Below are 72,089 nucleotides of genomic sequence, written 5' to 3'. Positions count from 1 at the left end.
GAACTGGAAAAAAAACATAAAAAATTCAGTTAACTCCATTTATTTATTTTACTCTGTTATAAAACGCTGACCACTGAGCCAGCGCTATCCACTGAGCCACTGCTATCCACTGAGCCAGCACTGACCACTGAACCAGCGCTATCCACTGAGCCAGCGCTATCCACTGAGCCAGCGCTATCCACTGAGCCAGCGCTATCCACTGAGCCAGCGCTATCCACTGAGCCAGCGCTATCCACTGAGCCAGCACTGACCACTGAGCCAGCGCTATCCGCTGAGCCAACGCTATCCACTGAGCCAGCGCTATCCACTGAGCCAGCACTGACCACTGAGCCAGCGCTATCCACTGAGCCAGCACTGACCACTGAGCCAGCACTAACCATTGAACCAGCGCTATCTTCTGACACTGACCACTGAGCCAGTACTATCCACTGAGCCAGCACTGACCACTGAGCCAGCACTGACCACTGAGCCAGCACTGACCACTGAGCCAGCACTGACCACTGAGCCAGCACTGACCACTGAGCCAGCACTGACCACTGAGCCAGCACTGACCACTGAGCCAGCACTATCCACTGAGCCAGCACTATCCACTGAGCCAGCACTATCCACTGAGCCAGCACTGACCACTGAGCCAGCACTAACCATTGAACCAGCGCTATCTTCTGACACTGACCACTGAGCCAGCACTATCCACTGAGCCAACACTATCCACTGAGCCAGCGCTGACCACTGAGCCACTGCTGTCCACTGAGCCAGCGCTGTCCACTGAGCCAGCGCTATCCGCTGAGCCAACGCTATCCACTGAGCTAGCGCTGACCACTGAGCCAGCGCTGACCACTGAGCCACTGCTATCCACTGAGCCAGCACTGACCACTGAGCCAGCACTATCCACTGAGCCAGCACTATCCACTGAGCCAGCACTATCCACTGAGCCAGCACTGACCACTGAGCCAGCACTATCCACTGAGCCAGTACTATCCACTGAGCCAGCACTGACCACTGAGCCAGCACTGACCACTGAGCCAGCAGTGACCACTGAGCCAGCACTATCCACTGAGCCAGTACTATCCACTGAGCCAGCACTGACCACTGAGCCAGCACTGACCACTGAGCCAGTACTATCCACTGAGCCAGTACTATCCACTGAGCCAGTACTATCCACTGAGCCAGCACTGACCACTGAGCCAGCACTGACCACTGAGCCAGCACTGTCCACTGAGCCAACACTATCCACTGAGCCAGCGCTATCCACTGAGCCAGCACTGACCACTGAGCCAGCACTGACCACTGAGCCAGCACTGACCACTGAGCCAGCGCTGACCACTGAGCCAGCGCTATCCACTGAGCCAGCGCTATCCACTGAGCCAGCACTGACCACCGAGCCAGCACTGACCACTGAGCCAGCACTGTCCACTGAGCCAGCACTGTCCACTGAGCCAACACTATCCACTGAGCCAGCATTGACCACTGAGCCAGCGCTATCCACTGAGCCAGCGCTGACCACTGAGCCAGCGCTATCCACTGAGCCAGCGCTGACCACTGAGCCAGCGCTGACCACTGAGCCAGCAGTGACCACTGAGCCAGCAGTGACCACTGAGCCAGCGCTATCCACTGAGCCAGCACTGACCACTGATCACCAAGATTAAAAAAAACAGTGCAGCGCACAGATGGGATTGATATGCAGGTTCCGTGTGTGAACAGCCCCTCGAAGGATCTCCGGCACATTCTGCATTGTAAGGGGTGGAGGAGAAGGGAAGTGGTGGCGAAGGCAGGGGCCGAGCATCCCTATGAAGCCCGGGCGACCCTGTGACTAAATGATAGCCGCCAGATATGGCTGTGTATCTAATCCGATCACGTGTGATACTGTGTCCTGAGCTGTGTATCTAATCCTATCATGTGACTAAATGGTACCCGCCAGATATGGCTGATCTAGGACAGTTACTTGTAAACTGGCGATAAAGAAAGAAATTGTCTCAGAATGATGGGACACGGAGTGTTCATCTGAGCGGTATCACCCCCCTACGCACACGACATTCTCCTGTCCCCCCCCCCCCCACATCTTTCTCCTGTACCCCCCCCCCCCCCACATCTTTCTCCTGTACCCCACACACGTCATTCTCCTGTACCCCCCCCACACACACGTCATTCTCCTGTACCCCCCACACACGTCTTTCTCCTGTACCCCCCCACACACGTCATTCTCCTGTACCCCCCCCCCACACACATCTTTCGCCTGTACCCCCCCCCACACACGTCATTCTCCTGTATCCCCCCCACACACACGTCATTCTCCTGTACCCCCCCCCACATCTTTCTCCTGTACCCCCCCCCCCCACATCTTTCTCCTGTACCCCACACACGTCATTCTCCTGTACCCCCCCACACACATCATTCTCCTGTACCCCCCCACACACATCTTTCTCCTGTACCCCCCACACACGTCATTCTCCTGTACCCCCCCACACACATCTTTCGCCTGTACCCCCCACACACGTCATTCTCCTGTATCCCCCCCACACCTCTCCCTCCTCTGCCGCAGCACAGACATCTGTATCTCTGTCCTGAGGACGGCAATACAGATGACTATGGAGATGAGCGCTTCCGCAATGGAGGCGCTCATCTCCTGCTCTGCCCTGCCGCCGGCCGCGGCCGCCCCCACTTGTCACCAGGGCCGCGGCCTTGCGGCACTCAGGCTTGCCGGCCCACCGGGAAATTTCCCGCTATCCCGGCAGGCCAGTCCGGCCCTGCGCTCGGCGCCTTTCGGGTGACAGCGCTGGGGTGCGGGGCACCCACTGCACCCCGTGTAGGATCGGCCCTGCGCAGCGCACTGAGTGTGCCATGTGCCGTCACGCCAGTATATAGATCCTACTGTCAGTGGCCACTGCAGACGGACAAGGCTGAGCTCTGATGCCGTGTCTGACCGCGGACACACGCTAGCACTGATCGGCAGGCGGCCGGACTACTTCTGTCTAACAGCGGAGCGATTTACTGGATTATAAACGGGGTCTGCCCCCAACATGTTACCCAGGGGAATGGGCAGCAATGAGTGACCGTGACCTGGTGGAAGTATATATAGGTCACGCTTTGATTGACAGACTAGGCATCCAATGAGCTCTGAGACACAATACCTGTCAGCAGGTGGCGTCATGGATCCCCCCCCCTACAGAGGAGTGTCGCCCCCATCGCACCTTACCAGCTGGTTTTCCATCCAGGGCACGCCATCATGATGCAGGTCGCAGAGGTCGGACGTCATCAGTGACGGTGGCTGCGCCGGCACTCTGAGCATAGGATCCGATATTGTTGGACTACGCATGCGCACTGAGCGTAGGATCCGATATTGTTGGACTACGCATGCGCACTGAGCGTAGGATCCGATATTGTTGGACTACGCATGCGCACTGAGCGTAGGATCCGATATTGTTGGACTACGCATGCGCACTGAGCGTAGGATCCGATATTGTTGGACTACGCATGCGCACTGAGCGTAGGATCCGATATTGTTGGACTACGCATGCGCACAGACTTAGACTCCAGAAGGGGGAGAGATACTTTGCGTACTGCGGCTGCGCAGGCACTTAGAACAGGAAATCTCATTTTCCTGAACTGCGCATGCGTGCCGACTCGGAAAAAAACATGCATACACGATTTTAACCCCGATTTAACTAAGGCTACTTTCACACTAGCGTTCGGGGCTCCGCTTTTCTGACGCCTAGGGAATTTGCAAAAAACCCTAGGCGTCAGAAAAGGTGATATCGATACTATTCTTTTGAAAGAAGAAACAAGATGGATTTACCGTCTTCACAGCCTTAATCCAAAAGGGCTCAATGAGGGGTTTGCATTTACCTCTTTCCTCTGGAAATGAGGACGACGTGTTCTGCAAAGTGGTAATAATATGAATGCGCGTCCGTCTGTACTGGTGACAATAATATGAATGCGCGTCCGTCTGTACTGGTGACAATAATATGAATGCGCGTCCATCTGTACTGGTGACAATAATATGAATGCGCGTCCATCTGTACTGGTGACCATAATATGAATGCACGTCCGTCTGTACTGGTGACAATAATATGAATGCGCGTCCGTCTGTACTGGTGACAATAATATGAATGCGCGTCCATCTGTACTGGTGACAATAATATGAATGCGCGTCCGTCTGTACTGGTGACAATAATATGAATGCGCGTCCGTCTGTACTGGTGACAATAATATGAATGCGCGTCCGTCTGTACTGGTGACAATAATATGAATGCGCGTCCGTCTGTACTGGTGACAATAATATGAATGCGCGTCCGTCTGTACTGGTGACAATAATATGAATGCGCGTCCGTCTGTACTGGTGACAATAATATGAATGCGCGTCCATCTGTACTGGTGACAATAATATGAATGCGCGTCCATCTGTACTGGTGACAATAATATGAATGCGCGTCCATCTGTACTGGTGACAATAATATGAATGCGCGTCCATCTGTACTGGTGACAATAATATGAATGCGCGTCCATCTGTACTGGTGACCATAATATGAATGCGCGTCCGTCTGTACTGGTGACAATAATATGAATGCGCGTCCATCTGTACTGGTGACAATAATATGAATGCGCGTCCATCTGTACTGGTGACCATAATATGAATGCGCGTCCGTCTGTACTGGTGACAATAATATGAATGCGCGTCCGTCTGTACTGGTGACAATAATATGAATGCGCGTCCGTCTGTACTGGTGACAATAATATGAATGCGCGTCCGTCTGTACTGGTGACCATAATATGAATGCGCGTCCGTCTGTACTGGTGACAATAATATGAATGCGCGTCCATCTGTACTGGTGACAATAATATGAATGCGCGTCCATCTGTACTGGTGACCATAATATGAATGCGCGTCCGTCTGTACTGGTGACAATAATATGAATGCGCGTCCGTCTGTACTGGTGACAATAATATGAATGCGCGTCCGTCTGTACTGGTGACAATAATATGAATGCGTCCTTCCAACAATAATCAGCAATAACTGTCATGCATAACAACCATGCCCTCGCCCTCACCTGTGTGGATGTGTTATTATACATAGGGATTGTGGGGCAATGGTGGCTGCAGGTGTCACATAAAATCCTAGTAGTGTTTAATATGTTAGTCACCTGGGCAAAGTATCATTCCCATACTCCGCAGCATATGCAGCTACGAGCATGTCAGATATCCCACACAGTGTAGTACTAACACAGGGCATAAACTAGGTGCACTGGTTGGGCCTAGGTCCAAGTGGCTGCGCAGCAGATGATCGCGCAGTGAATACTTTCCGGCTGGAGTTAAAGACTGAGCGCATGCGCAGCTTAGGCTACCTTCACACTACTGTTCAGAGCGGATCCGTCTGCATTATATTGTAGAAAAATTCTAAGTGTGAAAGTAGCTTCAGACGGATCCGTCCGGACTTTGTGTTGGGGGTCGGTGGGGGACGGATCCGTTTGAAAATTGAGCCATATAGTGTCAAGTTCGTTTGCGGCCGGGCGGACACCTGAGCGCTGCAAGCAGTGTTCGGGTGTCCGCCTGCTGAGCGGAGGCTGAACGCTGCCAGGCTGATGCATTCTAAGCGGATCCGCATCCATTCAGAATGCATTAGGGTAGTACGGATGCGTTCGGGGCCGCTTGTGAGACCCTTCAAACGGAGCTCGCGGGCGGAGCCCCGAACGCTAGTGTGAAAGTAGCCTTAGTTAAATCGGGGTTAAAATCGTGTATGCATGTTTTTTTCCGAGTCGGCATGCATGTGCAGTTCAGGAAAATGAGATTTCCTGTTCTAAGTGCCTGCGCAGCCGCAGTACGCAAAGTATCTTTCCCCCTTCTGGAGTCTAAGTCTGTGCGCATGCGTAGTCCAACAATATCGGATCCTACGCTCAGTGCGCATGCGTAGTCCAACAATATCGGATCCTACGCTCAGTGAGCATGCGTAGTCCAACAATATCGGATCCTACGCTCAGTGCGCATGCGTAGTCCAACAATATCGGATCCTATGCTCAGAGTGCCGGCGCAGCCACCGTCACTGATGACGTCCGACCTCTGCGACCTGCATCAGGATGGCGTGCCCTGGATGGAAAACCAGCCAGTAAGGTACGATGGGGGCGACACTCCTCTGTAGGGGGGGGGATCCATGACGCCACCTGCTGACAGGTATTGTGTCTCAGAGCTCATTGGATGCCTAGTCTGTCAATCAAAGCGTGACCTATATATACTTCCACCAGGTCACGGTCACTCATTGCTGCCCATTCCCCTGGGTAACATGTTGGGGGCAGACCCCGTTTATAATCCAGTAAATCGCTCCGCTGTTAGACAGAAGTCGTCCGGCCGCCTGCCGATCAGTGCTAGCGTGTGTCCGCGGTCAGACACGGCATCAGAGCTCAGCCTTGTCCGTCTGCAGTGGCCACTGACAGTAGGATCTATATACTGGCGTGACGGCACATGGCACACTCAGTGCGCTGCGGTCTCAGTGGGTGACGGCTCCGCGCTCCCACAACTCAGATTAGGTGTTCAGTGGCACCGTGAGCCGACTACTGGGGGTGACGGGGGTGAGAGAAGGTGCACGGATCGCCCTCTGGATCCACTGACTTCAGATATTACTCAGATATCACAGTGGAGGGGGGACGGTATTGTTAACTTATTAGATTTTTGGTTCAATAGTTTAAGTTCAATTAAAGGTACAGAGCACAAGTTCAGATTTTAATCAGCAACAATAAAAGTGAAGCATTAATTCTCTCCTGGGGCAAGAAAGGTTCAACACCTGTGTAGGCCTCTGTAAATAAACTCCTGTACCCCCCACGCGTCATTCTCCTGTACCCCCCCACACGTCATTCTCCTGTACCCCCCCCCCCCACGCGTCATTCTCCTGTACCCCCCCACACACGTCTTACTCCTGTACCCCCCCACACACGTCTTACTCCTGTACCCCCCACACACGTCATTCTCCTGTACCCCCCACACACGTCATTCTCCTGTACCCCCCCCCCCCACACGTCATTCTCCTGTACCCCCCCCCACACGTCATTCTCCTGTACCCCCCCCCACACACGTCATTCTCCTGTACCCCCCCCACACACGTCATTCTCCTGTACCCCCCCACACACGTCTTACTCCTGTACCCCCCCACACACGTCATTCTCCTGTACCCCCCACACACGTCATTCTCCTGTACCCCCCACACACGTCATTCTCCTGTACCCCCCCACACACGTCATTCTCCTGTACCCCCCACACACGTCATTCTCCTGTACCCCCCCCCCCACACGTCATTCTCCTGTACCCCCCCCCACACGTCATTCTCCTGTACCCCCCCCCACACACGTCATTCTCCTGTACCCCCCCCACACACGTCATTCTCCTGTACCCCCCCCACACACGTCTTACTCCTGTACCCCCCCCCACACGTCATTCTCCTGTACCCCCCACACACGTCATTCTCCTGTACCCCCCACACACGTCATTCTCCTGTACCCCCCCACACACGTCATTCTCCTGTACCCCCCACACATGTCATTCTCCTGTACCCCCCCCCACACGTCATTCTCCTGTACCCCCCCCCACACACGTCATTCTCCTGTACCCCCCCCACACACGTCATTCTCCTGTACCCCCCACACACGTCATTCTCCTGTACCCCCCCCCCACACGTCATTCTCCTGTACCCCCCACACACGTCATTCTCCTGTACCCCCCCACACACGTTATTCTCCTGTACCCCCCTGTAGGAGAGTCCCCGGAATAATAATGGACGGACGATACGTGCCACCAGAGGTCCTGGCCTCGGTGGAGTAAGAACCGGATCATTGCGGTTACAGCGGCGAATGCTGCTGGCGCAGCGTGTCCGGGCCGGTTTTTACTGGGAACAGGTAAAGAGTTGGGGGGGTGCCTGTTCCCCACGGCCAGCCCAGGTTTTTGGTGGAGCTGGGCCTTTAAAGAACCCAGCCTGCTGATGATGGGGGTGGGGTGTGTCTTGCTGTGTTGGAGATTTTGACAGACAGAGTCAGTGCTGGAGGAGGAGAGTCTGGGCGCAGCACACAGTGAAGGATAGTCCTGGGACCTGTGGTGCTACGAGCCGAAGGGGCTCTGGCCTGAGGGAGACAAAGGCAGGTAGCCTACAAGCCTGCAGAACTGCTGTGGTCTGTCCAGAACAAGGTGACTCAAACCTGCTGTTTATTTTCTATGGAAGGACTTTTGTTTTATGCACCTGTGTGGTCTGCACATTGCCTGGTATGCCTTTGGTGTAAATAAAGTCACGGTGAACCACAAAGACTGTCTGTGATTGCCTCAATACTGCCGCCGCTACCGTGGCCTACCACGAGCACATCCCCACACCCCCCACACACGTCATTCTCCTGTACCCCCCACACACACGTCATTCTCCTGTACCCCCCCCACACGTCATTCTCCTGTCCCCCCCCCCCAGACGTCATTCTCCTGTACCCCCCCCCACACACGTCTTACTCCTGTACCCCCCCCACAGACGTCATTCTCCTGTACCCCCCCCACAGACGTCATTCTCCTGTACCCCCCCCACAGACGTCATTCTCCTGTACCCCCCCCACAGACGTCATTCTCCTGTACCCCCCACACACGTCATTCTCCTGTACCCCCCCACACACGTCATTCTCCTGTACCCCCCACACACACGTCATTCTCCTGTACCCCCCCCACACGTCATTCTCCTGTACCCCCCCCACAGACGTCATTCTCCTGTACCCCCCCCCACACACGTCTTACTCCTGTACCCCCCCCACAGACGTCATTCTCCTGTACCCCCCCCCCCACGTCATTCTCCTGTACCCCCCCACACACGTCATTCTCCTGTACCCCCCCACACACGTCATTCTCCTGTACCCCCCCCCACATACGTCATTCTCCTGTACCCCCCCCCACATACGTCATTCTCCTGTACCCCCCCCCCCCACACACGTCATTCTCCTGTACCCCCCCCCACACACGTCTTACTCCTGTACCCCCCCACACACGTCATTCTCCTGTACCCCCCCCACAGACGTCATTCTCCTGTACCCCCCACACACGTCATTCTCCTGTACCCCCCCCACACACGTCATTCTCCTGTACCCCCCCCACACACGTCATTCTCCTGTACCCCCCCCACACACGTCATTCTCCTGTACCCCCCCCACACACGTCATTCTCCTGTACCCCCCCACACACGTCATTCTCCTGTACCCCCCCACACACGTCATTCTCCTGTACCCCCCCCCACAGACGTCATTCTCCTGTACCCCCCCCACACACGTCTTACTCCTGTACCCCCCCCCACACGTCATTCTCCTGTACCCCCCACACACGTCTTACTCCTGTACCCCCCCCACACACGTCATTCTCCTGTACCCCCCACACACGTCATTCTCCTGTACCCCCCCACACACGTCATTCTCCTGTACCCCCCCACACACGTCATTCTCCTGTACCCCCCCACACACGTCATTCTCCTGTACCCCCCCACACACGTCATTCTCCTGTACCCCCCCACACACGTCATTCTCCTGTACCCCCCCCCACATACGTCATTCTCCTGTACCCCCACACACATGTCTTACTCCTGTACCCCCCCACACACGTCATTCTCCTGTACCCCCCACACACGTCATTCTCCTGTACCCCCCCCCACATACGTCATTCTCCTGTACCCCCCCCCCCCACACGTCATTCTCCTGTACCCCCCCCACACACGTCTTACTCCTGTACCCCCCACACACGTCTTACTCCTGTACCCCCCCCCCCCACACACGTCATTCTCCTGTACCCCCCCCACACACGTCATTCTCCTGTACCCCCCCCCACACGTCATTCTCCTGTACCCCCCCACACACGTCATTCTCCTGTACCCCCCCCACATACGTCATTCTCCTGTACCCCCCCACACACGTCATTCTCCTGTACCCCCCCACACACGTCATTCTCCTGTACCCCCCACACACGTCATTCTCCTGTACCCCCCACACACGTCATTCTCCTGTACCCCCCACACACGTCATTCTCCTGTACCCCCCACACACGTCATTCTCCTGTACCCCCCCCCACACACGTCATTCTCCTGTACCCCCCCCCCACACACGTCATTCTCCTGTACATCACCTCATACATAACTCAAGATGTCTGTGGAGCTAAGTGTACAAAATGTATTAGATGCTTAGACCATTTATAGCATGAAATTATCGTGAAACGTGCCTAGTCCAGTATATTACAGCACTGGTGCCATTGGAATGAAATTGGTGCAATTTGCATTACTTTCAACTACTTGTGGGTTCATTAGTTTTATGATATTATTGAGAAATCTACCTCTGCCGTCTAAAGCTGCTGCACAGATGGACTATCACTAATATGATTCAATACCTAATTTCTACCACTAGATGTCAGCAGCGTGTAAGGAGATCTCTGCACTGCTGGCAGTCACTGTGATATTCAATTTCCACCACTAGAGGTCAGCAGTTGCTATGGAAATCTCTGCACTGAGGGTAGTCAGTAATAGGTTGTAATTAGGGCTGAAACGATTCATCGATGTAATCAAGGCAGTTTCCCTGCATCGATGATTTGTTTAAATCACATGACCACGGGGCATGAGTGAAGTGAAGCTTCTCACTCACCGCTCCGTGGCCTCCCGACTCTGCCCCGCGCGGCACTGACCAGGGCCTTGCGTGCACACATCGTCAGCGCGCTGGCTGATGCTGTGTGTGACGTCAGGTCCCTTCCAGTGCATGCTGGGATGAAGACGCGTCTCCTGCGGACTCTATGTGTCAGCGCACGCCGCACTGCCAGGAAAGGTAACTTTATAGTTAGCGGCGGGGGGATCCTGTGATGGCGGGGGGCACCTGTGATTTGGCATGGAGGGGCTGATCTGATGGGAGTGGGGGACATGGTGAATGGCATGGAGGCAGTGGGGAAGGGGGACATCATAGCAATCTGGATGGCATGGATTGGCGGATGGCAGTGCCATCATGGGGGCAATGGGGGACATGGCATGGAGGGGCTGATCTGATGGCAGTGGGGGACATAGCAATGGATGGCATGGGGGTCTGGCTCTGATTGCAGCAAAGGAGGGTCTGATGGTGGCAGCCTGGGGGTCTGATCATGGTGGCATGGGGGTCTGATTGCGGGCTTGCAGCATGGGGGGACTGATTTGAGGGCAAGACTGATTGACTTGGGAGGGGTCTTATCAAAATGCTATGTCACTGTGCAGCATTTTTTGTCTGGATCCCCATTACAGTCAATAGGCATCCAGCTATGACAGATACAGCCGGTGTAATCCGGCAGTGTGATCCTCCACCGGAACAAACTGCCTTAGATACACATTCTGGCAGAAGAACAGTAGTGTACTGCAGTACACCGTATTGGGCATAGCCGGATACGACCAGCTATAATGTGGTCCAAGGCCTTCTGGCCACGTTCCGGCATACATGCTGCGTATCGTCCAAAGCTTTTTTTTTTTGTCTGGCCAAAACCCAGCCTGAACGCTGTAACAAGGCCGGGCCCCATTACAGTCACTCGCTGCAGCAGCCGGCGGTCTCCAGCTCCACCCGATACGGTACATTCCGGCTGTTCTTCTGACACAATGTATATTGCTGCTGTGAAAGAAGCCTTATGTGTGCAATTATCTGCTATACCACTGTAAGAAAAAAAAATATTGTTTTTATAAAGAAATACGTTATTTTAAGAAGGATTTTCTTATTAGAGTACTCGATTAATCATAAAAATAATCGATAGAATACTCGATTACTAAAATAATCGTTTACTGCAGCCCTAGCCATAATACTCAATTCCTACCACTAGATGTCAGCAGCTTCTAGTGAAAATGTTGCCTCAACTGGGACTCCTATATCCCCACCCTGGATGTTTCCCCATCCCCCAAACTTACCCTATACCCCCACCCTGGACGTTTACCCAACCCTACCCAATTGTTTCCCACTTGCTTGGGCAATGCTAAAATGTATTTAGTCCTGCCACTAAAGCTTATTTGATTTGATTGTTAGTGGTAGGCTGTATTACCCAACCTCTACCACTAGATGTCAGCAGCTTCTTAGAGATGAAAAGAGATTGAGCTTCCTCAGTGGTTGATCCCTAACTGAAAAGATGACGACAAGTTTTGGAGGCTGCAGGGCCTTCATCAGACGTCTCTCCTCCGGAAATGTGCGGAACATTCCAGTATCCTATATTTTGTTGAAGTAAAGAATATATGTTTGTACTGTGTTAGTCGTGACTATAAGATGAAAAACAGTTGAGATTCCTCAGTGGTTGATTCCTTTTAATTACTAACTGAAAAGATGACAAAAATGCAAACTTCTGGGGCTGCTTGTAATATTGTCATCTTTTCAGTTAGCTGCGGTATATGCCGGTGCCGTATAGATAAAGATCATTCACATTACGGTAGACAGTGAGGGTTAGCAGCGCCTCTCTTGTCCATAGGTCGTGTCTGGTATTGCAGCTCAGCACAGGTCACCTGTAGGTCATTAGAGAGCTGCAGCCTCCGGGGCCCCGTTCTATAGATACCTGTGTGTATCAGGAGCCGTGCCTCCAAACAGTGTCAGGCTCCGCAGGGCTGGATCGGGGATTGGATTTCAGGTCTTTTCAGGTCCCATCTCCCGGAGCTCGACGTTCGCCAACCTTTCTTCCAAATATCTGTAACCCGGACTGAAATAACATGAAATCTCTATTTTCCAGGCCTCATGTTCAAAGCTGGATACACAGAACAGGATAAGTAATGTATGTACACAGTGACTCCACCAGCAGAATAGTGAGTGCAGCTCTGGGGTATAATACAGGATGTAACTCAGGATCAGTACAGGATAAGTAATGTATGTACACAGTGACTGCACCAGCAGAATAGTGAGTGCAGCTCTGGAGTATAATACAGGATGTAACTCAGGATCAGTACAGGATAAGTAATGGATGCACACAGTGACTCCACCAGCAGAATAGTGAGTGCAGCTCTGGAGTATAATACAGGATGTAACTCAGGATCAGTACAGGATAAGTAATGTATGTACACAGTGACTGCACCAGCAGAATAGTGAGTGCAGCTCTGGAGTATAATACAGGATGTAACTCAGGATCAGTACAGGATAAGTAATGTATGTACACAGTGACTGCACCAGCAGAATAGTGAGTGCAGCTCTGGGGTATAATACAGGATGTAACTCAGGATCAGTACAGGATAAGTAATGTATGTACACAGTGACTGCACCAGCAGAATAGTGAGTGCAGCTCTGGAGTATAATACAGGATGTAACTCAGGATCAGTACAGGATAAGTAATGTATGTATACAGTGACTGCACCAGCAGAATAGTGAGTGCAGCTCTGGGGTATAATACAGGATGTAACTCAGGATCAGTACAGGATAAGTAATGTATGTACACAGTGACTGTACCAGCAGAATAGTGAGTGCAGCTCTGGAGTATAATACAGGATGTAACTCAGGATCAGTACAGGATAAGTAATGTATGTACACAGTGACTGCACCAGCAGAATAGTGAGTGCAGCTCTGGAGTATAATACAGGATGTAACTCAGGATCAGTACAGGATAAGTAATGTATGTACACAGTGACTGTACCAGCAGAATAGTGAGTGCGGCTCTGGAGTATAATACAGGATGTAACTCAGGATCAGTACAGGATAAGTAATGTATGTACACAGTGACTGCACCAGCAGAATAGTGAGTGCAGCTCTGGAGTATAATACAGGATGTAACTCAGGATCAGTACAGGATAAGTAATGTATGTACACAGTGACTGCACCAGCAGAATAGTGAGTGCAGCTCTGGAGTATAATACAGGATGTAACTCAGGATCAGTACAGGATAAGTAATGTATGTACACAGTGAGTGCACCAGCAGAATAGTGAGTGCAGCTCTGGAGTATAATACAGGATGTAACTCAGGATCAGTACAGGATAAGTAATGTATGTGCACAGTGACTGCACCAGCAGAATAGTGAGTGCAGCTCTGGAGTATAATACAGGATGTAACTCAGGATCAGTACAGGATAAGTAATGTATGTACACAGTGACTGTACCAGCAGAATAGTGAGTGCAGCTATGGAGTATAATACAGGATGTAACTCAGGATCAGTACAGGATAAGTAATGTATGTACACAGTGACTGCACCAGCAGAATAGTGAGTGCAGCTCTGGAGTATAATACAGGATGTAACTCAGGATCAGTACAGGATCAGTAATGTATGTACACAGTGACTGCACCAGCAGAATAGGGAGTGCAGCTCTGGAGTATAATACAGGATGTAACTCAGGATCCGTACAGGATAAGTAATGTATGTACACAGTGACTGCACCAGCAGAATAGTGAGTGCAGCTCTGGAGTATAATACAGGATGTAACTGAGGATCAGTACAGGATCAGTAATGTATGTACACAGTGACTGCACCAGCAGAATAGTGAGTGCAGCTCTGGAGTATAATACAGGATGTAACTCAGGATCAGTACAGGATAAGTAATGTATGTACACAGTGACTGCACCAGCAGAATAGTGAGTGCAGCTCTGGAGTATAATACAGGATGTAACTGAGGATCAGTACAGGATAAGTAATGTATGTACACAGTGACTGCACCAGCAGAATAGTGAGTGCAGCTCTGGGGTATAATACAGGATGTAACTTAATGATTTTCCTATTTCATGACGTAAAGTCATAGTTTTATTAAAGACACGGAGGCTTCGTATTGCTTTCTGTTATGTCCCCTGGACACTCTGTGTCTCTCAGGTGCTGCTGGCAATGCTGCCAGTATCTGCTCAGCAAGTTACACACACAGGCCGATGTACTACTTAACCAGAGCAAGGTTTATTACTCGGAACATTATGGCATTCTTACATGGAGGAGTCTTATTCCAAACAGCTTCTGTCCTTATCAGATGCAATCCCTTCTCAGCCTCATGTGTCTGCTTCCGGTTCCCCTCACACACTGTCTGACTTCCTGGTACAGCTCCTCCTCCCCCATCATGCATCAGGAGAAAGAGGGTAAAGGTCACAGTGATCTATCACAAACATCACACCTCCTTTCCTTCCCAAAAAAAAACAAAAACATAACAAGAGAACAAATGTTGAACACATAACATAACAAGGCAAGCGAGATCAGTTCAGCAAGTAGTATCTCCAACTCAGTTCTGTGATTTCCGCAGCACTTCATGAGCCCTTTGTCTCTGTTCCCTGACCTCCAATGTGTCCCGTAAGATTTCAGCACTTTGCCAGCGCGGCGTTTGACGTCTTTGACGGGTAGACTTACGCAGAGGCGCAGCACCGGGAGGGATAGAGTCAGTCAAAGGTTCTGGAGATGTCCGTGGGCGTCCCACAGACAAATCAGGCTCTGTAACTCCAGGCACATGTCCGGGCTCCTCAGGAATCTGGTCACCAACCGGTTCAGGGTTTGGTTGTAAACTTGTGGGATCATGCCAGACACCATGCCATATGTCACCAGCAGAGTTCAGAGTAGACTCTGGTGGGTGGTTAGAAAGAGGGGTCGGTTTTGTCACTAGTGGCCGGCAAATGCGTTTCCTCAATTGTGAAAGGTGTCGCCGAACACAAATGCCTTCCTCCAGGCGGACAAGGTACATTCTTCTGCCAAGAGTTCCATCAATAACGCCAGGAAGCCAAGGAGGCAAAGCTCTGTAATTCCGAGACCATACAAGATCACCGGCACGGAATCCCAGACGGCCCGGCGGAGGAGGCGTTGGTGACTGTTTCTGCGGACGAACTAAATCAAGTTTGGTGCGGAGATGCCTGCCAAACATAAGAAAAGCCGGTGACAGCCCAGTAGTAGCGTGTTTCGTGTTACGGTACATGATCAAGAATTCCAGCAGCTTCTCTTCTGACAGTCCAACCTGGTCCAGAGTGGACAGTAAGTGCTTCTTAAATGTCTGCACAAATCGTTCTGCCAGCCCATTTGAAGCTGGATGATAAGGAGCTGTTTTGTAGTGTTGGACGCCCAAGCCACTAAGGAAGGATTGAAACTCATGCGATGTAAATTGAGTTCCATTGTCGGAGACTATGGCTGTTGGCAAGCCATATTGAGCAAAGAGCTTCCTTAAGACTAGAATGGTAGCAGCTGAGGTAATAGAAGACATTTGAAAAACCTCCGGCCATTTTGAATGCGCATCTACCACGATCAAATACATTTTACCCTGGATGGGGCCAGCAAAATCAAGATGGAGTCTGGACCACGGTTCTGTTGGCCATGGCCAAGGTTGCAGGGTTCCTCTCTTTTGGGGTCGCTGGGCTTGACAGCACCCAGGACATTGAGCAACATAATCTTCAATTGCTGTATCCATTTGTGGCCACCAAACATAGCTCCGGGCTCGCTGCTTCATGCGCACCACACCAGGATGGCCTTAATGCAGTATCCTTAGCATGGTTGATTGCAAGTACTGGGGTACAATCACTCTATTGCCCCATTGTAGGCAACCAGCATTAGTCACAAGCTCACATTTTCTGGCAAAGTACGGACGAAATTCACCTGAAACTCTCTCTGGCCATCCAGTCTGAACATAAGAGAATATCTGAGACAGGAAAGGATCTGTGGCTGTATGTCTGGCAATCAGGGAGGTGGACATGCAAGATTGTGGCCTGTGTACTTCCACTACACGTACCTCTCTTAGTGGGTGGTCATCTCTTAGTGGCAATCTGGAAAATGCATCTGCATTTCCATGGGTATCATGGGAGCGGTATCTGATAGAATAAGCATAAGCTCCTAAAAATAAAGCGTACCTTTGTAAGCGAGATGCGGTTGTTGTAGAAATTCCTTTCTGAGGGTTCAGTATTGACAACAGAGGTTTGTGGTCAGTGATGAGTGTGAACTCCCGACCATAGATGTACGCGTGAATTTTTTTTGTGGCCCATACAATGGCCAAAGCTTCCTTGTCAATCTGGGAGTAGTTTTGTTCTGCTGAGGTTAAAGACCTGGAGGCAAAAGAAATGGGGCGCTCCGTGCCATCCGGCATGACATGGGAAAGCACGGCACCCAGTCCATAAGGCGAGGCATCACAAGCCAGGATGACGGGTTTCTTTAAATCATAGTGGACCAGAACTCGAGAAGACAGAATGAGTTCTTTAGAAAGCCGAAAAGCTTCTTCACATTTGTCTGTCCATATCCATTTAGCTCTTGCATCCAGTAAGCGATGTAATGGGTAGAGCTGGTGTGCTAGGTTCGGCAAGAAACGGTGGTAGTAATTTAGGAGGCCAAGGTAGGACCTGAGCTGGGTGACATTCCGGGGGGTAGGGGCATGGGTAAGGGCTTTAACCTTTTCTTCAGTAGTGTGTAACCCATGTCGGTCCACCGTGTGGGCACAAAACTCCAGTTGAGACTTGAGAAATTCGCATTTTGAAAGATTGACACGCAAACCATACTTTTGGAGTCTCTCTAGCACAGCTTCAACATTCTTTCTGTGTTCTTCATCAGTGGGACCAGTGATGAGCATGTCATCCAGTAGACATTGGGTGAAAGGTATTCCTGCCAGTACCTCATCCATGATCCGCTGCCAGATGGCTGGAGCTGGGGCTATGCCAAAAACCATGCGGTTATACTGGAATAATCCTTTATGAGTGTTAATGGTCAACAGATGGCGTGAATCTGGGTGTACTTGCAGTTGCAGGTAAGCTTGCTTTAAGTCTATTTTTGTAAACTTTTGCCCCCCAGCCAGTTAGCCAAATAAATCTTCAAGTCGAGGCAATGGGTATTGATCCACAAGAAGTTGGTTGTTCAGAGCTACCCTGAAATCACCACAAATCCTAATGTCTCCATTCTTTTTCTTGACAGGCACAATTGGTGATGCCCATTCACTTCTATCCACTTTCGTTATGATCTTTTCAGCCAATAGGTGGTCCAGCTCTGCTTCCACTTTTTTTCGCAAGGCAAAAGGTACTGATCTTGCCTTACAAAAACGAGGTGTAGCACCAGGCTTCAAGAGGAGGTGGGCCATCTTTCCTTTTACGGTGCCCAAAGAGTCCTCAAAAACCTCTTTAAAACGTGACTTCAGGGATTCCACCCAATGGTCTACTTTAGAAAGCAATGTACATTGGGCAATGGTAAAAGGAGGCATGCCCAGGGCTTTGATCCAGTCCCTTCCATACAGCGGAGGACCTCCATTCCTTACAACATAAAGGCGTAGACTTTGACTGCGGTTGCCTAATGTAACAAGGGGTTTTACATAACCCAAGGGCTGTAGTAGTTCCTTGCTGTAGGTTTGTAGTGTGAGCTTTGTAGGTTTTAGCGGCAGGGACAGACCCGATGCCTTTAAATCAGTCCATGAAATGACAGACACAGCTGCCCCTGTATCCACATCCATGGAGACAGGACAGCCATTGAGTGTGACATCCACTTTAATCGCAGGAGTACTCCCAGCTACTTGAAACAGTCCAACATGCTGGACACATGTCTCCTCATCAGAGCTAAAACCGTTATTGTCCATATCCACACGGAATGTCTGTTTACGTCTATCTTTTGTGGCAGTGTTCGGGGAGCGAGAGCTGCGGCAAACGCGCCCAATATGACCAGTCTTTCCACAGCGAAAACAAACGACATCCTTGAACTTGCAAGCAGGCGCACTGTGAGTAGTGTTACCACAACGGTAGCAAGTCGGGGTCCCAGAGACAGAAGAATTAGGGTGGCGAGGTTTAAGCTGAGTGGCAGGGGACGGCCGTCTCGAGCGTTGAGTGATAGCGGTGTGGAATATTTCCTCACACTGGCTTGCAGGAGTTGTAGGTGGTGCCTTCAGTAGGGTGGCGTCCCGTGTTGCCAACTCCATGACCGTAGCAAGGTCAGTGGCTTTCGTCAGAGTCAAGTCGGGTTCTGTGAGTAACCGTTTCTGTATGGCTGGGTCGCAGAGTCCCATGACGAACATGTCACGGAGAGCCGTCTGTAGGTAGTCTCCAAACTGACAAGTGGCAGCTAGTTTACGTAAAGCAATGATATATGTCTTTATATCCTCCCCGGCCTGCTGCCTTCTACTGTAGAATTTAAACCGCTCTGCGATTTCTAACGGCTTCGGGTTGTAGTGTGTATGTAGCGTCTGAATTAACTCAGGCAGGGACTTAGAGGCTGGCTTGTCTGGAGAAACAAGGTCTCTGAGGGTTCCATATGCAGCTTGACCCAATGCAGTGAGAAAAACTGCAACTTTCTTTTCAACAGTCACATTATTTGCTTCCATATACTGTTCCAGCCTCTCCGCCCAGGAGATCCATGACTCAGCTGCAGGATCAAATGGTTGAATAAACCCTATGAAGGCCATGTGTGCGAAAATCCACCATCCTCGTCGCCACTGTTATGTCCCCTGGACACTCTGTGTCTCTCAGGTACTGCTGGCAATGCTGCCAGTATCTGCTCAGCAAGTTACACACACAGGCCGATGTACTACTTAACCAGAGCAAGGTTTATTACTCAGAACATTATGGCATTCTTACATGGAGGAGTCTTATTCCAAACAGCTTCTGTCCTTATCAGATGCAATCCCTTCTCAGCCTCATGTGTCTGCTTCCGGTTCCCCTCACACACTGTCTGACTTCCTGGTACAGCTCCTCCTCCCCCATCATGCATCAGGAGAAAGAGGGTAAAGGTCACAGTGATCTATCACAAACATTACACTTTCTCCTTCTTTACTTCCACCAATAGCAGCAAAGGAGAAATTAACATAATCATAACAATAAAGGACCCTCCCCCTGACAGATCCTATAATAAGCAGTGTCCTCTTGCATATCTTCCTCTTTCTTTGAATCCACGACACCAAACCGCCAAACCATAACCGAAACCGTAATCGAAACTGGAACTGGTTCAGCCACCGACAACCATTCTGGTCCGTCCAACTGTAGAACTCAAGCCAACATGGCTAACATCTCAGGAAACCTGGAACAACACGGAATTCCATATGCCGAGGGGCTTTCAACCTGAAACAGAATAAATAATATAGCCAGTGTAAAAATTGGGCAAAACGGAGCAATCTCGACCCGATAACGGTCGTACATCAAAAGGTCGCTGATAAACAGAACCATGAATAAACCTTAACGGAAACAAATGTCATAAATAACAATAAAGGACAATATAACAGTCAATAATATCACCATAACGTAATAAAACAGGGCGGGCAGGAGAAACCCAGGGCAGGCAATACTCGCCTCCGTGTCTTTAATAAAACTATGACTTTACGTCATGAAATAGGAAAATCATTTAGTTTTACAGCAAGACACGGAGGCTTCGTATTGCAAGTTCAAAGCTGCTCAATAATAGATGAAAACACATGAGGGGGCGGACGGAAATAAAATTCTGTGAACGTCGTGGCCCTAGACCAGTCAGCCAGACGCAGAATGTCCTCCAAACGAGCCCCCGAAACAGCCAGGGCAGTGGCAGCCGCGCCCCTGGCCGAGTGAGCGGTAAATACCGCCGTATCAATCCCAGAAAGGGACATGACCCACTTCATCCAACGCGCCAAAGTGGGACTGGTCACCGGGCCAAAGGGATGGCGAATAGAGAGGAACAGTTGTGGGATGTCTGCAGAGCGGTGAGTCCGAGTGCGCAACTCATATTCCCGTAAGCAAGCTACCGGACAGAGCGCCGGAGAAGACTGAAAACAGGGATAAGACACGGACCGAATATTGGTCTTGGTGCGCCGCGTGATGTTAAAAGTAACACCCGCGGGAGTAAAGGATCTCGCATCATGATCCAGAGCCCTGACATCAGAGACCCTCTTACAGGAAATCAGGCAAAAGAGGGTCAGCAACTTGGCCGACAGCTGACGGAGAGAAAGAGCCGCGTTGTCAGGCCACGCCGAGAGGAAAGACAGGACCAGGGAAACGTCCCACGTAGTGGTGAATCGTGGCCGAGGAGGACGAGACAAACGTGAGCCACGTAAAAGTCGTGACTCCGAAGGGTGTTGACCGGCAGGAACGCCATCAAAGCCCTGATGAGTCGAAGAAATCGCTGAACGGAACAAATTGATGGTCCGATAAGCTTTTCCTGCTTCAAAGAGAGATGCAAGGAATTGCAACAAATGGGTCACAGGTGCCGAAATGGGATCCAGGTCCCGTTCCATGCACCAGCTAACCCAAGATCCCCAAGCTGCCCGGTAAGATTTTCGGGTGCCGGGAGCCCAAGCGTTGTCCAGGAGGCGTCTAGTTGCCTCCGAAATTCCCTCGACCTCTCCTGGAGTCCTGAGATTCGGCACGCTAGAAGTTGAAGGGAGCCTTCGACCAGCAGGGGATGTGGGGCACCTAGAGGGTCCTGGAGGAGATCCGTCCGAGCCGGGAGGAGGAGAGGTACATCCACTAGGAGTTCCAGGAGGATCGGGTACCAGGCTTGAGACCCCCAGAAGGGAATCACCACCACCAATTCCGCCACCTGACGACGAGTCTGCAGCAACATCCTCGGAATCATGGCAAACGGTGGAAACGCGTAATGTAGGGCCGAAGACCAGTCCTGGAGAAACGCATCCACCGCCTCTGCGTCCGGATCCGGGCCCAGCTGAAGAACCTGGGCAGGTGAGTATTGAGCCGGGACGCAAAAAGGTCTATGGAGCAAGGACCCCAGATGTCCGAGATTGTGGAGAACATCTCCGGATTCAGCCTCCAGTCGCTACCGTCCGTGAAGCATCGTGAACTCCGATCCGCTCGGTAGTTGTGAAGACCCGGAAGGTACTCCGCTTGAATCATGATGTCTCTGGACAGACAGTAGGACCAGAACTCCTTCGCCAGTTGGGCTAAGGTGGCCGATTGGGTGCCGCCTAGGTGATTGACATACCGGACCGCCGACACATTGTCCATGCGTAGACAGATGCATGCGTGAGCTATGCCCTTGGTGAAACTCCTGATGGCAAACGAGCCCGCCAGAAGTTCCAGAGCGTTGATGTGAAGATGGGTCTCTGTCTCCGACCATCGACCCCCAGTGGGCACATACCCTCGCAGTGGGCACCCCAGCCTTGGAGACTCGCGTCCGACTCCACCGTGAATTCTGGTTGGAATCCGAAGATTGCTCTGCCGTTCCAGGCTTCCAAGTTGCTTATCCACCAGCGAAGTTCCTCCCGAGCTTCCTGATCCAGAACCACCGCGTCTGCAAACGAGGCCCCGGAACGGAGGTGGGCGATCTTCAGGCGCTGTAGAGCCCGATAATGGAGCGGAGCGGGGAAGACTGCCTGGATAGAGGAGGCTAATAGCCCAATGATGTGAGCCAAGTGGCGTAGAGATAGGGAGGAAGTTGAGAGAGCATGTCTCAACTCCTTGCGTATCGTCCGCAACTTCTCTGAAGGAATTCTGAGAGATTCCGCAACAAAGTCCACCGTGAAGCCCAGGAACTCCATCCGTCGAGTCGGTGTGAGGCAGGATTTCTCGGGGTTGAGTAGAAATCCCAGAGCAGTCAGAAGGTCCGAGGTCCACTGAAGGTGTTGTAGCAGCGTCGACTGACATTGATGCATAATGAGGATGTCGTCTAGATAGATGACTAGACGCACACCCCGACTCCGTAACCAGGCCATGACCGGGCGCAGAAGCTTGGTGAAGCACCAAGGCGCCGAAGAAAGGCCGAACGGCAGGCAAGTGAAGCGCCACACTTCGCCCTTCCACAGGAAACGCAGGAGATCCCTGGAGGAGGAGGCAATCGGGACCGTCAGATAGGCATCTTTGAGGTCCAGCTTCACCATCCAGTTCCCCGAATCAGCAAGTCCCGAAGGAGGTGAATCCCCTCCATCTTGAAGTGGCGATAGCGCACCACAGCATTCAGGGCACGGAGATTTATCACTGGGCGCATTTGTCCACCTTTTTTCTGCACTAGAAAAATGTGGCTGAGAACACCCTCCGGGGTGGAAGGGCCCTTTCTATCGCATCCTTGTGAAAGAGGGAAAAAAGTTCTACATCCACTAGATCCCTGTCTGGTACTGCCAGGGGTGGAGGAGAAAGGACGAGATCTGGCGAACCCGTAAGTTCTATGCGGAACCCCTGTACCGTGCTCAGCACCCATGGGTCTGATGTAATGCTGGACCAAACGTTGTAACATAGACGGAGTCTGCCCCCGACACAAGGAGCCAAAGAAGTCCCCACTGGGGAAGGACTTACCGAAAGATTTCCGGAAGTTCGGATTCCCTCTAACGGACCTGGAACGCCATTGGCCGCCTCTGGCCTGGAAGAACGAAGGAGGATTCCTTTGGTCCTGAAAGGGAGGTCTCTGGGTGAAGGAGCCTCTGCCCGAGCTGCGGGCTTGATAACTGGAGCGGCCGGACAGACGGCCCCTACTACTGCCGGCCCTAGTGGAGACCCGTCCCTGAAAGACCCTTCTCATGGAGGACTGGGCCTTGTCCAGGGCAGTAAATGCTCCTACGTACCTGCTGAGGTCCTTGATGAAGGAATCCCCGAACAGCTGACCCTGAGCACCCTTCCCTGTCTCAGTGAGTGCCAGGTTGGCCAATTTCGGGTCAATTTTAAACAGAATGGCTTTACGCTGTTCAATGGCCATGGAGAAGTTGGTGCTGCCCGCAATACAAATGGCTCTTTGTATCCAGCCAGTAAGCTCCTCCGGATCTATCGGAGAGCCGTCCACTCTGGCCGATTCGGCCATCTCAAAGATTTTGGAAAGGGGGCCAAAGATGTCAAGGAGCTTATCCTGACAACTTTTAATTGCGGAATCTAACCCCTTACGGGGATTCCAGCCGGTTTTAGCCAAGAACTGTGTCATTTTTGGATCCACAGATGGCGTTTCACAGACCTTGTTGGGGATCAATGGTCTAGGGCATTCAGCTCGGAGCTTGCTGCGCGCCTCTTTGCTCAGAGGACGGCGCACCCAATGCTCAAGGTAATCGCTCACATGAGCTACCGGCAGCCACTCCGCCGACCTAGGGTGGTGGAGGGCGTCAGGATCAAATAATGGGTTGCCTGAGGGATCCACCAGGGTAGAAGCCGTGTTGGGGGCAGTGGCGGATGCGCCCACGGACCCAGAGGTGGAAGGCCTAGGGCCTGAGATGCCTGGAAACTCAGGTTCCATCTCCAACTCCCCATCAGAATGGTCACTTGCCTCCGCATAAGCCTCCATGTCAGATTCATTATCCGAATCTATGTCAGTAGTTTGTGCTCTAGCACATTTCCACGTTCGCACCCTTTCTGCCTGGCGCGGTAAGGCTCTTTTGCGCGATCTAAGCGCGCTATCATGGGTGGCTTGGATCACACCAGTCAAGGTCTCCTGGGCAGGAGGTTCAATGGTAGGCTGCGGGCTAGTAAGTACAGGCAACTGAGTAGAGGGGCCAGGAGCATGGGCAGATAAGGCCTGAGATATGGTCTGAGAGATCATGGAGGACATGGCCTCAATAATAGCGCTGGAGACCGAGCGTTGTAGCTCCATGGCCTGAGTATTGAAGTCTGGCCTGCTGGGCTCCCCAGTGGATGGGGGGGGATTAGGCCCAGAGGGGGAGCGATCAGAGGACATGGCCAAATGAGATAACTGTAGGTATAGATAATATAAACTAATCTAATGGTAGGCCAAAGGACGGGGGTAAAACCAGTGTATCCCACCTGACTAGAAGAAAAAGGGGTTAGTCACCCCAGAGGCCGCAGAGCAGGAGCCGAAGTGAGCCGATGCGATGCAGCCTAACGCCGAAATCCCGTGAGAAGACGGGTGGCGCTACCTAAAATGGCCGCCGAGATCTCGCGACCCGCGGGAAAAGCAGCCAGAAGCCGCGCAGGAGCGAGGTAAGATAACGGGGAAGGGAAAAGGTAGGAGGAACGCCTCCAAAGCGTCGGAACAGGCCGCAAGGATAGCTGATGGGCAGGGATAAAGCAACCGCAAAACGCCGCACATATAAAGGGGAAACAGAGCGGAGACTAAACGGGGAGAGAGGGGAATGAACCCCAAAACAGTACGGCGCAGAAATAAGTGCAAGGCAAAATAAGCCACAATAAAACAGGGGGGGGAGCCCCCATAAACAAAACCCAGGGAGAAATACCGTTTCCCTTGGGTAACTGAGGCCCAGAATATACCTGAGCCACAGACACAAGCACAAAACGTTATATATATAGATGATACTTAGCTTTGGTGGAGCAGCAAAGAAAGAGGAAGATATAAAGAGGACACTGCTTATTATAGGGTCTGTCAGGGGAGGGGCCTTTATTGTTATGTTTATGTTAATTTCTCCTTTGCTGCTATTGGTGGAAGTAAAGAAGGAGAAAGCAATACGAAGCCTCCGTGTCTTGCTGTAAAACTGAGGATCAGTACAGGATAAGTCATGTATGTACACAGTGACTGCACCAGCAGAATAGTGAGTGCAGCTCTGGAGTATAATACAGGATGTAACTCAGGATCAGTACAGGATAAGTAATGTATGTACACAGTGACTGCACCAGCAGAATAGTGAGTGCAGCTCTGGAGTATAATACAGGATGTAACTCAGGATCAGTACAGGATAAGTAATGTATGTACACACTGACTCCACCAGCAGAATAGTGAGTGCAGCTCTGGAGTATAATACAGGATGTAACTCAGGATCAGTACAGGATAAGTAATGTATGTACACACTGACTCCACCAGCAGAATAGTGAGTGCAGCTCTGGAGTATAATACAGGATGTAACTCAGGATCAGTACAGGATAAGTAATGTATGTACACAGTGACTCCACCAGCAGAATAGTGAGTGCAGCTCTGGAGTATAATACAGGATGTAACTCAGGATCAGTACAGGATAAGTAATGTATGTACACAGTGACTGTACCAGCAGAATAGTGAGTGCAGCTCTGGAGTATAATACAGGATGTAACTAGGTGATTTTCCTAGTCTATGACGGAAAGTCTTAGTTTTATTAAAGACACGGAGGCGAGTATTGCTATCTCCTTCTTTACTGTCACCACACAGCAGCAAAGAAAAAAAAAAAAAAAAAACTTTACATAACATGACGTAACCATAGTAACATCACCCTCCCCTCATAGTCCATATAATAGACGGCTCCTCCTATAGATCCTCCTCTTTCTTTACGAGCCTGACACCATGACCGGAACCACCGAACACGAAACCGGAACCTTGAATCGGGAAAACGACCAGCATGGAACCACCGGAACATCCGAACGAACATCATCAGCTGAGATCACTGGAACCTTTCTTCCTTGAAAGCCAACATGGCTATAACTGGAGCAGAGCAATTGAAGCCCGTAGCGAATCAACTTCCTCCTGAAAGTAATAAACAAATTAAGCAATGGGCAGAAGAATACATCGCCAGTCATACGCGATCCTGCCATCATAAATATCTTAAGCCGACTATGCAGACAAAGCATGCAAATCAGAGTGAAAACCACAGAAAATATATTATAAGGGAGGGAATCCCAGGGTGGGCAATACTCGCCTCCGTGTCTTTAATAAAACTAAGACTTTCCGTCATAGACTAGGAAAATCACCTAGTTTTACAGCAAGACACGGAGGCTCCTATTGCTAAGTTTAAAGTTGAGCAATCACAGCAGAAAACAAATGTGGAGGCGGTCTAAAATAATACTCCCTGAATGTCGATGCTGAAGACCAGTCCGCAAGACGTAGAATATCCTCCAAACGTGCCCCCGAAACAGCCAAGGCGGTAGCTGATGCGCCTCTAGCGGAATGAGCTGTAAATATGGAAGTATCAATTCCTGCTAACGACATAATCCACTTCATCCAACGCGCCAAAGTAGGGCTGGAGACAGGACCAAATGGATGTCGAATGGACAAGAAAAGCTGAGGAACCGAAGACACACGGTAAGTACGCGTCCGAGATTCATACTCCTTCAAACAAGCCACCGGACAAAGAACCGGCGAGGCTGGAAACGATGGGTAAGAGACCGACCTAATGTTGGTCTTAGTACGTCTGGATATATTGAAGGTGACCCCTTCCGGAGTAAACGATCTGGCGTCGTGATCAAGTGCCCGAACATCAGAGACCCGCTTACAGGATATCAGGCAAAAAAGAACCACTAACTTGGCCGACAACTGCCGTAAGGTGAGATCCGGGTTACCTGGCCAGTTGGATAAAAAGGACAAAACCAAAGACACGTCCCAAGTCGTGGTAAAGCGAGGACGGGGAGGGCGAGACATGCGGGAACCGCGAAGCAAACGCGATACGGAAGGGTGCTGTCCCGCAGGGACACCATCAAAACCCTGATGCGTAGACGAAATAGCGGATCTGAACAAATTAATTGTCCGATAAGCTTTACCCGCTTCGAAAAGGGAGGTAAGAAAATCTAAAAGATGGGTCACAGGGGCCGAAACGGGATCCAAGTCCCGTTCCACGCACCAACTAGACCAAGATCGCCAGGCTGCCCGATAAGATTTTCTGGTGCCGGGAGCCCATGCGTTGTCCAAAAGGCGTCTAGTTGCCTCTGAAATATTACCGATTTCTCCAGGCGTCCTGAGATCCGGCAGGCTATCAGACGTAGGGATCCGTCCAACAGGAGCGGGTGGTGTAATCCTCGAGGGTCCTGGAGGAGATCCATCCGATTCGGGAGAAGAAACGGCACATCTATCAGGAGACCCAGTAGTGATGGAAACCAAGCCTGAGTCCCCCAGAAGGGAACCACCACTACCAATTCGGCCAGATGACGACGAACATGTAACATCATCCTCGGGATCATAGCAAATGGCGGGAATGCATACATCAGCGGACCGGACCAGGGTTGCAGGAACGCGTCCACTGCCTCTGCCGCCGGCCCCGGCCGGGCGCCAGCTGAAAAACCGTGGAAGCTGGGTGTTCAGACGTGAGGCAAATAGGTCTATAACAAAAGGACCCCAATTCCTGGATAACTCTGAAAATGTCTCTGGCGCTAGCATCCAATCGCTGCTGTCCGTAAGGTAGCGAGAGCCCCAATCCGCCCGACTGTTGTGGAGTCCTGGGAGGAATTCCGCTTGAACCATGACATCCCTGGAGAGACAAAAGGCCCAGAAATCTTTCGCTAACCGAGCCAAGGTAGCCGAGCGCGTACCTCCCAACCGGTTGATGTATCGTACTGCAGACACATTGTCCATCCTCAAACGAATGCACGCCCGAGCCATCCCGTTGGTGAAACTCCGAATGGCAAAGGAACCGGCAAGAAGTTCCAACGCGTTGATATGAAGTCGTGCCTCTTCTGTGGACCACCGGCCACCCGTGGAGATCCCGTTGCAGTGGGCACCCCAACCGTGAAGGCTGGCGTCCGACTCGACAGTGAAATCGGGATGTAAACCGAATATCGCTTTGCCATTCCATGCTTCCAGGTTGTCGATCCACCAAGCGATCTCTTCCCGAGATTCCGGGTCCAGGATCAGAGTGTCTGCGAACGCAGCGCCAGAGCGGAGATGCGCTATCTTCAAGCGCTGCAGGGCCCTGTAGTGCAATGGGGCCGGAAACACTGCTTGGATCGAAGAGGCAAGAAGACCTATGATCCTGGCCAAATGGTGTAGGGACAGCCGAGGAATAGACAGGGCATGTCTGAGTTCCTTGCGTATGGAACGCAGCTTCGTTGCGGGAAGCGAGAGGGATTCGGAAACCGAATCCACGGTAAACCCCAAAAACTCCATCCTCTGTGATGGATCTAAGCATGACTTCTCGTGATTGACGAGAAAACCTAGACGGGATAGAAGGTCCGTCGTCCAGCGGAGATGTATCAACAGAGTCGCGGCTGACTGGTGCATTACCAGAATGTCGTCCAGGTAGATTATGAGGCGGACTCCACGACTGCGGAGCCAGGCCACCACTGGTCGCATAAGTTTCGTGAAGCACCACGGTGCTGATGAAAGGCCGAAAGGGAGGCAAGAGAACCTCCAGATTTCTCCCCTCCACAGGAAACGCAGCAAGTCCCTGGATGGGGCGGACACAGGTACTGTTAAGTAAGCGTCCTTGAGGTCTAGTTTCACAAACCAATCGCCCGGCATGAGGAGATCTCGGAGTAGATGGATGCCCTCCATCTTGAAGTGGCGATATTGGACAATCGCATTCAGAGCCCGTAAATTGATAACAGGGCGCATCTGACCCCCTTTCTTCTGGACCAGAAAGATAGAGCTGATGACCCCCATCATGCCTGGTGGTGCCCTCTCGATCGCCCGCTTGTGGTAAAGGGAAGTGAGCTCTAGGTCTACCAGCGCGGCGTCGGGGCGAGACAGCAGGGAGGTGGGGGGGGGTAGGAATCTGGTCTGGCGAAGCCACGAGTTCCACGTGGAAGCCTTCTACAGTGGATAAAATCCAAGGGTCGGATGTTATTGCCACCCAAGCAGGGGAAAAATGCCGGAGTCTGCCCCCTATGCAATGCTCCAAAGAAACCCCCATCGGGGGAGGACTTACCGAAATGTCGTCGTGAGGACTGATTTCCTCTGTAGGGTCTGCCACGCCATTGTCCACCTCTGGCAGGGAAGAACGGGGATGGAAACCTCTGTTCCTGGAAGGCGGGGCGTTGCTGAAAGGAGCCTCTGCCCGCGTTGCGGGCTTGAAAATTGGAACGGCCGGACAGACGGCCCCTAATACTGCCGGCCCTGGTGGAGACCCGTCCCTGAAATACTCTCCTAATTGAAGATTGGGCCTTATCTAGGGCAGTGAAAGCTCCCACGAACCGGCTTAAATCCTTTATAAAGGAGTCTCCAAAGAGATGACCCTGAGCATCTGCGCCTGATTCGGTAAGGGCCAGGTTGGCCAGTTTCGGGTCAATTTTAAATAAAATTGCTTTCCTTCTCTCAATTGCTAGAGAGGAATTGGCGTTGCCAGCGATGCAGATTGCACGTTGGATCCAGCCTCTCATTTCCTCGGGGTCAATAGGAGACCCATCCGATCTGGCATTCTCAGCCATCTCAAACAGTTTGGCAAGCGGACCAAACACATCCAGGAGCTTGTCCTGACAGCTACGCAGAGCTGAGTCTAACCCCTTACGGGGATTCCAGCCCGACTTGGCAAGGAATTGTGTGACCTTGGGATCAACCACAGGAGTGTCACATACCTTATTAGGCACAATAGGTCTAGGGCATTCAGCCTTCATCTTATTTCTCGCCTCCTTGCTAAGGGGGCGGCGGACCCAATGTTCCAAGTATTTGCCAACATGGTCCGTCGGAAGCCACTCTGCCGATCTGGGATGGTGGAGGGCGTTAGGGTCAAACATAGGCTCTCCCAACTGGTCGACAAGGGAGGAAGCCGGAGTGGCCCTAGTAGAGGAATCCTTCACTTGAGAAGTGGAAGGAATGGGGCAGTTTGGGGAACTGGGTCCCGCATGTGTATCTTCCTCAGAATCAGCACTTGCTCCAGCAAAGGCCTCCTCATCTGAGCCAATCTCGGCATCAGAATCGCTCAATTGTTGCGCTCTAGCGCATTTCCAATGCCGCGCCCGTTCTGCCTGGCGCGGAAAGGCTCTCTTACGCGATCTATGCGCGTGTTCAAGGGTGGCCGGAGGCGCACCAGTCAATTGTACCTGTGACACAGGACTATTCCTTGGAGGTTGCTGGGCTGTGGGAGCCGCAGGCTGCACAGACCCTGAAACAGGTTGGCCAGCCAGAGCCTGTGCTATCATCTGAGACAGCACAGAGGACATGGAGTCCATTGCAGCAGTGATTGCGGCCGAGACAGAGCGCTGCAGCGCTACTGCCTGAGTGTCAGCCCCACTATGGGCATCCCTAACAGGGGATGAAGGTGCAGAGGCCTCAGGGGTAGGATCGGTTAGAGGCATGATAAGTAATACGAATCTATCCCTATATATATACCTGCTGAAAGGTAATGGCTACACTGAGCTAAGGTTAATAATATATATGAGGCCTAATAGAGGCTAGCTAACAATAGTGCCGGGTAAACGATTAGGGGAGGAAGGCAGGGTTAGTCACCCGATCTGCAGGAGCGCCGATACAGGCGACTGGATCACAGGAACGGATGCGGAGGAACAGGAAGTGCCGCCGAGGTCCCGCGATAGCCGGCGGGAAGAAGCAGAAGAAATTAAAATGGCCGCCGAAATCCCGCGAGAACAAGCGGGAGACAGCCAAAGGAGTACCAAGATGGCCGCCGGGATCTCGCGAGATCACGCGGCCATGGGGAAGACTGAGGTGAGCGCGGGAAAACCGCAGCGCCGATGGGGTAAGACGGGGAAAACCTGTAAAAACACTGGAATGGGGTACAAATACACACCGCAAAAAGCGGAGGCTATGGGGAGGTAAAACGGAACCTAAAAGTATTAGGAAAAGGCAAATCGCAAAACATAGGTTGCAGAGAAAGAATCCCAAGCAAAGCGCAGTAATATAAACGCTAGCAGCAACTAGTACCAATAGCAGCTGACAAATAACAGCAATACCAATAGAATGCACAATCTAATGCAAAATATATAGACACAGGAGCTGCCAAAATGAGTACGTATCTTGGTGGCAGCAGCAAAGAAAGAGGAGGATCTATAGGAGGAGCCGTCTATTATATGGACTGTGAGGGGAGGGTGATGTTACTATGGTTACGTCATGTTATGTAAAGTTTTTTCTTTGCTGCTATAAGGTGGACAGTAAAGAAGGAGATAGCAATAGGAGCCTCCGTGTCTTGCTGTAAAACTCAGGATCAGTACAGGATAAGTAATGTATGTACACAGTGACTGCACCAGCAGAATAGTGAGTGCAGCTCTGGAGTATAATACAGGATGTAACTCAGGATCAGTACAGGATAAGTAATGTATGTACACAGTGACTGCACCAGCAGAATAGTGAGTGCAGCTCTGGAGTATAATACAGGATGTAACTCAGGATCAGTACAGGATAAGTAATGTATGTACACAGTGACTCCACCAGCAGAATAGTGAGTGCAGCTCTGGAGTATAATACAGGATGTAACTCAGGATCAGTACAGGATAAGTAATGTATGTACACAGTGACTGCACCAGCAGAATAGTGAGTGCAGCTCTGGAGCATAATACAGGATGTAACTCAGGATCAGTACAGGATAAGTAATGTATGTACACAGTGACTGCACCAGCAGAATAGTGAGTGCAGCTCTGGAGTATAATACAGGATGTAACTCAGGATCAGTACAGGATAAGTAATGGATGTACACAGTGACTCCACCAGCAGAATAGTGAGTGCAGCTCTGGAGTATAATACAGGATGTAACTCAGGATCAGTACAGGATAAGTAATGGATGTACACAGTGACTCCACCAGCAGAATAGTGAGTGCAGCTCTGGAGTATAATACAGGATGTAACTCAGGATCAGTACAGGATAAGTAATGTATGTACACAGTGACTGCACCAGCAGAATAGTGAGTGCAGCTCTGGAGCATAATGCAGGATGTAACTCAGGATCAGTACAGGATAAGTAATGTATGTACACAGTGACTGCACCAGCAGAATAGTGAGTGCAGCTCCGGAGTATAATACAGGATGTAACTCAGGATCAGTACAGGATAAGTAATGTATGTACACAGTGACTGCACCAGCAGAATAGTGAGTGCAGCTCTGGAGTATAATACAGGATATAACTCAGGATCAGTACAGGATAAGTAATGTATGTACACAGTGACTGCACCAGCAGAATAGTGAGTGCAGCTCTGGAGTATAATACAGGATGTAACTCAGGATCAGTACAGGATAAGTAATGTATGTACACAGTGACTGCACCAGCAGAATAGTGAGTGCAGCTCTGGAGTATAATACAGGATGTAACTAAATGATTTTCCTATTTCATGACGTAAAGTCATAGTTTTACAGCAAGACACGGAGGCTTCGTATTGCTTTCTCCTTCTTTACTGAACCACCAATAGCAGCAAAGAGAAAAAATTTGCATACAAGGAACCATGGCAACCAAGGTCCCTCCCCACTGGCCCCTATAATAGGCCGCTCTTCCTCTGTAACTTCCTCTTTCTTTGAAAACTGATGCTGACATCCCGAACATCCACACGATAACTCCGAACTTTAAACTGGAACGGAAAGTCCAACGCCCCTGGAGCGCAACCAACTAGCCAACCTGGCTAAACTGTAGAAGACCTCAACCGAAAACACGGCATCCCATAACGGAAATAGCTTCATCCTGGAAAATAAAACAGACCATAGGCCTAGGTGAAACAAACATGTCAGGACATAATGTCCGGAAGCCATCTACGCAACTGACTCAACAAGTGTAAAATGACAGAAGACAATATAAATGGCTAAATAACATGCAAACAATGGCAATGAAACAAACATTAGGACAATAAATCCCTAAAACAAAATAACTTAAAAAGGTTAATAATACATAGAGGTAATGATACATGACCCCTGTAACAAAAATCGCGAGAAAAAACCCCAAGGGAGGGAATAGGGCGGGCAATACTCGCCTCCGTGTCTTTAATAAAACTATGACTTTACGTCATGTAATAGGAAAATCATTAAGTTTTACAGCAAGACACGGAGGCTTCGTATTGCAAGTTCAAAGCCCGTCTATGATTGCAGTGAACAATTCAGATGGAGGCCGAAAATAGAACTCCCTGAACTTGGTAACCTCGGACCCATCAGGCAGACGTATAACATCCCCAAATCTTGCCCCCAAAACCGCAGAGGCCCCATACGCAGAAAGGGCCCTGAAGATAGACGTGTCGACACCGGCCAAGACCTGACACATAAAAGCCAGCGTGCTAACGTAAGGCAAACAACCCAACCGAAAAGATGACAAATAGGAATAAATAAATGAAAAACTGGCCGGATACCGATGTGCCAGGGTCCTGGACTCGTATTCCCAAAGGAACGCCCTGGAACAAAAGACCAGGGAGGAATTAAAACTGGGTAGGACATGAGACAATGCTAGTCATGATGTGACGCGAGATGTTGCAAGTGACCCCCTCCGGGGTAACAGAACGTGCGTCGTAATCAAGAGTCCTCACCTCCGAGACCCCAATGCACGCAAAAAGGCAAAATAACGCTAGCAATTAGCTGACAACTGCCTAAGTGTGAGTCAGCCACAGCAGGGATCCGTCAGGATAAGGGGATGGCGCAGACCCAGAGGGTTGCGTAGGAGATCCAACCGGCTCGAAGAAGGACAGGGATCTTCTTCCGAATTTACAAAAAATGAAGGGAAACAGACCTGGGACCCCCAGAACGGAACCACCAGAACCTGGGCCACCCGATGGCGGAGAACCTGTGTAAGTGTCCTCTGGGTCAACGACAATGGATGAAACCTGTATAGGCGGGACACAGACCAGTCCTGGAGGGCTGCATCCGCCGTCATAACCTTCGGGTCCGGACGTCCGCTGAAGAACCGGGTGTGATGACTGTGGAGCCGAAAAGCGAAGAGAGCGACAGACATCGGACCCCATAAACCTGAAATTGTCGCGAACACCCCGCCAGGAGTTCCAACGCATTGATGTGTAGGAGGGATTCATCCGCCGACCAGGGACCCCAGTGGAGAGCCCGTAGCCCTGGGCACCCCAGCCCTGGAGGCTCGCATCCGATTTAGATAGCCAACTCCGGTAGAGATCCACAGATCGCAGTCACGTTCCACGCCTCTAGGCTGACTATCCACCAACTCAACTCCTCCCGGGCTCCCGAACCCAGAATCACCGCGTCCGCAAGGAGGCACCGTACCGAAGATGGGCGATCTTTGGTCGCAGGAGCGCCCGATAATGCAGTGGGGCATGGGAAACCGCCTGAAATGATGAGACCAACCGGACCGAAATGCGGGCCAGGTGACGAAACAGGAGATGGAGAGCAAGGAGCGCATGTCTCAACTCCTAGCGGAACGTCCGCCACTTCGCCGCCGGCAGACTGAGGGACCCCGAGAGTGAATCCACCGTGAATCCTAAGGATTCCAACCTCTGGGTCGGAGTAAGGCAGAACCTCTCCCAGTTGAGGGGGGCAACCGAGATCCGACAATAGGTCCGCCCTGGATGTTTCAGCGACCCCGCTGGATCCCTTCATTTTGAAGAGACGGTAACAAATTACCGCCTTCAAAAAGCGAAGGTTGATGCCCTGTCACCTCCGCCCATCTTTCTTCTGCACGAGGAAGATAATGCTGATCACACCCGCCAATGCCGGGGGCGCCGGCTCTAGGGCCAACCTCTATCTGATGGACTGCAATTCCGCGTCCACCAACGCACGAACCGTGCTACTGGGTGAACGAGTGGAGGGGAAGGAATTAGATAAGGGGACCTCCTGAGGTCTATGTGAAATCCCCTCCGTGGTAAGTACCCCTGGAACCGTGGCAATGAGGCTTCAAGCGTTCCTTGTATGTAAATTTTTTCTCTTTGCGCTATTGGTGGTTCAGTAAAGAAGGAGAAAGCAATACGAAGCCTCCGTGTCTTGCTGTAAAACTCAGGATCAGTACAGGATAAGTAATGTATGTACACAGTGACTGCACCAGCAGAATAGTGAGTGCAGCTCTGGAGTATAATACAGGATGTAACTCAGGATCAGTACAGGATAAGTAATGTATGTACACAGTGACTGCCCCAGCAGAATAGTGAGTGCAGCTCTGGAGTATAATACAGGATGTAACTCAGGATCAGTACAGGATAAGTCATGTATGTACACAGTGACTGCACCAGCAGAATAGTGAGTGCAGCTCTGCAGTATAATACAGGATGTAACTCAGGATCAGTACAGGATAAGTAATGTATGTACACAGTGACTGCACCAGCAGAATAGTGAGTGCAGCTCTGGAGTATAATACAGGATGTAATTCAGGATCAGTACAGGATAAGTAATGTATGTACACAGTGACTGCACCAGCAGAATAGTGAGTGCAGCTCTGGAGTATAATACAGGATGTAACTCAGGATCAGTACAGGATAAGTAATGTATGTACACAGTGACTGCACCAGCAGAATAGTGAGTGCAGCTCTGGAGTATAATACAGGATGTAACTCAGGATCAGTACAGGATAAGTAATGTATGTACACAGTGACTGTACCAGCAGAATAGTGAGTGCAGCTCTGCAGTATAATACAGGATGTAACTCAGGATCAGTACAGGATAAGTAATGTATGTACACGGTGACTGCACCAGCAGAATAGTGAGTGCAGCTCTGGAGTATAATACAGGATGTAATTCAGGATCAGTACAGGATAAGTAATGTATGTACACAGTGACTGCACCAGCAGAATAGTGAGTGCAGCTCTGCAGTATAATACAGGATGTAACTCAGGATCAGTACAGGATAAGTAATGTATGTACACGGTGACTGCACCAGCAGAATAGTGAGTGCAGCTCTGGAGTATAATACAGGATGTAACTCAGGATCAGTACAGGATAAGTAATGTATGTACACAGTGACTGCACCAGCAGGAAAAACACTAAGGGATGCATCCTCCATATAGAAGAACAACTGCAGAGAACAGAAGTGAAAAGAGAATAGAGTATAGAGTAAGCCAAATAAATGGATAAAAAAAAAAAAAGGGGGATGACAGGAAAGAAATAAAAATTCCAACTAAAACGCATCAAAAACGGAGATGCGTTTTTTGCCCCTATTGTCCCATGAGCTGCTGGTTGCCTTCCTTTGCTTTTCTCCACCTTGATCTATTTGCAAACGAACTATATAATGGATAACAAAAAGGTGGAGTAAGAATCGCAACCAATTACAGTAAAAACGCAAATGCGACTCTATACTCTTCTCTTTTCTTGTCCTTGGATTTTTTATGCATTCGAGTATACTTCTTTCTTACTATATGCTATAAGTCCATCATGATATAGTAGGAGAGTATGTTATAACGTTGGGTGAATATTATAAATGTATCGCAAATCCATGCCAGGTTTTAGGTGGGTTTTGAAGCCACACACTATAAAAGAAGGGGGTAGTGGTATCATACACCGAAGCCACTGAGGAAGAGGTTGATGCCTCGAAACGCGTCTGGCTGTTTCGGAGAGAAAGACTACCCACCTAAAATCTTATAGAGACTATCCAATATCACTGTCTTCTACTGTAAAGACTGAATCTATATCCATTGAAGCGCAAGCGGGATCACCTGACCTGCCCTACCACGTGACAACGCGAGAGTTGCTGGGACATTGATACTCGGGCAAGGCAAGGTCTTATGACCTCAGAACAAGATCACGTGGGACGCCGAGAAACACGAGCACTATAGTCCGGAGCGAAAGCAACGCACCACCGAGGTCTGTTGGATATCCTATACTGTACGGGGCACCAGGTATCGATCCTGTCTAAATCAAACAACTCCATCCGAAGCATATCGTGAGAAGGGTAAGGTAAGAGGGTGCGCATCAGGGGGACGCCCCAGACGCTAGCCCTATAAGCAATACCTAACCCTCAGGGACATCAAAGTCTTACTGACTGGGCAGCATTGAATTGACACTAACTATCACTGGGATAATTTTGTTGCAGCTTTTGTGACACTCTCTTTTCAAGACTTATATCGCATATCTTTTCACATTTTTATATTTTTGCATTTATAATACCGCGGATATTTTACTTTCATTAACTGCACAAACATTGGGGTGATCACACTATTAATTTGCACAGCTGCATATGAATAAGGAGCACATAGCTGTTTATGCACAAGGTTTTATTGATTATACCACAGGGTAAAGGTCAGTTCAACTATATGCTCCAAATAAAATATACCAACAGGTAAGATATCAGAAGATAGCAACTATATATTTACAGTGCATGGATATTCTATTTACAGTGCATGGATATTTTTATACATTTTATAGTGTATTTTAATATATATATATTGCATTGAGTAAACGACCAACTTTATATCCTACCAGATGATGAGTGTCTGTTTTATTTTTAATCTTTGAACATTTGAATGCTATATTGGAGGATTAGGTGAACCATCCAAAAAACAGAGCACCTTAACCTTGAATCGGATACGGGAGAGCCACGATACATTTCCTATATCCTTTTTATACTCTATAATGGTAACCTCAGTTATTTTTACCGCATTTCACCAGAATGAACCCCTTACCGACATATGACGCACTAGTACGTTATAGCGTGCGCGCCCGATGAGTGCAGGGGCCCAGAAGTCACTGATAGCGGGGCCCCTGCTCTATCTGCCGATCTGGCTATAAAAGCTGACGGCGGATTTATCCATTCTGTGCCGCGGCATAGAATGTGTTTGCGATGTGTAAGGGGTCTATAATTGGTCCCCGCACTGCAGTGACAGGGACCCGATGGGTGAGGCATCATGGCTTGCCTTCTACAGTTGCCTGTGAGATCCACCCCCCAGGCTCGGTCTCCTAGGCAACTGTCAGTGTAAGGCCTCATGCACACGACCGTTATTTTATTCCGTGTCCGTTCCGTTTTTCGTGATTTTCTGCGGACCCATTGAGTTTCAATGGGTCCGTTGAAAACTCGCCTAATACACTGTTTGTCATCCGCATCCGTGGTTCCAGTTCGTCAAAAAAACATAACCTGTCCTATTTTTTTCACGGAAAATGGTTCGCGGACCCATTCAAGTCAATGGGACCGTGAAAAAACACGGAGGCACACAATATTGTCATCCGCGTCCGAGCGTCCGCTTCCGTTTTTTCCTATCATTTGCATGGCAAACTTGACTTAGACTTTTTTTTACTTTCCTTCATGTCTGGTGGTCCTCCAAAAATCAAGGAAGACACGGAAACAAAAACGGAAACAGATCACGGAACAACGGAACCCCATTTTGCGGAACGGAACACAACAACGGTCGTGTGCATGAGGCCTTATACACTGACAGGAAATGCATTACAATACAAATGTATTGTAATGCATTGCAGAGGGGATCAGAGCCCCAAAAGTTGAAGTCCCTGAGTGGAACAAAAATAAAAAGTGAAAAGAAGTGTTTTTCATAATAAAAAAAATAAAGTTTCAAGTAAAAAAATAAAAGAAAAAAACAACGCCCTTTCCCCCTAACATAAACATATAAAGTTGTAAAAGAAAAACAGAAATATTAGGTATTGCTGCATCCGTAATGACCGGCTCTATAAAAATATCACATAATCTACCAAGTCAGAAAAACACTGTAAAAAATAAATAAAAAACTATGCCAAAATTTTTTTGTTTGTCACCTTACATCACAAAAAGTGCAATTCCAAACAATCAAAAAGTCATATGTACCCCCAAAATAGTACTAATCAAACTGTCATCTCATCCCTCAAAAAATGAGCCCCTACCTAAGACAATCACCCGAAAAATATAAAAAAAATGGCTCTCAGAAAATGCTTTATTATGTAAAACTGAAACAAAAAAAAGCATACGTATTTGATATCATTGCGTCTTTAACAACCTGCTCTATAAAAATAGCAAATTATCTAAACTGTCAGGTGAACATTGTAAAAAACAAAAAATAAAAACTGTGCCAGAACAGCCATTTTTTGGTTACCATGCTTCACAAAAAGTATAATATAGAGCTATCAAAAATCATATGTACCCCAAAATAGTATCAATCAAATTGTCAACTAATGCTGTAGTTTCCAAAAATGGGTTCACTTTTTGGTTGTTTCTACTGTAGGGTGCTTCAGGGGGGCTTCAAATGTGACATGGAGTCTGAAAACCAGTCCAGGAAAAAAAGCCCTCCAAAAAACATGCAGCGTTCCTTCCCTTCTGAGCACTGCTGTGTGCCCATATAGCAGTTTAAGACCACATATGGGGTGTTTCTGTAAACTGCAAAATTGGGGTGATAGATTTTGAGTTTTGTTTGGCTGTTAAAGGGATAATTCCAGGATTAATGTAAAAAATGAAAATCCAACATTATATACGGTAGGACATGACAATCTTTCTGACACAGCTAGAACCAGCCGTGTACCTCACATGGGTCCAGAGATCTCCACATTCATTGGTCTAGATTTATATGAAGCTGACAGCTCAAGGGGAGTGTCCTTTCTGCTGCAACTCAGAGGGCGTGTCCATGCTCTGCCTATCACAACTCAGGAGGCAGTTGTAGGATTAAACTGAGCATGTGCGGCCTTCTCGGTGAGCAGGACAAAAAAGTAAGAAAACAAACAAACAGTAGGTGGCGCTGTGCAGATGCATTTTATTCAATAAGTGGCTATGCTAAATTTATAATTACATTATGAAAGTATTCAGATTCAGGTGCTGGTTTAAAAACTGTAGAATATTTTTTGGGGGACAATCCCTTTACCCTTGCTGTGTTACAGAAAAAAATGGATTAAAATAGAAAATCTGCCCAAAAAGGTAAAATTTTTAACTTTCATCTCCATTTCCTTTAATTTTTGTGGAACACCTAAAGGGTTAACAATGTTTGTAAAATCAGTTTTGAATAACTTGAGGGGTGTAGATTTTAAAATGGGATCATTGTGGGGTTTACATACTAGAAACCACCCATAAAAGTGTTAATTTTCTTTAAAAGTTTATGAATGTTTTAAAAAAATAAAATATTTACAAAACGATGCCGACATAAAGTAGACATGTGGGGAATGTAAAGTAATAACTATTTATGATGTATCACTATCTGTTTTAAAAGTAGAGAAATTGAAATTTATCAAATCAAATTTACATTTCATGAAGTACAATGTGTCACGAGAAAACAATCTCAGAATGGCCTGGACAGGAAGGTGAAACCAGGCCCGGGGTAGAAGGGGTTAAATATAGCAAAATAAGAAACCCTTGTGTTGAATACATTTTGCAATCATTTGACTGCAGAGATCTGAGGGGTTTGCATATATTTTTGCAGGTTTTCGGGGTGCAGCTGCACAGGACGGGGGAGCAGCAGACACCTTCTTGTTGGTTTCTTTGGATGTTGTTTATTGTGTTTCACTGTAGAAGAGAACGAGTCCCCCCTAAAAAACAGATGGTGACAGACGGCCGCCCCACAGGCTCTGGACGGGTTTGTCATCCGGTTAAACCGGACATAATTTCAGAAAGTGCAGAGAAAAATGTGTCAGACCTGTCTGTAAACCTGTCCGACCTTCCCTGCAGCGCAATCTGCCCCGTACCCTATAGATAATGAAGATGAGAAAAATGCCAAAAATCTCTATTAGGAGGCAGAGGTGTTTTCAGGGTAGAATAGTATATTTTTCCCAGCACGATACAAAGGGTCGGACTGGAGTTCCTTGGGGCAGAGAAATGACTCTAGGGGCCCAACCACTATGTCATCAATAAAGTAATGGCAGATAGTGATTTTTAGCTCAGTGGCAGCTCCAAATACAGTTTTTCTCTTGGACCTATGGGGCTCTTTATGGCTTCATAGACTGGGCCCTCTGGTGGATCCTCTAACACTCCGGTGGCCCAGGCCGAACCTGCCGATACATTGTAACAAGATTTATGAGAGGTGAGAGACTGGTGCTGCTGGTGTATTTTCATCACAGATGATTGTTTAGATTGGATACATTGTAACAACCAGGGGTGTAGCTAAAGGCTCACCAGTCCTGCTGCAAGAGTTGAGCTTGGGCCCCCTTCCCTCAGTGCTTTGTGGCCAGGGCCGGGGTGCACCTAGTCTTTCTGCTGCCTGAGGAGAAAACTGAAACGGCGCCTCCACACATGCCAAATTCTCAACTTAACCCTTCCCTCCACCCCTACTGTTATGAACATTACATACATACAGTGATACAGTACCTCTTACATCCAGTGATGTCTCCTCTGATGTAAACGTTCTCATTCCTCATCTTCTCCTTTCAGACCAGACCGCCATGATGATTTCTTTCAGCCATCTCTTGTCGCTGCAGAGTTTGACAAACAGACACCTTAGGCATCTGTGGCGTGTATCCCGGCAGGCTGTTCTCTGCTGGAACAGCCTGCCGAAATTCTCCAGATCTGGCACTGCCGAATGTAAACGGGATGCCCACTGGCCCCACTAAGTATAATGGGGTCTGGCAGAGATCCGGACACATTCCGGGAATAAATGCTGAGAATCAGCTGGACACAAACCACTGCACGCTGCTGTTTGTGTCCGCCTGATTCCTGCCATTCTCAGCCGGATCAGGTGGCTGGATCGCTGTGCCGCAGATGTGAAAGTAGCCTTAGTTTCCTACTTTTCCATCTTCTTCCCAACACCCTATTCTGTGCCCGCTGTGCTCCCCAAAACTATACTGCAGAAACGGTCTGAAGATACTAGTACAACACAGTGCCCCCTTCAATAATTATTGCCACACAGTGCCCTAGAAAACAACTGCACCCAGCAAATTAATATTGCCGTAAACATAATGTCCTCCAAAAATAATTGTACTCAGCTGAAACTGTGTCAGGGCCCCCCCCCCCCCCCAGTAATAGTCCAATAATAATAATTCTCTGCCAGAGTGCACTTAATGATAACAGGGCCCCCAATAGTAATAATGCCCCCATTGTGCCCTTACTAGTAATCATATTCCACATAGTCCCCAGTAGTAGTAATTCTCCTTATAATGTATGCCAGTAGCAAAATGCCCCCTAATGTGAGCCAGTACAGAAAATACCCTTAAAATGTGTAAAACGACCGCCTTATAATGTGAGCCAATACAAAAACTACCGACTTATAATGTGAGCAGTACAAAAAATATCCCCTTATAATATGTGTCAGTACATACAGTAAATGCCCTTTTATAATGCCTGGCAGTACAAAAAATTCCCCCGTCTGTATGTTGGTAGAAAAATGCCCCATCTGTGTACCAGTACAAAAATGACCCTCCTCTTAGTGCCCCCAGTAGAGCCAATGTTCCCATAGTGCTCCCCATAACGTGTCCCAGTACAGAAATTTGCCCCCGTATGTCTGCCAGTACAAAATTCCTCTATTTAGTGCCTCCAGTAGCAATGATGCCCCCATGGTACTCCTCTCCGCCCCCCCCCCTCCATAGTGGGCATGGTGCCAAACTAAAAATAATAAACTGAAATCCCTCCATGCAGCTGTCAGGATGCGGTGCAGGCCTCGCTGTGTCTGGAGCTGTATGCTGCCCGGCTCAGGCCCCGAGATGATGATTATGTAGTCGCATCGTCTGTGCAGAATCCGATAGGCCCCGGCCTGAAGCCAGGGGCGGATTGGACATAGATTCTACAGGGAAATTTCCTGGTGGGACGATGTCCAGAGGGCCACCCAAGCTGTCCTGATGTCTGCAGTTGCCCTCCTGAACTAAACTGTATTGCTGTCCTCAGGACGGTGATACATTTGAATACTGTGGAGAGGACGGCAGTATATTGTGCTGCACTGTGGTATCTGGTTCTGCTGAGGCAGTATATTGTGCTGCACTGTGGTATCTGGTTCTGCTGGGGCAGTATATTGTGCTGCACTGTGGTATCTGGTTCTGCTGGGGCAGTATATTGTGCTGCACTGTGGTATCTGGTTCTGCTGAGGCGGTATATTGTGCTGCACTGTGGTATCTGGTTCTGCTGGGGCAGTATATTGTGCTGCACTGTAGTATCTAGTTCTGCTGGGGCAGTATATTGTGCTGCACTGTGGTGTCTGGTTCTGCTGGGGCGGTATATTGTGCTGCACTGTGGTGTCTGGTTCTGCTGGGGCGGTATATTGTGCTGCACTGTGGTATCTGGTTCTGCTGAGGCGGTATATTGTGCTGCACTGTGGTATCTGGTTCTGCTGGGGCGGTATATTGTGCTGCACTGTGGTATCTGGTTCTGCTGGGGCGGTATATTGTACTGCACTGTGGTATCTGGTTCTGCTGGGGCGGTATATTGTGCTGCACTGTGGTATCTGGTTCTGCTGGGGCAGTATATTGTGCTGCACTGTGGTATCTGGTTCTGCTGAGGCAGTATATTGTGCTGCACTGTGGTATCTGGTTCTGCTGGGGCAGTATATTGTGCTGCACTGTGGTATCTGGTTCTGCTGGGGCAGTATATTGTGCTGCACTGTGGTATCTGGTTCTGCTGGGGCAGTATATTGTGCTGCACTGTGGTATCTGGTTCTGCTGGGGCGGTATATTGTGCTGCATTGTGGTATCTGGTTCTGTTGGGGCAGTATATTGTGCTGCACTGTGGTATCTGGTTCTGCTGGGGCAGTATATTGTGCTGCACTGTGGTATCTGGTTCTGCTGGGGCGGTATATTGTGCTGCACTGTGGTATCTGGTTCTGCTGGGGCAGTATATTGTGCTGCACTGTGGTATCTGGTTCTGCTGGGGCGGTATATTGTGCTGCCCTGTGGTATCTGGTTCTGCTGGGGCAGTATATTGTGCTGCACTGTGGTATCTGGTTCTGCTGGGGCGGTATATTGTGCTGCACTGTGGTATCTGGTTCTGTTGGGGCAGTATATTGTGCTGCACTGTGGTATCTGGTTCTGCTGGGGCAGTATATTGTGCTGCACTGTGGTATCTGGTTCTGCTGGGGCGGTATATTGTGCTGCACTGTGGTATCTGGTTCTGCTGGGGCAGTATATTGTGCTGCACTGTGGTATCTGGTTCTGCTGGGGCAGTATATTGTGCTGCACTGTGGTATCTGGTTCTGCTGGGGCGGTATATTGTGCTGCACTGTGGTATCTGGTTCTGCTGGGGCGGTATATTGTGCTGCACTGTGGTATCTGGTTCTGCTGGGGCAGTATATTGTGCTGCACTGTGGTATCTGGTTCTGCTGGGGCGGTATATTGTGCTGCACTGTGGTATCTGGTTCTGCTGGGGCGGTATATTGTGCTGCACTGTGGTATCTGGTTCTGCTGGGGCAGTATATTGTGCTGCACTGTGGTATCTGGTTCTGCTGGGGCAGTATATTGTGCTGCACTGTGGTATCTGGTTCTGCTGGGGCGGTATATTGTGCTGCACTGTGGTATCTGGTTCTGCTGGGGCAGTATATTGTGCTGCACTGTGGTATCTGGTTCTGCTGGGGCAGTATATTGTGCTGCACTGTGGTATTGTTGCCCCATCTTTTATTAATTTTGTCCCGCCTACAACATGAGGCGTCGCTCCCGTGTCCCGCCGCAGCTTCTAAATGTATCGCCATCCTGAAGACGATGGTACACACTTGGCGGTGCGGCGCTGGCATGGGGCCCGGCGCCTATGGTAACATTTCTATAGCTGTGAGAAGAATTAGGTCTGTCTGGGTGTTCAGCTATTGGTCATAGCAAGAATAATTGTATTCCCTGACATCAAGCAGAGATCTTGATAACTGTGATAAATTGACACATTAAGTAGATTGGAAAGATGCAGAACTTTTCGTTTTTTAGGCATTCATCGTTAGGCCTCCTGCACATGACCATATCGTGTTCTGTAATTTACTGCACGGCCGCATGGATGGCATCCTTGTGCTGTCCGCATTTCTGTGCCCCCATAAAAATGAACAGACCCACGTGCGATCCGCAAAAAGTATGTATTGGACGCAGACCAATGAGGAAAATGTGCATGAGGAAAGTTCAGCTCTGCTACATCTGGCGGTAATTACACAGAATGGGTCTTATGGCCTCCCCATGTGTTTCCCCCCCAGATCACTCCATCCTCCAGGTGACGCCTGTAATTGGGTTTCAGCCTATCAGGGCTCAGTATGCAGATAAGGGGGCGGGCCTTGTTCTTTATAACTGCTGCTGCTGAGGATTTTCCATCCAGGATCATATCAGAACTGCAGGTTAGTGCGGAGCCGAGTGTGAACAGGTGTCTATACTGTACATGTGTGTGATAGGTGTGAACAGGTGTCTATACTGTACATGTGTGTGATAGGTGTGAACAGGTGTCTATACTGTACATGTGTGTGATAGGTGTGAACAGGTGTCTATACTGTACATGTGTGTGATAGGTGTGAACAGGTGTCTATACTGTACATGTGTGTGATAGGTGTGAACAGGTGTCTATACTGTACATGTGTGTGATAGGTGTGAACAGGTGTCTATACTGTACAGGTGTGTGATAGGTGTGAACAGGTGTCTATACTGTACATGTGTGTGATAGGTGTGAACAGGTGTCTATACTGTACATGTGTGTGATAGGTGTGAACAGGTGTCTATACTGTACATGTGTGTGATAGGTGTGAACAGGTGTCTATACTGTACAGGTGTGTGATAGGTGTGAACAGGTGTCTATACTGTACATGTGTGTGATAGGTGTGAACAGGTGTCTATACTGTACATGTGTGTGATAGGTGTGAACAGGTGTCTATACTGTACAGGTGTGTGATAGGTGTGAACAGGTGTCTATACTGTACATGTGTGTGATAGGTGTGAACAGGTGTCTATACTGTACATGTGTGTGATAGGTGTGAACAGGTGTCTATACTGTACAGGTGTGTGATAGGTGTGAACAGGTGTCTATACTGTACAGGTGTGTGATAGGTGTGAACAGGTGTCTATACTGTACAGGTGTGTGACAGGTGTGAACAGGTGTCTATACTGTACAGGTGTGTGATAGGTGTGATCAGGTGTCTATACTGTACATGTGTGTGATAGGTGTGATCAGGTGTCTATACTGTACATGTGTGTGATAGGTGTGAACGGGTGTCTATACTGTACATGTGTGTGATAGGTGTGAACAGGTGTCTATACTGTACATGTGTGTGATAGGTGTGAACAGGTGTCTATACTGTACAGGTGTGTGATAGGTGTGAACAGGTGTCTACACTGTACAGGTGTGTGATAGGTGTGAACAGGTGTCTATACTGTACAGGTGTGTGACAGGTGTGAACAGGTGTCTATATTGTACAGGTGTGTGACAGGTGTGAACAGGTGTCTATACTGTACAGGTGTGTGATAGGTGTGAACAGGTGTCTATACTGTACATGTGTGTGATAGGTGTGAACAGGTGTCTATACTGTACAGGTGTGTGATAGGTGTGAACAGGTGTCTATACTGTACATGTGTGTGATAGGTGTGATCAGGTGTCTATACTGTACATGTGTGTGATAGGTGTGATCAGGTGTCTATACTGTACATGTGTGTGATAGGTGTGAACAGGTGTCTATACTGTACATGTGTGTGATAGGTGTGAACAGGTGTCTATACTGTACATTTGTGTGATAGGTGTGAACAGGTGTCTATACTGTACATGTGTGTGATAGGTGTGAACAGGTGTCTATACTGTACATGTGTGTGATAGGTGTGATCAGGTGTCTATACTGTACATGTGTGTGATAGGTGTGAACAGGTGTCTATACTGTACATGTGTGTGATAGGTGTGAACAGGTGTCTATACTGTACATTTGTGTGATAGGTGTGAACAGGTGTCTATACTGTACATGTGTGTGATAGGTGTGAACAGGTGTCTATACTGTACAGGTGTGTGATAGGTGTGATCAGGTGTCTATACTGTACAGGTGTGTGATAGGTGTGATCAGGTGTCTATACTGTACAGGTGTGTGATAGGTGTGATCAGGTGTCTATACTGTACATGTGTGTGATAGGTGTGATCAGGTGTCTATACTGTACATGTGTGTGATAGGTGTGAACAGGTGTCTATACTGTACATGTGTGTGATAGGTGTGAACAGGTGTCTATACTGTACAGGTGTGTGATAGGTGTGAACAGGTGTCTATACTGTACATGTGTGTGATAGGTGTGAACAGGTGTCTATACTGTACAGGTGTGTGATAGGTGTGAACAGGTGTCTATACTGTACATGTGTGTGATAGGTGTGAACAGGTGTCTATACTGTACAGGTGTGTGATAGGTGTGAACAGGTGTCTATACTGTACATGTGTGTGATAGGTGTGAACAGGTGTCTATACTGTACATGTGTGTGATAGGTGTGTACAGGTGTCTATACTGTACATGTGTGTGATAGGTGTTAACAGGTGTCTATACTGTACAGGTGTGTGATAGGTGTGATCAGGTGTCTATACTGTACATGTGTGTGATAGGTGTGTACAGGTGTCTATACTGTACAGGTGTGTGATAGGTGTGAACATGTGTCTATACTGTACAGGTGTGTGATAGGTGTGAACAGGTGTCTATACTGTACAGGTGTGTGATAGGTGTGAACAGGTGTCTATACTGTACAGGTGTCTATATGTGATAGTCTGTATACTATAAATCTTACATGTTTATACAGTTACTTTACTATGTGTATGTAGACTGTATACGTAGGAGCGGGTGTATATTTCTAGAGAGTAACCTCTGCCCTATACATGTCTATTTGCTGTGCCCTCCTGCTGTACGGACCCTGATCAGTGTGGCCTCTGCTGAAAGGGAATGATTCTCCTGTGGCCCCGATGAGTAACTAACCAGCCGCCAGGAGGTGCAGGGCAGATAGTGCAGCCAGCGCTGGCTGCTGAGGAGGACAGACAGGGAGGAGATGGTTTATAGTATATGGTGTCCCGATATGTCTCTCCTCCTCAGTAGCCAGCGCTGGCTGCATCATCTGCCCTGCATCTCCTGGCGGATGGTTAGTTACTCAGCGCACCGGGAATACAGGAGAATCATTCCCTTTCAGCGCTGTTCAGGGGCAGTATAGCAGGAGGACAGAGAAAATAGAGATGTATAGAGCAGATGTTAATTTCTAGAAATATATAGGAGTCAGCAGGGAGGGAAAAAGAATTAACCCCAGCTGCCGTCCCAGTGATAACTGCTCTGTGCTGTGTAGACGGACATGTCTCAGCATCGCTCATTCAGGGCAAGTTTTGCAGGACATTTGGGAGTTTTTACCGATTCTTCATAGTTTTTGTCTTTGTCCTGCAGGCCGCCTTCGTTCTCCTGGTCACGTGTCGCCATGATGTTCTTTGCAGTCCTGGTTGTGACTCTGGGCCTTGTAGTCGCCTCTCCAGTACCAGCTACCCAGGGCCACGCTAATGCATCGCACAAAGCAGTACACTCGAAGGTGGAAAAACCTCACCATCCGATTGCAGGTGGCGACAGCATGAAGGAGAGGCTGAAGGAATTTAACCAACAGATCGAGAAGTTAAATCTGAAGAAAGATGCCGGAGAGGTAAAATCCTGTGCTGCAATACCAGATACCACCTGTAGGCTAGAGGGGCGCTGTTTATGAGCAGGAATAAAGCACAGGGTCCCTTCTAGTGTCAGACTCTTTAAAGGGATGATCAGTGGAGTAGACAGAAGACAGGGGCCCCATAGCAAACATTAAACTTGTCCCTCTTCAGGTTTTAGCCGCTCAGACCTGGGGTTTTCCCCTCCGCATCCTTTCCTTAACCCCTGGTGCATGGGCCGGGCCGGCAGCTGTTTTAGGCATAGAAAAAGGTCTAAATGTAAGACTGCAAGGAACCTCGGAAGCGGTCTTACATTTAGAATTGGTGCTGGATACACAGAAGTTATGGAGAGGCCGACGCCTGTACAGTATAGGGCTTATTAAGTCCGGCAGCTAAAAAAGCCAATCTTCATCAATGTGCCCCTTTGTGTTTTCCACTGCCCGGGGATGTTCCTGAATTATGGACAAGTCACAGATTCTGTAGATTCCAGCTCCATTTGAGGCGAAGCGAAATTTACATGTAACAATTCACATGACGCTGCAGGAGGCGACATCTTAACCCACAAGGACAAGTCCAGAAAAGAGAAGCAACATTAGGGCCAGATATGTTTTATAAAAGCATTGGTGATCCAGCAGCACGGAGTATTTAAGGAGAGGAGTGCACTGATCTTGTGGAGGTCACAGAATAAGAGTTAAATAGTGGAAGGATCGGGGTCCTCCCAGCAGCACAGAGGATCTCTGGGGAGGAGTGTGCTGATCTTGTGGAGGTCACAGACTTGAAAGTTACATGGTGGACGTGCAGTAGCCAGGTTTGGGGTGGCCCCAATGCTACGCTGGGTCCCCCGGACACATCGAGGTGTCATCACGTGTTGCTGCTCTCCGGAAGGGATGGTAAGGCGTGGTGCACCCCAATGGGAAATAAGTCCAGAGAGTCGGGGTCTGCAGGAACCAGGGAGATTCTTTACTGGAGGAATTCAGGTGCAAAACAATACAGACGAGGCATAGGGCTGGCTTCTCCAGTCTCCTTCCTGAGACGAGGCATAGGGCTGGCTTCTCCAGTCTCCTTCTTGAGACGAGGCATAGGGCTGGCTTCTCCAGTCTCCTTCCTGAGACGAGGCATAGGGCTGGCTTCTCCAGTCTCCTTCCTGAGACGAGGCATAGGGCTGGCTTCTCCAGTTTCCTCCCTGAGACGAGGCATAGGGCTGACTTCTTCAGTCTCCTCCCTGGCAGAAGAAGGGTTTGATGCTGAGGAAAGGCCTGAGCTAGCTGTACCTCTCTCTTTCAGAAGGCTGATACCCTGGTCCAAGGCTGGTAATCCAGGGTCTGTCACTCAGTAGTCCGGTTGACTCCTTGGTCACAGGGCTGGTGACCCATGGTCTGTGGTTTAGCGGCCCCATCTCAGCGTCTTCTTCTGGTCACTCGTGCAGACTGGTATAAGTCTCCCCTCCAAGCTCTGGTGCCTAACTGCAGAACACTAGGCGCTCTGACTGTTCTCCTTATATTCCATATACCGGCACCTTCTAGTGGGCGGGGTGGAGGGGAGAAGCTCAGCACAAACAGATACATTGTTACACTTCCAGTCTGTCATAGACTTGCATTAGAGCTTCAATGATACTCAATGACACAGCAGGTTTTCCAGACAAAAACAAGTTTCCAGACATAACAGCGATAAACCAGACATTCACAAGGTCAGCCTGTCTGGTTTTGGTGGTAAACAAGTCTGGCTTTTTCCTCCAAAACATGCTCTTCTTTAAACCCTATGGCAGCTGTGGAAAATTACCAGCTTCTTATTCAAAGTACCAAACGTCTCTCAGTATTCATTAACCCTTTCCACAGACCCTTGCAAATACAGTGCAAATGAGCAGGATATATGTCACAGTATACATATAAAATGCAGTGACACAGCATTAAACAGTGCAAGTTAACCCTTTCAAGAGAAATAAAGTAAGAAGTTTATAACTTTGCATAGAGGAAACCAATGTCCAGACTTCTGCTCCAGGGCACGGTCCTCAACAGACTCATTATTTAGTAACATTTTTACTTTCCGCAGGACACAGACAATAACACCAAGTCCTCCTTCTATGATGCGATTATGTCATCACTGAAAAAGTGGCAAAAGAGTAAACAGGTAAATCTGTGCATATATGAAGGGGGCGCTATAGGAAGTACTCAGCTCTGTGGTGAAAAAATGGCTTATATACATTGGGAAATGCTGGGTACAGTCTGGGCTCTGCCTGTGTATGCTGGGTACAGTCTGGGCTCTGCCTGTGTATGCTGGGTACAGTCTGGGCTCTGCCTGTGTATGCTGGGTACAGTCTGCGCTCTGCCTGTGTATGCTGGGTACAGTCTGCGCTCTGGCTGTGTATGCTGGGTACAGTCTGGGCTCTGCCTGTGTATGCTGGGTACAGTCTGGGCTCTGCCTGTGTATGCTGGGTACAGTCTGGGCTCTGCCTGTGTATGCTGGGTACAGTCTGGGCTCTGCCTGTGTATGCTGGGTACAGTCTGGGCTCTGCCTGTGTATGCTGGGTACAGTCTGGGCTCTGCCTGTGTATGCTGGGTACAGTCTGCGCTCTGCCTGTGTATGCTGGGTACAGTCTGCGCTCTGCCTGTGTATGCTGGGTACAGTCTGCGCTCTGCCTGTGTATGCTGGGTACAGTCTGCGCTCTGCTTGTGTATGCTGGGTACAGTACGGGCTCTGCCTGTGTGGTTTGGCATTGCTGGTTCTGCAGATATGTTGTTGCTCGGGGGGCCACTGATTACTTTCTTCTGCCAGTATATCACAAATGGAAAGTTTTGGCCCCAAGTCTTCAGGGTGAATGAGAACTGAGCTCTGGACTGTTTACACCCACAGCCGCTGCTCTCCGGGTGGAACTATGAAGAGCCCCGACTCCCAAGCTGGAAATCTGATGAGCCGCTGATCCCCTATGATGATTCCGATGAGCCGCTGTTCCCAAGTTGGAAATCTGATGAGCCGCTGCTCCCCAGAAGTGAATTTGCTGAGCCGCTGCTCCCCAGAAGTGAATTTGCTGAGCCGCTAATCTCCCGTGAAGATTCCGATGAGCCACTGATCCCTGATTGGCTGTTTGGAGAGAGAAACTAATTTTCAGACGATTATTTCTCCATAGAATAAGATTCTGAGAGGAAAGAACTGCAGGAATGAGGTGACAGAGAATAAGGGGGAACCTGAGGAACGGAGACACAATGTAAAGTGTAACAAGATGTTTCCTGCTGAACCAATAAAACTAAAAAAAAAAAAACTGCGTCATCATCATTATATATATTATGTGTAATAGGTCCTGATGGGAGTAGTAGTTCAGAATAAATAACAAACCTTTTATGCCCAGAACAACAATAATACAAGAAATCCCCCATATATATGCAGTATTATAGTAGTTATATTCTTGTACATAGGAGCAGTATTATAGTAGTTATATCCTTGTACATAGGAGCAGTATTATAGTAGTTATATTCCTGTACATAGGAGCAGTATTATAGTAGTTATATCCTTGTACATAGGAGCAGTATTATAGTAGTTATATTCCTGTACATAGGAGCAGTATTATAGTAGTTATATTCCTGTACATAGGAGGCAGTATTATAGTAGTTATATTCTTGTACATAGGAGGCAGTATTATAGTAGTTATATTCTTGTACATAGGAGGCAGTATTATAGTAGTTATATTCCTGTACATAGGAGCAGTATTATAGTAGTTATATTCTTGTACATAGGAGGCAGTATTATAGTAGTTATATTCTTGTACATAGGAGGCAGTATTATAGTAGTTATATTCTTGTACATAGGAGCAGTATTATAGTAGTTATATTCTTGTACATAGGAGCAGTATTATAGTAGTTATATTCCTGTACATAGGAGCAGTATTATAGTAGTTATATTCTTGTACATAGAGGCAGTATTATAGTAGTTATATTCTTGTACATAGGAGCAGTATTATAGTAGTTATATTCTTGTACATAGGAGCAGTATTATAGTAGTTATATTCTTGTACATAGGAGCAGTATTATAGTAGTTATATTCTTGTACATAGGAGCAGTAATATAGTAGTTATATTCCTGTACATAGGAGCAGTATTATAGTAGTTATATTCTTGTACATAGGGGCAGTATTATAGTAGTTATATTCCTGTACATAGGAGCAGTATTATAGTAGTTATATTCTTGTACATAGGAGCATTATTATAGCAGTTATATTCTTGTACATAGGAGCAGTATTATAGTAGTTATATTCTTGTACATAGGAGCAGTATTATAGTAGTTATATTCTTGTACATAGGAGCAGTATTATAGTAGTTATATTCTTGTACATAGGAGGCAGTATTATAGTAGTTATATTCTTGTACATAGGAGCAGTATTATAGTAGTTATATTCTTGTACATAGGGGCAGTATTATAGTAGTTATATTCCTGTACATAGGAGCAGTATTATAGCAGTTATATTCTTGTACATAGGAGCAGTATTATAGTAGTTATATTCTTGTACATAGGAGCAGTATTATAGTAGTTATATTCTTGTACATAGGAGGCAGTATTATAGTAGTTATATTCTTGTACATAGGAGCAGTATTATAGTAGTTATATTCTTGTACATAGGAGCAGTATTATAGTAGTTATATTCTTGTACATAGGAGGCAGTATTATAGTAGTTATATTCCTGTACATAGGAGCAGTATTATAGTAGTTATATTCTTGTACATAGGAGCAGTATTATAGTAGTTATATTCTTGTACATAGGAGGCAGTATTATAGTAGTTATATTCTTGTACATAGGAGCAGTATTATAGTAGTTATATTCTTGTACATAGGAGCAGTATTATAGTAGTTATATTCTTGTACATAGGAGGCAGTATTATAGTAGTTATATTCCTGTACATAAGAGCAGTATTATAGTAGTTATATTCTTGTACATAGGAGGCGGTATTATAGTAGTTATATTCTTGTACATTGGAGACATTATTATAGTAGTTATTTTCTTGTACATAGGTGGCAGTGCGGTGGGTGCCTCCCCCCCAGGGTCCTTTATGAGGAAAAAAAATTACTTGTTTTCATGACTCCAGTTGCAGTGAAGTAACAAGGGCACAGGGCCCCTTTTAGTGATACTGTGGATGGTACCCAGGTGTAGGAATGCTAGAGTGGTTTAGGGTAGACTAAATGTCTCTTAATGTTGTTGCACGTGTCACGGTGCTCCTACCTGGATACGTTGGACCCTAGGCTATGGCTCCAAAGCAATGAAAAGGGGGGTTTTTGATGAAGGGGATGAAGAAATAAATTGAGTCCAGACCTTGTGATGAAGTTGATAACCGCTTTAGGCTACATGCACACAGCCGTATGTGTTTTGCGGTCTGCATGCCAACATTCTTTTTTTCTTTTTTTTGCGGATCCATTGTAACAATGCCTAAAACGGACAAGAGTAGGACATGTTCTTTTTTTTTTGCGGGACTACAGAATGGACATACGGATGCAGATAGCACACTGTGTGCTGTCAGCATTTTTTGCAGACCCATTGAAATGAAAGGGGTCCGCATCCGATCCGTAAAAAAAACTGTGTGCATGAGGCCTTACTCTGCATAAATGTTTCTCCAAACAGTCTCAGGCTTTGTCTTGGTTCCCAGCAGGCTTTAGCATTAACTAGGGAAGGCAAACTCCTCTTTGCTACATCTGTTGCTCTCTGGATCTGCTGTGCTGACAGGATAGCTGTATAATTTAGCTTTAGCTGTAGGCTGCAACTTCTTTCTGTAGTCTAAACTGGTCCAGGGAACTTTACTCCTGGCTTCAGAGGCTTCCAGCTTCTGCCTCCATATCCAGCTGAGCTGAAGGTGCTCCAGATGGCCTGGCCAAGGCATATCCAACAGGGACGTGCACCTGCTGCACACCCTCCCTTGGGAGGGGGTAAACTAGAACCTTCCCCTGGTAGGGGGTAAGCTGAACTAACTCTCACTGGACCCTTCCTGCAGCAAGTGGGACACGCACACCACACCACAGAGGGAAAGCTCCACTCTATATAACTGTAGCTCTGCCATGTTTGCTGCCACCTGCTGTTGAACCAGGCACATTTACATGATAACATAACAGTTGAAAAATAGGAAATGCACATTGTGAAGGACTTGGAATAAACACACAGATGACACTAGGTTAACCATAGGAGACAGTAGCGGGATGCAGAAGTGGTAATGGCACTCTGATGTGTTACATACCCCCTTACTTAAAAACTAAGCCCTTGGCTTGTGCTTAGGGTGTGCTCCAAGGGTACCATGGAAAAATGTAAGTGCTGCATGAAAATACACAGAGATAGACTAACATATAAGACGGCTACCTATGGGTTCCTGCCTGTGTGAGTAGGGTGTCTAACCACGGGTTTCCCTCTCCTAGTGTGGGAGGGTAATTACGTTATAGGAGGGGAAGATAGTGCAGATAGAGACCGGGGGCGAGGTAGTGAGACTGGGGAAGGAATGGAAGGAGGGGCTAGAACAGCTCATAAGGAAAAGTGTAGGGTAAAAAATATACATAAACCTCTTAATTGTATGCATACTAATGCCAGAAGCCTGACTAATAAACCGGGGAGCTGGAATTAGTGATGTGTGAGGAGGACTATGACATAGTGGGAATAACTGAGACATGGCTGGATGATAGCTATGACAGTGGGAATAACTGAGACATGGCTGGATGATAGCTATGACAGTGGGAATAACTGAGACACGGCTGGATGATAGCTATGACAGTGGGAATAACTGAGACATGGCTGGAGGATAGCTATGACGGTAGGAATAACTGAGACATGGCTGAACGATAGCTATGACAGTGGGAATAACTGAGACATGGCTGGATGATAGCTATGACAGTGGGAATAACTGAGACATGGCTGGATGATGCTATGACAGTGGGAATAACTGAGACATGGCTGGATGATAGCTATGACAGTGGGAATAACTGAGACACAGCTGGATGATAGCTATGACAGTGGGAATAACTGAGACACGGCTGGATGATAGCTATGACAGTGGGAATAACTGAGACACGGCTGGAGGATAGCTATGACTGGGCGGTTAATGTACAGGGTTACAGTCTGTTTAGAAAGGATCGTCAAAACCGGAGAGGGGGGGGAGGGTCTGCCTTTATGTAAAGTCCTGTCTAAAGCCCACAGTCCGAGAAGATCTAAGTGAGGGATATGGACATGTGGAGTCTCTGTGGGTAGAGATACAGTACAGACCAAAAGTTTGGACACACCTTCTCATTCAAAGAGTTTTCTTTATTTTCATGACTATGAAGGCATCAAAACTATGAATTAACACATGTGGAATTATATACATAACAAACAAGTGTGAAAGAACTGAAAATATGTCATATTCTAGGTTCTTCAAAGTAGCCACCTTTTGCTTTGATTACTGCTTTGCACACTCTTGGCATTCTCTTGATGAGCTTCAAGAGGTAGTCCCCTGAAATGGTCTTCCAACAGTCTTGAAGGAGTTCCCAGAGATGCTTAGCACTTGTTGGCCCTTTTGCCTTCACTCTGCGGTCCGGCTCACCCCAAACCATCTCGATTGGGTTCAGGTCCGGTGACTGTGGAGGCCAGGTCATCTGGCGCAGCAACCCATTACTCTCCTTCATGGTCAAATAGCCCTTACTTTCAAGGTTTTCCCAATTTTTCGGCTGACTGACTGACCTTCATTTCTTAAAGTAATGATGGCCACTCGTTGTTCTTTACTTAGCTGCTTTTTTCTTGCCATAATACAAATTCTAACAGTCTATTCAGTAGGACTATCAGCTGTGTATCCACCTGACTTCTCCTCAACGCCACTGATGGTCCCAACCCCATTTATAAGGCAAGAAATCCCACTTATTAAACCTGACAGGGCACACCTGTGAAGTGAAGACCATTTCAGGGGACTACCTCTTGAAGCTCATCAAGAGAATGCCAAGAGTGTGCAAAGCAGTAATCAAAGCAAAAGGTGGCTACTTTGAAGAACCTAGAATATGACATATTTTCAGTTGTTTCACACTTGTTTGTTATGTATATAATTCCACATGTGTTAATTCATAGTTTTGATGCCTTCAGTGTGAATCTACAATTTTCATAGTCATGAAAATAAAGAAAACTCTTTGAATGAGAAGGTGTGTCCAAACTTTTGGTCTGTACTGTACATGGAAGCAAAAACAATAATAAATTACTAATAGGAGTTTACTATAAACCGCCTAATATACCAGAGTCCACAGAAAATCTACTACTAAACGAGATAGACGAGGCGGCAAATCATAATGAGGTGGTTATTATGGGGGAACTCCGCAGATATAGACTAGGAAACTAATACCTGTACATCTCATAAAGGAAACAGGTTCTTGGCAATAACCAAAGACAATGACCTCTCCCAACTGGTTCAGGACCGGACTAGAGGGACGGCCATACTGGACTTAGTATTAACCAATAGACCTGACAGAACAACAGACGTGCAGGTCGGGGGACACCTGGGAAATAGTGACCAGAAAGTAATAACCTTCCAATTATCATTCAAAAGAGCGTTTCTACAGGGAGGAACAAAAATACCAAACTTCAAAAAAGCTAAATTTAGCCAACTAAGAGAGGCCATAGGTCTAACTAACAGGGACAAAGTCCTCAAAAAGAAAAATACAGCCACAAAATGGGATATCTTTAAAAGCATTCTAAAATCTCATTGTGAGAGGTACATACCTGTCATGGTCTTACCTTCTTGCTGTTCTCCTTCGTTTGACATGTGCTGGCGGCCATCTTGGTTTCTGGGTTTCTTGTAGCCTTCCACCCTGCGGCTCCTCCTTCCCCTGGGAGGAGCTGGATGCCCAGCTCATATATATAGGAGGTCTGTGGCTTCAGTTCCTTGCTTGGTCCTCCTGTGTTCACATGCTTCTAGACTGCTGCTGCTTCTGGTTCCTGATCCTGGTTTCGTCCGACTACCCTGCTGGTTCCTGATCCTGGTTTCGTCCGATTACCCTGCTGGTTCCTGATCCTGGCTTCGTCTGACTACCCTGCTGGTTCCTGATCCTGGCTTCGTTTGACTACCCTTCTGGTTCCTGACCTCTGGCTTCGCAAAGACTCTGCTTCGGTTTCGCCATCCATTTGGACTTTTGCTTTACAGCTTTATTTTCAATAAAGCCTTCTTATTTTCACTTATCCCTTGTTGTACGTCTGGTTCATGGTTCCGTGACATTAGGACCAAGCCATGAATTCTGACGGTACAGGGCCATCCTCGCTACCCACGCTGGTTGCCAGACTTGATCAGCAGGATCACCTGTTGGGTCGGTTCGCTGTGGCGTTGCAAACCCTGCTTGAACGCACGGCTCATTTCGCTCCCGTTGCCGATGGGTCGGTTGTCGCTCCTGGGCCCGCTCCTACTGCCGCTCCGGTTGTTGCGCCAGAGTCTACCCCGACACCTGTTGTTGCACCTGCGGTGTTTCGGGGTATGACCGGTTCTGCCCCTCTTCCACAGCGCTTTGGGGGAGAGCCAACTCAGTGCCGAGGTTTCCTTAACCAGGTGGGCATTTATTTCGAGTTGCTGCCACATGCCTTTCCCACTGAGAGATCAAAGGTGGGCTTCTTGATCTCGCTGCTCTCGGACAAGGCCTTGGCCTGGGCCAGCCCTTTATGGGAGAACAACAATCCGGTGGTTGCCGAGTTTTCCGGTTTTGTTGCTTCTCTTCGGAAGGTATTCGATGTGCCGGCTCGTGCTGCCTCTGCTGCGAAGCTCCTTATGTCCATCAGACAGGGTTCACGATCCGTAGCTGAATACGCCATTGAGTTTCGTACCCTGGCAGCAGAGGTGGGCTGGAATAATGAGGCTCTGGTCGCTGCTTTCTCTCATGGTCTCTCGGATGCCTTGAAGGATGAGGTTGCAGCTAAGGACCTATCAGTGGAGCTCGAGTCTCTTATTTCTTTCCTGATTTTGATTGACACCAGACTCAGGGAGAGACCTTCCTTTAAGGAGAGCCTGCGGAGGTTTTCTAACAGATTGGCGCCTACGTTTGCTGTCCCACCCGTGCCTCCCTCTCCTCCCACGCCTCCTGGGGATGACTTGTCTGGGGGTGAACCCATGCAGCTGGGGTTTGCTCGCCTGTCCGAGGGGGAGAGGGCACTCCGGAGACGCGAGGGCCGATGCATGTACTGTGGTCTCGGTGGGAATTTTCGGTTGGCATGTCCGAACCGTCCGGGAAACGCTCGCACCTGAGATCCTGTCGGGGGCAGATCTTGGGTGGAGTCTCCTCGTCCCCGGTTTCCCGTGTTGACAAACCACTGATCACTGTTGTCCTCTCCTGGGTCGAGGGGTCGGTGACGACCCAGGCGTTGGTGGACTCTGGTGCTGGTGGTTTGTTCATTGATAATGTGTTCGCTGCCGCCAATTCCATTCCTCTGCAGGCTCGAGGTTCCCCACTGGCTCTTGAGGCGATAGACGGCAGACCCCTTCTGCCGCCACACATGACTCATGAGACCCTTCCAGTGGGGATAGCCATTGGTGCCGTTCACAGAGAGTCGGTCTGCCTCCAGGTTATTTCGTCTCCACACTACTCGGTGGTCTTGGGGTACCCCTGGCTCCGGAAGCATAATTCGACTTTCGATTGGAGATCGGCCGAGATCCTCTCGTGGTCACCGCAGTGTGGGGCTAGTTGCATCCATGGGTCTGTCAAGTTGCTGTGTACTTCCTCTGACTCTCTGTTGCCTCCTGAATACGAGGAGTACCGGGATGTATTCGATAAGGTGCGCGCGGTTGCCCTACCTCCGCACCGCCCATACGATTGTGCCATAGAGTTACAATCTGGTGCCGTTCCTCCTCGTGGCAAAGTCTATCCACTGTCGGTAGCGGAGAATGAGGCCATGGAGGAGTACGTGAGGGAGGCGCTTTCACGCGGACACATTCGCAAATCCTCGTCCCCGGCAGGGGCTGGATTTTTCTTTGTGAAAAAGAAGGGCGGTGAGTTGAGGCCTTGCATCGATTACAGGGGTCTCAATCGCATCACGATCAAGAACGCTTACCCGATACCCTTGATTTCCGAGCTGTTCGATCGCCTTAAAGGGGCCACGGTCTTTACCAAACTCGACCTGAGGGCGGCATATAACCTGGTAAGGATCAAGGCGGGCGATGAGTGGAAGACCGCGTTTAACACCAGGACCGGTCATTATGAATCCTTGGTTATGCCCTTTGGGTTGTGCAATGCGCCCGCAGTCTTTCAGGAATTCATCAACGATGTTTTCCGTGACCTGTTGCAGCAGTGTGTGGTGGTCTATTTGGATGACATCTTGGTATATTCTGAATCCATGGAGGCCCACATTCTGGATGTCAGACAAGTGTTGCAACGGTTACGAGAGAACAAGCTGTTCGGTAAGCTTGAGAAATGCGAATTTCACCGATCCCAGGTAACCTTCTTAGGTTACATCATTTCCGCTGAGGGGTTCTCCATGGATCCTGAGAAGGTTTCGGCTGTCTTACAGTGGCCCCAGCCCAGTGGTCTTCGTTCCCTGCAGCGCTTTTTGGGCTTCGCCAATTATTATCGGAAGTTCATCAGGGACTTTTCCATGCTAGCCAAGCCTCTCACGGATCTGACCAGGAAGGGCAGTAATTCCCAGGTCTGGCCGCTCGAGGCCATCCGAGCTTTTGAGGCTCTAAAGTCCGCCTTTGTGTCGGCTCCGATTCTGTCGCATCCCAACCCTGGGTTGCCCTTTGTCCTCGAGGTGGACGCGTCTGAGACGGGAGTAGGCGCCCTTCTGTCTCAGCGTAGAACACCAGAGGGTCCTCTGCTTCCTTGTGGGTTTTACTCCCGGAAACTGTCTTCCGCGGAGTGCAACTATCAGATTGGTGACAGGGAGTTATTGGCCATCGTGCAGGCCCTTAAAGAATGGAGGCACTTGCTCGAGGGTTCGGTGGTTCCGGTCCTCATCCTGACGGACCACAAGAATCTGACCTACCTTTCTGAGGCCAAGAGATTGACACCACGTCAGGCCAGATGGGCTCTGTTCTTGTCACGTTTTAATTACGTGGTCTCCTACCTACCCGGTTCCAAGAACATCAGTGCGGATGCCTTATCACGGCAGTACTCCGAGCTGTCCAGGGAGGAGTCGATTCCGACTTCGGTCATACCTCCGAATCAGATCTTGGCCGCCATTCGCACCAGCCTGACCTCTCCCCTGGGTGAGCAGATTTTGGCGGCTCAATCTGGTGCTCCCTCTGGGAGACCCAACGGCAGATGTTTTGTGCCTGAGGAGTTGCGCACTCGGTTGTTGCGAACCTACCATAACTCCAAGACCGCGGGGCATCCTGGAAAGAATCAGCTGTCCTGGGCTGTTTCACGTCTGTTCTGGTGGCCTTCCCTACGTTCCGACATCGCCGCATATGTAGCGGCATGCTCCGTTTGTGCCCAGAGTAAGTCCCCTCGGCACCTTCCGTTGGGCCTTCTGCAACCCATAGCCACCGGGGAGTGCCCATGGTCACACCTGGGGATGGATTTCATTGTGGACCTCCCTGCATCCCGATGCCATACGGTCATTCTCATGATTGTGGATCGGTTTTCCAAAATGTGCCACTGTGTTCCTCTCAAGAAGTTACCCTCTGCACAAGAGTTGGCCACGATTTTTGCCAGGGAGGTCTTCCGGTTGCACGGTTTGCCCAAGGAGATTGTGTCGGATCGGGGGAGTCAGTTTGTGTCCAGGTTCTGGCGCGCCTTTTGCTCCCAGTTGGGGATTCATCTCTCCTTCTCCTCGGCCTACCACCCTCAGTCCAATGGGGCCGCAGAACGATCCAATCAGGCCTTGGAGCAATTCCTTCGTTGCTATGTCTCCGATCACCAAGACAATTGGGTTGACCTCCTGCCTTGGGCTGAGTTTGCCAGGAACACGGCGGTGAACTCTTCCTCTGGGACGTCTCCCTTCATGGCCAATTATGGGTTCCAACCTGCCGTGTTACCAGAGGTATTCTCTCCCCAGGATATTCCAGCTGTGGAGGATCACCTTTCCGTCCTACGTGCTTCTTGGGTACTGATCCAGAAGTCCCTTGAGGTCTCTGCGCAGCGCCAGAGACTCCAGGCTGATCGCAGACGAGCGCCTGCTCCTTCCTACCAGGTCGGAGACCGTGTATGGTTGTCCACCCGCAACCTCAACCTTCGAGTGCCCACTCCCAAGCTGGCTCCTCGCTTTGTTGGTCCCTTCCGAGTGCTTCGCAGGGTAAACCCGGTAGCCGATGCCCTTGCGCTTCCTCCTGGCATGCGGATCTCCAACGTGTTTCATGTCTCCCTGTTGAAGCCACTGGTGTGTAATCGTTTCACTTCCTCGGTTCCTCGGCCTCGTCCGGTCCAAGTGGGTAATCGTGAGGAGTATGAGGTGAGCAATATCCTGGACTCACGCCTGGTCCGCGGTCGGGTGCAGTTTTTGGTCCATTGGCGTGGTTATGGTCCAGAGGAGCGTTCCTGGGTTCCCTCCGCAGATGTCCATGCTCCTGCCTTGCTCCGAGCCTTCCACGCACGCTTCCCTCAGAAACCGTTCTTTACTCCGCGGAGGAGGGGCCCTTGAGGGGGAGGTACTGTCATGGTCTTACCTTCTTGCTGTTCTCCTTCGTTTGACATGTGCTGGCGGCCATCTTGGTTTCTGGGTTTCTTGTAGCCTCCCACCCTGCGGCTCCTCCTTCCCACTGGGAGGAGCTGGATGCCCAGCTCATATATATAGGAGGTCTGTGGCTTCAGTTCCTTGCTTGGTCCTCCTGTGTTCACATGCTTCTAGACTGCTGCTGCTTCTGGTTCCTGATCCTGGTTTCGTCCGACTACCCTGCTGGTTCCTGATCCTGGTTTCGTCCGATTACCCTGCTGGTTCCTGATCCTGGCTTCGTCTGACTACCCTGCTGGTTCCTGATCCTGGCTTCGTTTGACTACCCTTCTGGTTCCTGACCTCTGGCTTCGCAAAGACTCTGCTTCGGTTTCGCCATCCATTTGGACTTTTGCTTTACAGCTTTATTTTCAATAAAGCCTTCTTATTTTCACTTATCCCTTGTTGTACGTCTGGTTCATGGTTTCGTGACAATACCTTATGGGAATAAAAGGTTAAGGATCAAGAAAAAAAACTATGTGGATAAATAGAACTGTAAAGAAGGCAATAAATGACAAAAGAAAGCATTCAAATCACTAAAACAGGAGGGTAGCGCGGAAGCACTGAAAAACTATAAGGAAAAAAATAGAACATGTAAAAAACAAATAAAAGCGGCCAAACTAGAGACCGAGAGATTAATTGCCAAAGAGAGTAAAACTAACCCTAAAATGTTCTTCAATTATATAAATGGTAAAAAGTATAAATCTGAAGGTGTCGGCCCTCTACAGAGTGATGAGGGGGGAGCTGCAGAGAGTGATAAGGACAAAGCAAAGCTGTTAAATATTTTTTTCTCCACTGTATTCACTGAGGAAAAAAAACTGTCAGATGAAATGCAGAATGTAAAAATAAATTCCCCATTAAAAGTGTCCTGTCTGACCCAGAAAGAAGTACAACAGCGACTTAAAAAGATTAAAATAGACAAATCGCCAGGACCAGATGGCATACACCCCCGTATCCTAAGGGAATTAAGCAATGTCATAGCCAGACCCTTATTTCTGATATTTGCGGACTCTATACTGACAGGGAATGTCCCACAGGATTGGCGCATGGCAAATGTGGTGCCAATATTCAAAAAGGGTCCAAAAACAGAGCCTGGAAACTATAGGCCGGTAAGTCTAATATCTGTCGTGGGTAAACTGTTTGAAGGTTTTCTGAGAGATGCTATCTTAGAGCATCTCAACGGAAATAAGCAAATAACGCCATATCAGCATGGCTTCATGAGGGATCGGTCATGTCACACTAATTTAATCAGTTTCTATGAGGAGGTAAGTTCTAGACTTGACCGCGGCGAATCAATGGATGTCGTATATCTGGACTTCTCCAAAGCATTTGACACTGTACCGCATGAAGTACAGATATACGACATCCAGGTTAGTATATAAAATGAGAATGCTCGGACTGGGAGAAAACGTCTGTATGTGGGTAAGTAACTGGCTCAATGATAGAAAACAGAGGGTGGTTATTAACGGTACACACTCAGATTGGGTCACTGTCACTAGTGGGGTACCTCAGGGGTCAGTACTGGAGGGGTCACTGTCACTAGTGGAGTACCTCAGGGGTCAGTACTGAAGGGGTCACTGTCACTAGTGGAGTACCTCCGGGGTCAGTACTGGAGGGGTCACTGTCACTAGTGGGGTACCTCAGGGGTCAGTACTGGAGGGGTCACTGTCACTAGTGGGGTACCTCAGGGGTCAGTACTGGAGGGGTCACTAGTGGCGTACCTCAGGGGTCAGTACTGGAGGGGTCACTGTCACTAGTGGGGTACCTCAGGGGTCAGTACTGGAGGGGTCACTGTCACTAGTGGAGTACCTCAGGGGTCAGTATTGGAGGGGTCACTGTCACTAGTGGAGTACCTCAGGGGTCAGTACTGGAGGGGTCACTGTCACTAGTGGGGTACCTCAGGGGTCAGTACTGGAGGGTTCACTGTCACTAGTGGGGTACCTTAGGGTTCAGTACTGGAGGGGTCACTCACTAGTGCGGTACCCCAGGGGTCAGTACTGGAGGGGTCACTCACTAGTGGGGTACCTCAGGGGTCGGTACTGGGCCATATTCTCTTCAATATATTTATTATGATCTTGTAGAAGGCTTGCATAGTAAAGTATCAATTTTTGCAGATGACGTTAAACTGTGTAAAGTAATTAACACAGAAGAGGACAGTATACTGTATATATATACTACAGAGGACTGTACACTGTATATATACCAGAGAGGACAGTACACTCTATATATACTACAGAGGACAGTATACTGTATATATATACTACAGAGGACAGTATACTGTATATATACTACAGAGGACAGTATACTGTATATATATACTACAGAGGACTGTACACTGTATATATACCAGAGAGGACAGTACACTCTATATATACTACAGAGGACAGTATATTGTATATATATACTACAGAGGACAGTATACTGTATATATATACTACAGAGGACTGTACACTGTATATATACCAGAGAGGACAGTACACTGTATATATACTACAGAGGACAGTATACCGTATTTACACTACTGTCCTCTGGATTGCAAGATGAAAAACAACATGGGTTTACTTCAGGGAGATCATGTCAAACAAATCTTATAGATTTTTTTGACTGGGTGAATAAAATAATAGACGGTGGAGGTGCAGTAGACATCGCATATCTAGATTTTAGTAAGGCTTTTGACACTGTCCCACATAGAAGACTTATCAATAAACTGCAGTCATTGAGCATGGACTCCCATATTGTTGAGTGGATTAGGCAGTGGCTGAGTGACAGACAACAGAGGGTTGTAGTCAATGGAGAACATTCAAAACAAGGTCATGTTACCAGTGGGGTTCCACAGGGATCTGTACTGGGACCAATTTTGTTTAATATCTTCATAAGTGATATTGCAAAAGGCCTCGCTGGTAAGGTTTGTCTTTTTGCTGATGACACAAAGATATGTAACAGGGTTGATGTTCCTGGAGGGAAACGCCAAATGGAAAAGGATTTAGGAAAACTTGAAGAATGGTCAGAACTCTGGAAACTGAAATTTAATGTGGATAAGTGCAAGATAATGCACCTGGGGCGTAAAAACCCAAGGGCAGAATATAGAATATTTGACACAGTCCTGACCTCAGTATCTGAGGAAAGGGATTTAGGAGTAATTATTTCAGAAGACTTAAAGGTGGGAAGACAATGTAATAGGGCAGCACGAAATGCCAGCAGAATGCTTGGATGTATAGGGAGAGGTATAAGCAGTAGAAAGAGTGAAGTGCTTATGCCGCTGTACAGAACACTGGTGAGACCTCACTTGGAGTATTGTGCGCAGTACTGGAGGCCATATCTCCAGAAGGATATAGATACTCTAGAGAGAGTTCAGAGAAGAGCTACTAAACTAGTACATGGATTGCAGGATAAAACTTACCAGGAAAGGTTAAAGGACCTTAATATGTAGAGCTTGGAAGAAAGAAGAGACAGAGGGGAGATGAGAGAAACTTTTAAATACATAAAGGGAATCAACTCGGTAAAGGAGGAGAGCATATTTAAAAGAAGAAAAACTACCACAAGAGGGGACAGTTTTAAATTAGAGGGGCAAAGGTTTAAAAGTAATATAAGGAAGTATTACTTTACTGAGAGAGTAGTGGATGCATGGAATAGCCTTCCTGCAGAAGTGGTAGCTGCAAATACAGTGGAGGAGGTTAAGCATGCATGGGATAGGCATAAGGCCATCCTTCATATAAGATAGGGCCGGGGCTATCCATAGTACTCCGTATATTGGGCAGACTAGATGGGCCAAATGGTTCTTATCTGCCGACACATTCTATGTTTCTATGTTTCTATGACAGTAGACTGTATATATACACTACAGAGGACAGTATACTGTATATATACTACAGAGGACAGTATACTGTATATATATACTACAGAGGACAGTATACTACTACAGAGGGATCTGGATAGATTGGAGGCTTGGGCAGAGAAGTGGCAGATGAGGTTTAACATTGACAAATGTAAGGTTATGCACATGGGAAGGAATAATGCAAGTCACCCGTACATACTAAATGGTAAAACACTGGGTAACACTGACATGGAAAAGGATCTAGGAATTTTAATAAACAGCAAACTAAGATGCAAAAACCAGTGTCAGGCAGCTGCTGCCAAAGCCAATAACATAATGGGTTGCATCAAAAGGGGCATAGATGGCGGTGATAAGTGGCACTTTACAAATTGGTAGTCAGACCACACATGGAGTACTGTGTACAGTTCTGGGGTCCTGTGAACAAGGCAGAAATAGCAGAGCTGGAGAGGGTTCAGAGGAGGCAACAAAAGTAAAAACTGGAATGGGGCAACTACAGTACCCTGAAAGATTATAAAAATTAGGGTTATTCACTTTAGAAAAAAGACGACTGAGGGGAGATCTAATAACTATGTATAAATATATCAGGGGTCAATACAGAGATCTCTCCCATCCTCTATTTATCCCCAGGACTGTGACGAGGGGACATCCTCTGCGTCTGGAGGAAAGAAGGTTTGTACACAAACATAGAAGAGCATTCTTTACGCTAAGAGCAGTGGGACTATGGACTCTTTACTGTAAGAGCAGTGAGACTATGGACTCTTTACTGTAAGAGCAGTGAGACTATGGACTCTTTACTGTAAGAGCAGTGAGACTATGGACTCTTTACTGTAAGAGCAGTGAGACTATGGACTCTATACTGTAAGAGCAGTGAGACTATGGACTCTTTACTGTAAGAGCAGTGAGACTGTGGACTCTTTACTGTAAGAGCAGTGAGACTATAGGCTCTTTACCGTAAGAGCAGTGAGACTATGGACTCTCTACTGTAAGAGCAGTGAGACTATGGACTCTCTACTGTAAGAGCAGTGAGACTATGGACTCTATACTGTAAGAGCAGTGAGACTATGGACTCTCTACTGTAAGAGCAGTGAGACTATGGACTCTATACTGTAAGAGCAGTGAGACTATGGACTCTCTACTGTAAGAGCATTGAGACTATGGACTCTTTACTGTAAGAGCAGTGAGACTATGGACTCTTTACTGTAAGAGCAGTGAGACTATGGACTCTATACTGTAAGAGCAGTGAGACTATGGATTCTTTACTGTAAGAGCAGTGAGACTATGGACTCTGTACTGTAAGAGCAGTGAGACTATGGACTCTGTACTGTAAGAGCAGTGAGACTATGGACTCTTTACTGTAAGAGCAGTGAGACTATGGACTCTTTACTGTAAGAGCAGTGAGACTATGGACTCTATACTGTAAGAGCAGTGAGACTATGGACTTTACTGTAAGAGCAGTGAGACTATGGATTCTTTACTGTAAGAGCAGTGAGACTATGGGCTCTTTACTGTAAGAGCAGTGAGACTATGGACTCTATACTGTAAGAGCAGTGAGACTATGGACTCTATACTGTAAGAGCAGTGAGACTATGGACTCTATACTGTAAGAGCGGTGAGACTATGGACTCTTTAATGTAAGAGCGGTGAGACTATGGACTCTTTACTGTAAGATCAGTGAGACTATGGACTCTTTACTGTAAGAGCAGTGAGACTATGGACTCTTTACTGTAAGAGCAGTGAGACTATGGACTCTTTACTGTAAGAGCAGTGAGACTATGGACTCTTTACTGTAAGAGCAGTAAGACTATGGACTCTTTACTGTAAGAGCAGTGAGACTATTGACTCTTTACTGTAAGAGCAGTGAGACTATGGACTCTTTACGGTAAGAGCAGTGAGACTATGGACTCTTTACAGTAAGAGCAGTGAGACTATGGACTCTTTACAGTAAGAGCAGTGAGACTATGGACTCTTTACTGTAAGAGCAGTGAGACTATGGACTGTTTACTGTAAGAGCACTGAGACGATGGACTCTTTACGGTAAGAGCAGTGAGACTATGGACTCTATACTATAAGAGCAGTGAGACTATGGACTCTATACTGTAAGAGCAGTGAGACTATGGACTCTTTACTGTAAGAGCAGTGAGACTATGGACTCTTTACTGTAAGAGCAGTGAGACTATGGACTCTTTATGGTAAGAGCAGTGAGACTATGGACTCTATACGGTAAGAGCAGTGAGACTATGGACTATTACCGTAAGAGCAGTGAGACTATGGACTCTTTACAGTAAGAGCAGTGAGACTATGGACTCTTTACTGTAAGAGCAGGTAGACTATGGACTCTATACTGTAAGAGCAGTCAGACTATGGACTCTATACTGTAAGAGCAGTGAGACTATGGACTCTATACTGTAAGAGCAGTGAGACTATGGACTCTTTACTGTAAGAGCAGTGAGACTATGGACTCTGTACTGTAAGAGCAGTGAGACTATGGATTCTTTACTGTAAGAGCAGTGAGACTATGGACTCTTTACGGTAAAAGCAGTGAGACTATGGACTCTTTACTGTAAGAGCAGTGAGACTATGGACTCTTTACTGTAAGAGCAGTGAGACTATGGACTCTTTACTGTAAGAGCAGTGAGACTATGGACTCTACTGTAAGAGCAGTGAGACTATGGATTCTTTACTGTAAGAGCAGTGAGACTATGGATTCTTTACTGTAAGAGCAGTGAGACTATGGACTCTTTACTGTAAGAGCAGTGAGACTATGGACTCTTTACTGTAAGAGCAGTGAGACTATGGATTCTTTACTGTAAGAGCAGTGAGACTATGGATTCTTTACTGTAAGAGCAGTGAGACTATGGACTCTTTACTGTAAGAGCAGTGAGACTATGGACTCTTTACTGTAAGAGCAGTGAGACTATGGACTCTGTACTGTAAGAGCAGTGAGACTATGGACTCTGTACTGTAAGAGCAGTGAGACTATGGACTCTTTACTGTAAGAGCAGTGAGACTATGGACTCTATACTGTAAGAGCAGTGAGACTATGGGCTCTTTACTGTAAGAGCAGTGAGACTATGGACTCTTTACTGTAAGAGCAGTGAGACTATGGACTCTATACTGTAAGAGCAGTGAGACTATGGACTCTTTACTGTAAGAGCAGTGAGACTATGGACTCTATACTGTAAGAGCAGTGAGACTATGGACTCTTTACGGTAAGAGCAGTGAGACTATGGACTCTTTACTGTAAGAGCAGTGAGACTATGGACTCTATACTGTAAGAGCAGTGAGACTATGGACTCTATACTGTAAGAGCAGTGAGACTATGGACTCTTTACTGTAAGAGCAGTGAGACTATGGACTCTTTACTGTAAGAGCAGTGAGACTATGGACTCTTTACTGTAAGAGCAGTGAGACTATGGACTCTTTACTGTAAGAGCAGTGAGACTATGGACTCTTTACGGTAAGAGAAGTGAGACTATGGACTCTTTACTGTAAGAGCAGTGAGACTATGGACTCTATACTGTAAGAGCAGTGAGACTATGGACTCTATACTGTAAGAGCAGTGAGACTATGGACTCTATACTGTAAGAGCAGTGAGACTATGGACTCTATACTGTAAGAGCAGTGAGACTATGGACTCTATATTGTAAGAGCAGTGAGACTATGGACTCTATACTGTAAGAGCGGTGAGACTATGGACTCTTTAATGTAAGAGCGGTGAGACTATGGACTCTTTAATGTAAGAGCGGTGAGACTATGGACTCTTTACTGTAAGATCGGTGAGACTATGGACTCTTTACTGTAAGAGCAGTGAGACTATGGACTCTTTACTGTAAGAGCAGTGAGACTATGGACTGTTTACTGTAAGAGCACTGAGACGATGGACTCTTTACGGTAAGAGCAGTGAGACTATGGACTCTATACTGTAAGAGCAGTGAGACTATGGACTCTATACTGTAAGAGCAGTGAGACTATGGACTCTTTACTGTAAGAGCAGTGAGACTATGGACTCTTTACTGTAAGAGCAGTGAGACTATGGACTCTTTATGGTAAGAGCAGTGAGACTATGGACTCTATACGGTAAGAGCAGTGAGACTATGGACTATTACCGTAAGAGCAGTGAGACTATGGACTCTTTACAGTAAGAGCAGTGAGACTATGGACTCTTTACTGTAAGAGCAGGTAGACTATGGACTCTATACTGTAAGAGCAGTGAGACTATGGACTCTTTACTGTAAGAGCAGTGAGACTATGGACTCTGTACTGTAAGAGCAGTGAGACTATGGATTCTTTACTGTAAGAGCAGTGAGACTATGGACTCTTTACGGTAAAAGCAGTGAGACTATGGACTCTTTACTGTAAGAGCAGTGAGACTATGGACTCTTTACTGTAAGAGCAGTGAGACTATGGACTCTTTACTGTAAGAGCAGTGAGACTATGGACTCTACTGTAAGAGCAGTGAGACTATGGATTCTTTACTGTAAGAGCAGTGAGACTATGGATTCTTTACTGTAAGAGCAGTGAGACTATGGACTCTTTACTGTAAGAGCAGTGAGACTATGGACTCTTTACTGTAAGAGCAGTGAGACTATGGATTCTTTACTGTAAGAGCAGTGAGACTATGGATTCTTTACTGTAAGAGCAGTGAGACTATGGACTCTTTACTGTAAGAGCAGTGAGACTATGGACTCTTTACTGTAAGAGCAGTGAGACTATGGACTCTATACTGTAAGAGCAGTGAGACTATGGACTCTGTACTGTAAGAGCAGTGAGACTATGGACTCTTTACTGTAAGAGCAGTGAGACTATGGACTCTATACTGTAAGAGCAGTGAGACTATGGACTCTTTACTGTAAGAGCAGTGAGACTATGGACTCTATACTGTAAGAGCAGTGAGACTATGGACTCTTTACGGTAAGAGCAGTGAGACTATGGACTCTTTACTGTAAGAGCAGTGAGACTATGGACTCTATACTGTAAGAGCAGTGAGACTATGGACTCTATACTGTAAGAGCAGTGAGACTATGGACTCTTTACTGTAAGAGCAGTGAGACTATGGACTCTTTACTGTAAGAGCAGTGAGACTATGGACTCTTTACTGTAAGAGCAGTGAGACTATGGACTCTTTACTGTAAGAGCAGTGAGACTATGGACTCTTTACGGTAAGAGAAGTGAGACTATGGACTCTTTACTGTAAGAGCAGTGAGACTATGGACTCTATACTGTAAGAGCAGTGAGACTATGGACTCTATACTGTAAGAGCAGTGAGACTATGGACTCTATACTGTAAGAGCAGTGAGACTATGGACTCTATACTGTAAGAGCAGTGAGACTATGGACTCTATATTGTAAGAGCGGTGAGACTATGGACTCTATACTGTAAGAGCGGTGAGACTATGGACTCTTTAATGTAAGAGCGGTGAGACTATGGACTCTTTAATGTAAGAGCGGTGAGACTATGGACTCTTTACTGTAAGATCGGTGAGACTATGGACTCTTTACTGTAAGAGCGGTGAGACTATGGACTCTTTACTGTAAGAGCAGTGAGACTATGGACTCTTTACTGTAAGAGCAGTGAGACTATGGACTCTTTACTGTAAGAGCAGTGAGACTATGGACTCTTTACTGTAAGAGCAGTGAGACTATGGACTCTTTACTGTAAGAGCAGTGAGACTATGGACTCTTTACGGTAAGAGCAGTGAGACTATGGACTCTTTACGGTAAGAGCAGTGAGACTATGGACTCTATACTGTAAGAGCAGTGAGACTATGGACTCTATACTGTAAGAGCAGTGAGACTATGGACTCTTTACTGTAAGAGCAGTGAGACTATGGACTCTTTACTGTAAGAGCAGTGAGACTATGGACTCTATACGGTAAGAGCAGTGAGACTATGGACTATTACCGTAAGAGCAGTGAGACTATGGACTCTTTACAGTAAGAGCAGTGAGACTATGGACTCTTTACTGTAAGAGCAGGTAGACTATGGACTCTATACTGTAAGAGCAGTGAGACTATGGACTCTATACTGTAAGAGCAGTGAG

Source organism: Bufo bufo, chromosome 10 (assembly GCF_905171765.1).
Source record: "Bufo bufo chromosome 10, aBufBuf1.1, whole genome shotgun sequence".
Lineage (NCBI taxonomy): Eukaryota > Metazoa > Chordata > Amphibia > Anura > Bufonidae > Bufo > Bufo bufo.
This window is presented reverse-complemented; position numbering follows the sequence as displayed.